This window comes from Hippocampus guttulatus, chromosome 20 (genome assembly GCF_054856545.1).
Source record: "Hippocampus guttulatus isolate MCC_2025c chromosome 20, RoL_Hgut_1.0, whole genome shotgun sequence".
Lineage (NCBI taxonomy): Eukaryota > Metazoa > Chordata > Actinopteri > Syngnathiformes > Syngnathidae > Hippocampus > Hippocampus guttulatus.
The window spans coordinates 7,608,654-7,663,283 of record NC_141280.1 but is presented as its reverse complement, the minus strand read 5'-3'; the positions used below and the strand labels follow the sequence as shown (position 1 = coordinate 7,663,283).

The 54,630-nt window shown below is 42.3% G+C and overlaps 1 protein-coding gene across 4 annotated transcripts; it reads right to left on the bottom strand.

Moving 5' to 3' along the window:
- Window positions 1–16,151: 16,151 nt before the first annotated feature.
- LOC147187827 (vascular endothelial growth factor A-A-like) lies at window positions 16,152–35,024 on the bottom strand. Of its 4 annotated transcripts, XM_086100709.1 has the most exons (8): window positions 34,323–35,024; window positions 32,386–32,428; window positions 29,778–29,974; window positions 29,326–29,402; window positions 27,213–27,245; window positions 23,480–23,554; window positions 21,338–21,469; window positions 18,636–20,101 (listed from the first exon to the last, which is right to left on the bottom strand). In XM_086100709.1, exons 1-8 carry the CDS (start codon window positions 34,374–34,376, stop codon window positions 20,080–20,082), a joined length of 633 nt encoding a protein of 210 aa, XP_085956835.1. In that variant the 5' UTR covers window positions 34,377–35,024; the 3' UTR covers window positions 18,636–20,079. The 4 variants fall into 4 exon arrangements, with proteins under 4 accessions (XP_085956832.1, XP_085956835.1, XP_085956833.1 ...); XM_086100707.1 differs by lacking the exon at window positions 23,480–23,554; XM_086100706.1 differs by lacking the exons at window positions 18,636–20,101; window positions 21,338–21,469; window positions 23,480–23,554 and adding an exon at window positions 16,152–16,350.
- Window positions 35,025–54,630: the final 19,606 nt, after the last annotated feature.

Here is a 54,630-nt window from a genome sequence, read left to right as displayed (position 1 = left end):
AGTTTAAAACTAGCTGTTATTTTATGTTAATAGGACCAATATTTATCGGCCCGAAAATGGATAACAAATGACGTAACTTATCGGTCCAATGCAGAAAAAAAATAGGCCAATATCGAAAGCCGCATTAAAATACACGAACGTAGAACTCGCTGAAGTCCCGTCAACTCTAAAAACCAAAATTTTACAATATATTGTAACTTTAGTAAATATTTTCAAGCACTGTCCCACTGACTTAGAGTCGCAGCCGATACCGACGGAGGCCTGGTTAAACGACCGTCGGAGAGTGATGATGACAGAGCCGTGCCTTTTCCTATTTAACTGTACTTTTAGCTGCGTTGTTGGATACTATAATCATGTTAATGTTAATCCACATTGTATTTCAGTACAAATTGACGAGTTCCAGAGACTTTTCACCGCACGCCCAACTTCGAAGACGAGATCGGACGCGACCAGCAAGACCTCCGTGAATTGTTGTCGGGTCTGGCAGGCGTCGTCGTCGGCGGAGGCAATGTAAAGAAAAGCGGGCCAGCCAAGATGTATTCCACAGCTAAATGCTAATAGTAAGGATATGAAGTCCAAAAAAATGGCTGGATTGATCGCAAATGCTGCGACACTGCGCTGTCCGACTGCACTTGTTGGACTGCCACGGCTCATTGAAGTGCAGCCTTGGTGAGTGATATTTTTATATACCTTGGTTGGTGAAAATGTATTTCACATACGCCTGTCACAATATCAAATTATCGTTCGATGAGCAAGAATCATTTTTGGGATACACCATAAATGGGCTTTTGCATGAATGGTTGTTTACATATAGAAATAGTCACTCAGTTGGTTCCCTCTTCTGTCTGTTAATGTGTTAAAAATTTAGGTTGATGGTGTTGGTTGACGTTTCTTATATCGTGCATCACTATTTCAAACCCTAACCCTAGTTTAAAACCCAACATTGAAATCCTAACCCTAGCCTGTAACCCCTATGGGAAACCGTAATCCTTGTTCAAAACCCTACTTTCAAATGGGAAACCGTAATCCTTGTTCAAAACCCTACTTTCAAATGGGAAACCGTAATCCTTGTTCAAAACCCTACTTTCAAAACATAACACTCATTTAAACCCCTACTTTGAAACCCTAGGTCTAGTTTAAAACCCTACTCTGAAACGCTAACCCTCGTTTGTAGCTCTTGTTAGAAGCCCTCGCGCTAGTTTGAAACCCGAATCTTGGTTTAAAACCCTATCCGATTTGAAAACGCAACCCTAGTTAAAAACCCAAATTCAAATCTTTTTTTTTTTTGTGATGAAAGATTGGATACTAAGAACTTATCAGCCAACCCTTCTAAACAAACTTCTGACGGAAATTCAGTTTTTGTATGGATGAATGAGTGATCGACAATGCTTCGATGGAGCTAGGACATTGTCACTGACTGAGCAACAGTCACTAACAAGCTAAGATGTTAGCCAAATCCCAATCGATCCAAATCGTATTGCTTAGTGGAAACAGATTTCCCAAACTTTGGTGGTCCCACCCCCAACCCCCTTCCAAAAATCTTGACGTCTAGAGTGTGGGGCAACGTATTCGCAACCTACTGTACATCTGCGCTCCCAATGTGTGTGGCCATGGTTGCGCAGAGGTTTTCCATGTTGGCGGCAAGAGCATTTCTGGGCAGAGGCACAAAAATCATTCCGTCGGCTGGAGCCAAGCACGCGGCCTACACAGCGGGGGGGATTTGGCCCCAATCAACTGCACAGAAAATGCCTGCAAGGATTTCAGGGGGAGCAGGTGGACGTCTTTGGTATCGAGTGTGAGACGCTGACTGATAACTTGAATTTGTTCCATTGCCAAGCTCATAACTCAGTTTATTCTTTTATGAAATACATTTTCTCCATTTATATTACTTGAGTTAATACAAGTACCCAAAAAGCACGACCAGGCTTCAATAAAATTTGAAGTTGGTGGAATTCAAATAAATAGTTTAAGTTTTGCTCTTGGGAAAGGGACTTTCCCGCATTTCACAACAAAGAGTTTACAGAACTGTTGTCCCTAGAAAACCTCAGTAAATTATTTAGGAGGTCACCACTTGCTTGTTTTGTTATGCTAATGTTTTTGCCATGTCAACAATTTCGATTTTTAAGTGGATCCAGACTTAATTTACTATTTTAGCCACAAAAAAATACAAGTTGTGTTTTTTACACCAACGCTGTACAATATTTGTCTTGTCCCATGCCCATTGCTCTTGATTTCTCGCAATACAGTATATTATGTTTTTAAATGAATTATTTTAAAAGTCTGTTTCAAGACTTCAAAATATGTCAATGTATTACAAACTGCCTACAGACTAAAGAAAACATTTTTGTATTGCAGATTTCCCTTATTGTGGGGGCAGACCAGAATGCAATCTGTACGATGAAGGTAGGTTCACTTTAAATAATTTTTTTCATGTTTAAATTTGGTCAAGGACAAGTTCGTTTTCACCATCAAAAGCCAATTTGCAGTATTGTTTTTTGTTTTATGGTTTGACGTGTCAACGTTGTGTTTGTCATGTTTCTTCTACAGAACCCTTTTTTCCCTGTTTTTGTGCCGAAATGTTTTTTTTGTTGTTTTTGTTTTCCTATAATTTATTGTCAGACAACACAAAATTGTGTTGGACTATCAGTACATTTATGTTTTGGGTCAAGACAAGGAATGAAAGTATGGCCTAATGCTCTGCCGAGTTGGCGAAAAGCTGTCATGTAACTGCGGCGGCCAATAAAAATACAGAGACTTGATCGGTCAACAATGCCTCTCACAACCTCTAATGTGGTCATGTGAAAGTCCGCGTGCGGGATTTGTTGTGCTATTTTTTGCCCCGTCAGCATTTGGAATGCCTCATTTGGATGCAGATGGATTTTCTCGCGTCTGCGTCACTCTGTCGGTGTGCCTGACAGCCGTCCATTTGCCTGTCAATTTATCTCTCGCACATCTGCCGTCACTCACATTGGTGCCGCCTCAGAGTCAGCTGTGTAACACGATGCGATTCAAGACAAAAAAAAAAAAAACAATCATCAGCCAAATAGATGACCTCAGTCAAGTAAATACACTGTGTACACACCCTGGACACAACACGAAAGAAACAATTCTCAGAGTGGAGGGCGTTCTCTGCTAGCCTCAACACTGACCTACATTTAAAACCTATAAATTCATATTTTTTCCATTGGGACCGTTTCAAAAATGATTCCCGACACTTAATACATTTTGTAATTTTTTTTTTCCTTTGCTACACTTCTTCCAGTAAATGTTATAGATTTATTCCCCTCCCCCCACCCCCAATAACATTTCAGCCTCTTTATGTTGCAATGTCATTCCAACGCTATTAATAATCTGCGTAGCGGCGATGTCGTCATGGACGAAAGCGATTTTTATTCAAGTCCACAGAATAATGGTGAAACAAGTCCACAAACACACACACACACACACACACACACACACACACACACACACACACACACACACACACACACACACAGCTCAAAGAGAACATGCAGACCGACCTTCAGTCCAGCCTGCATATATCTTGGTAGGCCGAGCCCGTCTAAACATTAACTCTGCAGACTTGGTACAGTTTAGTCTAATTGAGCACGTCTTTTTGTGTGTGTGTGTGTGTGTGTGCGTGTGCATTTGTGACCTGTTGTGTAAGTGTGCATGATGGTAAAGCTGAAGGGATGCAAAGCGATGCAAGTATCAGCATTACAGCCACGTATCGAAAGCCATTTGAACAATTGAGATCCTTGATATTCGTTTTATCTTCACTAGTAGGCAACCACAACTAACAAAATAACAAAAAAGGAAAAACCTTTTGGTGAACGAAAAAAAAAGCTTAAAAAAAAAATTGAACCAAGATGACATTTTACGTTTATAACGCCAACTATAACTTTAGTTATCGTGAATTTTATTTTATTTTTGTCAATCAATATCATACATGAGCATTCATGGTTCATTTTAAAATTAATTTCAGTATTGCTCTACGTCTGCATAGTCCAAGGAAGTTTACCGTACTCCATTACAGAATTTAAAAAAAACAAAAAACAAAAAAAAAACTAACACTAAAACTAATTAAAAACGAAACTAAAATGAAACATATTCAAAACAATAAAAACAAACAAATTAACAGACCCGCTCTAAAAACCAAATAAAACTGGAATCAAACAACAAAAGTCAAAACAAATCAAAACGACATATCGCAAAAAAAAAATCCACAACTATTATAAAATTATACAAACAGCTCACGTAGTAGTAGCTCATTATTCACAAGTACATGGACCGTAACCTTGGATATGCGCAAACAGCTTTTTGGAAAGCCATTTGAGCACTTTCCATACCCTCAGCAACTTGACCACATGTCTGGTTGCACTAATGCCTTCCTTCGCATGATGACACATGGCTCATAAAGTCCATTTGTGTCCAATGCCACCTGCATGCACCACAGGACCCCTCTGTTTTTTTTTAACCCCCGGCCATGAGAGTCTTGGAGCCGACGTATGATCAGCTGCTGTTTCATTCTTGGGCGAGCACAGTTTGGGCTTTGTGTGTGGCAGAGGGAAAGCGCTGACGTCTACGCGACGCTGTGCTGCGACGCTAGTGTGTGTGTGCGCGTGCGCGTGTGTGTGTGACTGTGGCCACGTACTCCCTCAATGAGTCTGGCGTTCGCTGAGTCAAATCGTTTTACTTTCTCCGGATAAGTCATAAGTACACCGGATCATTTCTTATCAAGGATCCAAGGATTTCTTATCAAGTATCCTGGCACTCGTGTGCGTTGGATAAGGTTTGATAAGAGCCACATCAGATTTTGTCATTTGTCAGATTCATTATTTAGTTATTTATTTTTTTACAAATAATTTCATGGTCAATGATGAAGCTAGACAAGGTCGTTTAAATCTGACTGATGACCACTAGGGGGCAGTATGGTGTTACGTGTCTACACACAAATTTGCAGTGGTGGGCCCCAGTTGACAGTGAGCATGTCAAGACACAAACCAAAACACAGTCAAAGCCATTGTCTGAAGACCTCCAAGACATGATCGTTTCAAGGAACACGATCTGGTCTACCGGTACAGAAAACAGTCTGTTGGTTTTGAAGGTCAAAATGAGCATAATGGCCTCCGTCATCCGTAGGTTTGTAACTACCAAGACTCTTACTAGAACTGGCCACCTGTTGAAGCTTGGTGATCAGTTGGGAAGGACCTTAGTCAAGGATGTGACCGAGGATTTGATAGTCACTGTGTCAAAGCTTCAGCGTTACTCTGTGAAAAGTGGAGAAACCTCCAGGAGAAGGATCACTTTGGCGATGATCCTCCCATTATAGGGCCTGTATAGTCATGTGATCAGTCGGAACCCCGACATTCATAAAAGAGACGATGCGGCCTGCCTGGGGTTAGCTCCAAGGCACCCGAAGAAATCTCAGAGAATGAGAAATAAAATTCTTTGGTCTGAGACGATCCAGAATTGATGGGAAAAAAATGATCACCGGACAGACATTTCCTGCCACGGAGCGCTCAGACGGAATGACGACACTTGGTCCGCAGCCAGATATCCAAACGAGTGGCTTTTCCGGACAAGTCTGTGAATGTCCTTGACCCAGACATGAATCCGTTTTGAACAAGATTTGAAAAATGTCTGCGCTCCCAACTTCCGCCTCCAACCTGATCATAGTCCAAAAAGACTTGAGGCCCGACTTGCTTCCAAAGGTGAATCAACAAGTGATTCAACCTTGAGCAAAGGTTGTGAATGCTCATATACAGCACATACGATTTCTGAGTTTGTATTATTATTTTTTTAAATCCATTTAACGTTCAAAAATGGATTCACGTCTTGAAAACTGAACAGAAAACTTGCAGATCCAAAGAACATGAGACACGCAAACACAATCGTGTGATTTTGCCCAAGACAAAATGTCGCAACAGGATCCAAGTTCTTGTTGAAAGTCTTCCCAGAAAGGAAAGTCAACTCCAAAAAATTTTTTTTCCTCTCCATTTCCACTTTGTAAGTGACATGCTGAGGGTTTCCAGTTTTCCATCCGTCTATTTTCTGCGCCGCTCATCCCAGTCCAGGGTTGGGCCGTTAATCACTGAGTCGAGACCCGACTTCTTACGCTCACATTCACACGGTCACAGAAGTCAGGCAGGTGAACGACTATACCGGTCCCTGACTCGGTTTCCAACACAACGTTGGAATTCAAAGAGTTCAGTTGTTTAGCTATAGCGAGAAGATGAGCAAACCTCTATGAATAGAATTTGGACTGATGCTAGTTTTAGAACACCCCCCCCCCCCCCCGCCACCCCACCGCCTCCGCAAACTCTCTCCAACTCTTCTCCTTGCTTTCTTTCCAGTGAATTATAAAAGCAGCGGTAGTTCAAACGAAAAAAAAAAACACTACCTAGTACGTAAAAGATGAATGGGAAGTGGAGGGAAAAAAAATGGCGATGCAACTCGCGCCTAACAAAGCAGATGATCCGTGACATTTTTAATCCCCTCTATTTATCTTTCTCAAGGAGAACATCCAATAAATCTCATTTTGACCAAGTGGCTCGTTTGAATCCAGCCCGTGCGGCGGTTTGATGTGAGCGTAATAAAAAGCACCGATTGTTCATTTCCAGAGTGCAAAATGCCGATCGCTCACTTGTAGAAATGATGCCGACATTCCACACATGGGGAAGTTAGGAATGAGGCAAAGATGGATGACTTTGGTTGTAATTTCCCCCCAGCCGGTGTGTCATCAATAGAAATGTTGTGGACAGTTCTTTTTTTTTGCATGCGTCAGCCAATCATTACGGTGACAACCACAAAAAAAAAAAGATTAAAAAGGATATAATGCCCCAAATGATTCGTACACGGAATAATGTTGAGTTATTTTTTTTTTTTATGTGTTGAGAGGGTCTCTTCAGAAAAATGATCATATGATGAAATCCTCATCCGTGTGCATTTAAATTAATGGAATTAATTTAAAAAAAAACGAACAAACAAACAAAACCCCCCCCCCAACAACAGTCTTTACTACTCTGAGCTAGCGAGCTAATGAATAATTTTAGTGTGATTTCCAGATCAGTTCAATTCACTACTTGGCTGTTTGTGCAAAATACGACAGAACTTTGATCAGATCAGACTTTGACATCCCTTCCGTCTTGCATTCAGATACGAAAACATCCAGATCCGCAAGTATGGATCAAACCTTCCAGAGTTGGGATTAAAAGCTAATCAGTTACAGCAATCATGGATACCAATGAAAAAGAAATACTCCTTGACATGCTGAGGCGTTCGTGAGCCTCAAAATGCTTTACTCTTTCGAATCCGAGCAGCGTAACGAGCATAAATGAGCCTTTAGGGCTTTGTTTCCCGATACCTGTGGAAAATATGACTGTATAACGTGGCGGGGCTTGCTGTTAGCCAGTGTCAAATATTTACTTGGTCATTATAGCCACCTGTCTCACACTAAAACACACACACGCGCACACACAAATTTCAGACTTATGAAGACTTCCAACCGCGGCTACCATGATCAAAATATACCCAAACACAAAAAACAAGGTACCGGTACATTAAGTATGTGCAGGTCAAATGGACTGTAAGTCTCAAAAGTCTTAAGTTAATGTCTGAAAAATCAAGCAAGCCATGTTGAATGAGTTAAATTGAACAAGTTATGAGTCAAGTCGCTCGTGTTAGCGATTTATATCGTGTTAGCTAGCTGTTTCAAATGTTCCCACGCTATTTCTTGATTGTCTCTTCGGTTAAATGCGGAACTGATACAGAGCTTGTTTTTCTGTCTCTAAAATGCAGATTTTCAAATATTAAGTTATTTACAGGTAGTTCAAGTCTAATCTTTCATAAATTTAAGCTAGGCGGGTCCCGCGTCCTAAAATTGGTGACTTAAGTCTGACTCGAGTCCTCCCCCCTTTGCTAAGCCCTCACCACAAGTGAGTTTCTAGAAACACATGTCGTCTCGCATTAACCCTTGATAGATGACGCAAGAATTCAACCCTACGATTGTTATGTCGGCAAGCGATATTTATTGACAGGTTAAATACGAAGAAGCCTCGTAACGGAGTCAAGAGCCAATCCGAAGTAGCCGCACGATAAAAGACGCCGCCGCCACACAATGATGACGACGACCGCTAAACTTTACAGCCCAAGCCAACTGGTGGGTATTTTCGACGACGCAGTAGAAATGTAAATAAACACATACCATTTAGTCACGGGTCAAAAGCCAGCAAACCTTCCCTGGCAACAGTGCGCTATTACTTTACGATGCTAGGTCACAATTAGCGGCTGACCACAATGTATATGTGGTATGTGCTCGGCCACACTTGCAGCAGGAAGATGATGTAAGATGTGTGTCGTTGCTGAGGAGTCCCTCGACTGCTTTATCACAAGTGCTGCAATTACCATAAAATGAATGAAATGTGCAGATTTTTTTTGATCTGTCCCTTTAAGTCGCCGCAAAATGAAAATGAATGTTTTTTTAGATTTGACACGTAACAGAGAAGAGTGATTGCTAGCAACCTTGACAAACATACTGTTAATATACTGTATATATATATATATATATATATATATATATATATATATATATATATATATATATATATATATATATATATATATATATATATATTTTTTTTTTTAATTTCCAAGTATTTGAAAATGATGTTGCTAAATCATGAAAAACTCAAGCCATTGTCTCTGCTCTCAAATGCTGTGGGTGTGTCTGTTGAATGCACTCCAACCACATTCCGCCAAGCTCTACCGAGGCCTGATTAAAGCTAGACAAAGATCAGTGCACTTCCTGCAGTGTCCTCATTCAACATTTGATTTTTATAATTACATAATCAACCTTTGAAATTCATGATCATACAAAAATGAAAATAATTAAATAATGAAAGACAATTTCTGGCCAGCATGTTTGCATCGTAGTCCAGCCGTTTATCTAATAAAACAGCATCATCATGGGGAAAAAAAATTGTGCCGATAGCCTGAAGGGTGCGGGGGTGGGGTGACGGTGGGGGAGCGATGGTAGAGGGCAGGATATCAGAGGAGGAATTCAGTTATTGACTATGAAGGCTTGACGTGGTTTATTTATCGTAGAAGGCAGCCAAAGCAAAGTCAACAACGGCAAAAGTCAAACATCGGAATTGTTAAAACAAGCGAGAAATCAAAATGTGACTTTCAAGCGTAGCGCATGCATCCAGTTAGCTGCGGGCAGACGTTCAGCACACGTGCGCTCATCGTCGACGTGATTTTTGTTCGAGTAACCTCATGATTTGTTGGAGCCATTTGTTTCCACGGTGAAATGATTATAAAATGCTCAATAATTTAGAGTTGATGTGTTCCGAAAGCTCTCCACCAATTCCTTTTCATCTAAGGGTGGCCGTTTATCACAGTACTCTGACAAGTCCAGTAACTTGAATTTATGCACAGTTGTTTGACATGATCGTTGCATTTGGACTTGTTAAACTATGCATTTAAAAAAAAAAAGCCTAACTGGTATGTATCTCTAATTCTTCCTCTTCGATCTTCATTGTTTTCTTTGGACGTTCCCATTGTTTAGAGTATTGGTCAATCCAATGAGCGCTCTCAAAACAAACGTTTTTTTTTTCTATGCTGGCAAAGAACAACTAGCAGCTGCAGTTAATCTTGATCACTAACAAGAAGCTAATCAGGCTTGGCCTTGTCAAAAAGAAAACATTTGATACTTTCATTTGAACATTCAGCATAAAGCTTTGGGTAACTGTATTGTGATCACTGTGCGTGGGTGTATTGCTGCATCCTGTGTTAATTAATTATATAAATAAATAGGACGTACTTGTGATAGCATTCCCGTCCGAAAAAAGGAGCGGCTCAAAATCATTATTTAAAAACACCCCAAATTTTACAACATTAATGCCAATGATGAGGGCATGGGAACTTATTGCCCACCACGTGCATATCCTGTTTTTGGCCTATCTGTTTTATGAACCCCGCAACCTAACCAAATCCAGACGCAAAAAGCGCCGTAGTCTATTCCAAACACGATGCTAACACAATAACCAAGTCAGAAAAAACAGTAACTTGTGTAAAAAAAAGAAAAAGGTGTACTGGGTAGCGAGCCTTGAGGAACGCCACCAGTTTTCTACTGTAATGACATGTCATTGTGGCATTTATGTAAAATATAGCAGACAGTATTTCTCTGTTTGTGTGCCCTATAAAATGCCACAAGATGACACCAAAAGCCCCGTCTCGGTTCCAAGGAATGAAAGTCTGTTGAAGAGTGAAAAGTGTATGAAAAACATTTGTAAGTCATGGATATAAAGCAATCAAATAAAAACCAGGAGGCACGGCAGTCACTGTGTGGCCCTTCTTCTGACAGGCTTGTAAACCGCATGCCCTTGGAAACCTCAAAACGTCATATGTCGATACTGTCGTAAACCGAAGACCACCGCCATTGTGACAATGACCGACAACGTGTTCCTCACATGTGCCTGCTAGCGTTGCTCGCAGAGTTAGCAGAGGTCGTTATCACTTCCAGGAAACTCGGGCTGTGCCACTTTCTTCTGAAACCGGATCGCAGACGTTGACATTATCTCTGGCAAGATCCGTTTATTGCTGGGGGGGAAGACGAGGAGTTCTTGCGGGAGAACCAGAGAGTACAGACGCTTGCTTTCAATCCGCCGGTGGTCTCAAAATGCTACAAACACACAATCATGATGTCTTACCACTATTGTATTGTAATGTAGTCATCAATGTTTGATCAGAGTGGCCTTAGTCAGTCTGGAATTTGACTTTCTTGATCTTGCAGGTACCCTTGCTTGTGTGACACGGTTCCAGCCCTCGCAGGAGGAGGACGCTCTTTGGGGGGAGGTGGTTGGCGAAACGACCCGAGAGAGCCTCTCATTTGTGGTGCGCTGCGTCTGTTAAGCTGCCAATTGGGTTCACATGCCATTCCGGAGAACCTTGAGGGCGATCTGGTGACAGTGGCACTTGGCTTGCTCGTAGTCGAGGCTAAAAGGAGGTCTTCGATGCCTCATGGGAGGTTCGACGGAGGGTGGGGGGGGGGGGCGAGTGGGTGGTGCCTACTGGAAATGTCAATGGGTTTGTGCCCCTCGCGACTGAATCCATGTTCACATAACCTGGCGTACAAGGAGTTCAGTGCAGCTTGTTAGGCTTTTATCTGCTCTTGAAGCTTTACCTGTCCAGCCATCCATGTATCCATTTTCTAGTCCGCTTATCCTGATGAGCGTTGTGGGTGTGCTGGAGCCTATACCAGCTGTCTGCGGGCAGCAGGCGGGGGGACACCCTGAACTGGTTGCCAGCCAATCACAGGGCACACATAGACGAACAACCAACCACACTCACACCGAGGGAGTGTTCCATTGACCTGGTCTGAATGTTTTTGGAATGTGGGAGGAAAACGGAGTACCCGGAGAAAACCCACACAGGCACAGTGGGAGAACATGCAAAGTCCACACAGGGAGGCCGGAGCCGGAATCGAACCGTGCACCTCTGCACTGTGAGGCCGACGTGCTAACCAGTCGTCCACCGGGCTGCCCATCTGTTTTTTTCCTGTGCACTTTGGGCAAAGTTCTACCAGCTCGCATCATCGCAAAGCCCAGGTTCAACTCGCGGTCGTCATGGTAACAAATACCATACTTGGCATTGGCCTTGCAGGAGAGGGGGTGGTCCCGCCTCATGCAAATAAGATAAGATAAGATAATATATCCTTTATTTGTCCCACACTGGGATGAGGCAAATGAGGCACTTGTCACCCTGCCTCTTCAAAATAGGTTAATTTCTGTGAAATTGATGCTTCAGTTATCTGTACGAAAAGATTTACGGTAAGTAGGAAATACAAGGAACATTGTATAAAACAGATGATTCACAAGCCAATTCCTCCCAAACGGTTTCCATGAATTGGATGAATGTTTGATTAGGCTTGGAAGCCTGTATGCATAGCGAGTGTGAGTGTGTGTGTGTGTGTGTGTGTGTGTGTGTGTCCTGTTATCTGTTCGTCCTTGAGTTTCAGTTTGCCAGACAAACCAAAAGCCTGCAAGCGGGAGGAGTGAGGCTTTCCCCAAATCCGTTTTGGAAACGTCTGTCTGAGAGAGTTTGTCCTGGAAAAAAAGTCTTTGCCTTACATAGCATTTTGCTTCTGCCATAAAAATAACCACATTTTCTTTTGGTTTAGTCATTGCATTTTTACTTTATTTCTTATTGATCCATGTTCAAAACATTTGACCCGAGGTACATGCTTTGAAGCTGCAGCTGTATTGCTGACGTTGCATTGCCTCAGCTGTCAAATTCGACATGGCAAAAGAAGGAGGGAGGGGGGGGGGGCGATGACTTTTATTCTTCCATATCGACCAGCTGGCAAGGTTTGCACTTATTTTATTACGTTGAACATTTCACATTGAAGGATTGCGTTTGCATACTTTTGTTCAGGAAAAAAAGGACAGGAAGCATGTTTCTCTTTCCCCTCATTGTCTATAAAGATAAAATCTTCGTCATAAATTCAGACCCCACCCCCACCCCCTCATGTAAAAGCCACGATGACCATGAAAAAAGCTGCACGCTGCGATTTGACCACAGCAGGTTCACATTAAGTACATGTGGTGATGTAACACTTTTCCGAATGTCGCCACACACTCGGCGCACTCACTGAGCACACAGTCGTGCGCCGCCGTTCAGTGTGATTTGTGTGGCACACCGCTTGACTATGTGACACTTGCACTTTGTATCTTTGCGATGACACGGAGATCTCCATTGCTTCGAGATGGGCGGGGCAAAGGTGATCCATTTCCTTTTGGGATTTGAGGAAATGCATGAAAATCCTCTAATATGGCACTGGAAAGAGATTAAATGTAATCCATTTATAGTTTCCGATTATCACCCTAATGTATAGGCGATGTACTGTGTTATCACAACATGACATTTAATACAGATATATAAAGACTAACAATAATAAAGACTAATAAAAACACTTGAGAAAAAAAATCCTGATGTGTATTTGTACACGAAAGGGTTCATGTTGTGTCACCAACTACAGAGGTTAAAATGTCACAAGCCTATTTTGACAACGTAAGAACTAGAAAAGTACAGAAGAATTTTATGTACAGTAACAATTTGTACTTCGTGACTTCCCACCACTGTTGATTACAAAGTGAACATAAAAAAACCCAAAAAACTGAGGGCTACCCCTCCCCTTCTCGTGTATAGTTTGATGGCTCAACCATGCGAATGTAATCACATGTAAATGATTTAAGCGGTCATGAATAGGCCGATTTTAGTGAGAACAGGCCGGGAATGTCTTAATCTCACTTTATCACGTACCTCGCCACTAATCTGGTAGAAACGTCCGCTACTCTCGGTCCAGACGTCTCTCGGTCCCCATCTATTCCGTGACCGATGGTATTATAGTTCTTAAAATAAAAGACAGACAGCACACTTAACGTTTACACGTCCAACTGTTTTATTTTGTACTCTTCAGACATTTGTCGAAGTGGCTGTCAAGCGCCCTACCATAACATCCATCCATCCATTTTCCGATCTGCTTTATCCTCACAGGGGTCGAGGGCGATGCTGGAGCCTATCCCAGCCGTCTTGGCGACACCCTGAACCGGTTGCCAGCCAATCACAGGGCACACAGACGAACAATTATCCATGCTCACACGCACACCCGTGGACAACACGATCGCGACCATGTAAATTCGCTACGAAGGTGATGCACACACTCCTCCACGTCACGGGTTCAAATACCGCTCTTAACTTTGTATTTCTATGTTTCCAATTTTTTTGTAGCCAGTCGGAAGTTCTAAACGAGATGTTTTGTTTAACGTGAGGAATTGAACAGGTGTGCTGCGATTGAACAATTTCAACGTATCTGGTGTCGAATCTGCAGGAAGGAAACACAAAATGACTGGACTCCCGAGCCAGTCAATTTGGAAGCCAGTTAACCATTCACACAGGTTTTAACGTTCGCCTGACGTTAGCAACCATGCTAAATGTTTGCGTTGCTCTCATGAACGAGTTACTGCTGCCTTTTTTTTGCGTAAAAACACACATAGTTTGCACGAGATTGTATTACTAGTTAGCTGTTACATATTGTTGAAAAAGTACACAAATGACATTCTGGGAAACTGACAGCAACATTTTGATCGTTTCTTACTTGTCCCGTAAGTATATGTATCTACACACTCTCGTTAAATGTGACTAACAGCTCTACAGATTATATTCATAGCAAGGTGACAAAACGGCTGTTCGGCCCGTATGAATGAACGATATATTTTTGCTCGGCTCTCACGGGAAAGCTGCTGTCAAGATTTACTTAAAAGCATGCATCTTATTTATTATATTTTCTTTCGGAATAAATTTGCACATTTGTTATCAATGAAATTTAATATCTGTGTCATGATGTTTTGCTGTCCAGGGACCTGAAAAGCTGTTGATATTTTCCCTGTCACAAGAAAAAGTATATGAAAAGTCAAATGAATCATGTTTCTGCTTTCACGGGCCAGCTGAGCATTTAAACCTCAAAATACACTCACTTCGTATTTTCTTTGGAATAAATACACTCTCATGATATATACTATTCGCATATTGATGTTTTGTAGTCCATAAACCTGAAAAGTTGGTGACATTTTTGCAGTCACAAAAGAAAGTAAGTAGAAAGGTCAGCGAAGCATTGTGTGTTTATTGTTGGGTGGAATGTTGGTCAAAGTTAATTTTGTTCATTCGTAAGGGAAACAAAATGAATTCATGTGACTTCTGGGAATCTAATCGCACGGGAGATAGGAGGGAAGACAAAATCAACTTTGACATAATAACTGCAAAATTCCTCTGATATGGCCGTAACACCAGACGAGACACCAGCACGCTAAACAAAACAGATCTGGTCAGTGTCACCTCTGTCCAGAGTCACCTATAAATGTGGAAGTTAACCAACATATTATGCAATGTATCAATTCAATGCCCCCAATAAAGCAGCCCGGGAAGTGGTCGCCATGCAAGCCAAATGATGGAGGGGGTAGGAGAGTAAAATGAAGTGAGTACACTGAAGAGGGGTCTGTCGTATAAAACCGGTGGTGCATTTAAAAGGCACCGTTATGCACATCAAGCTATCTTTTATTTAAAGTACAATATAGCTTGGTACAGAATTGAAAGTAGAGAAGCGGGCAAACATCCGTCCATCCTTTTTTTTTAAGCCGCTTCTCCTCACAAGGGTTGCCGGGCGTGCCGGAGCCTATCCCAGCTGTCTTTGGGCAGTAGGCAGGGTACACCCTGAACTGGTTGCCAACCAATTACAGGACACACAAAAACAAAAAAGCATTCACGCTCACAATCACACCTAGGGACAATTTGCAGTGCCCAGTCAACCTGCCATGCATGTTTTTGGAAGGTGGGAGGAAACTGGAGTTCCCGGGGAAAACTCACACAGGCACGCGGAGAACATGCACACACCACAAGAAGGCATCGACACATTGACAGAACCTTAAAAAAACACACACACACACGAGGAATGAGTAGTGATAAAAAATATAAAATAATAAATGTTTAACGAGGGAACGAGCAGTGATCATAATGTTAAAACGTGACACATTCATCAACCTCGTTGGGAGTACAAAGTGATTTGTGGTGGATCACATAACTGCCAAATTTGTTTCCCCAATTTCTTGTGATTTTTTTTTTCTCCTATAACAAGGCCACTTTTGTGGCTCATAAACAAAAGACGACAGCTACCATTTAGGGGGTACAAATAAATGAATGATCTTGGTTTCCAGAGGCTTGGAAGACAATTTGGACATTTGATTTTTGGTTTTATGGAGCCAAATGTCAGCCGCATGGTGCACCACAGCTGTGTGAAGCACTACGCCAGCAATGGCCCAACTAGAATTTAATTTAGTCTCTTTTGCATTCCAGGAAACCAATTCATCTGTCATTTGGTGATTCATGAATGGAGGGATCCAAGGTGTACCACACCTCTCACCCATTCAGCCGACTACTCGGAAATATACGGTAGGGAGTTATTCCCTTCTCCTTGATTTCAATTACTCTTTTTTTTGCGCCACCTGCGCACCGCAAACGTCCGTCTGATTATTCCCCGCCGCCCTCCTCCCACCTCGTGACCCAACGAGGGCATTTTTTCCCCGTGTCACTGTCGGTTACAAATGTGGGTAAATATAGATTAAAGGCACGGTACGTGTGAGTGAGCACATATACCTGACCACGCCGTAGACACGCCTGTGAGCAGGGCTCGGTGCCAAGTCGTGATTAGAGGCTTTTATATCCGCATTTACCTGCTGGGAGGCACGTTTACCGCCTCGGGTCTTGACGATTAGTCTCGCCTGTCTCCATGGTTTCCTGTGTCACAAACGCAAAGGTCACAGCCCGTTTAAAGAGGGCAAAATATATATTTTTCCGAATGATCGAAGTGGTCCCAAATAAGACAATAAATAAATCTTGGAGTAAAGAAAGTCAAGCATAGTGTCTAAGTCACAACTGTCTAAGAATATATATTTTTGTGTGTGTGCGCATATATTATTATGATATATTTTAAAAATTATTATTGTTATTATTATTATTATTACTATATATTTTTGCAAGAATTGAATCATATATTTTCCGGGAATAAAAGCAGAATTTATTGAGCAGAACAAACAGTTAAACACACAAATACAAGATGAGAAAACTGCCAGTTCCATCTCATGGCATCACTAGGCCACACCCCTTAAAGGCACACGCCCAAACCCGCAAGACTGTTTGGTGTGTTTGCCGGGGAATTTTTTTTCAATGGCATTTCAGTTTATTTGGGGAAAAAGCTTTCTTCAGTGGCAAATCTTAGCTTTTTTTTTTTTTTTTGTATTTATTTTTTGGGGCAGTGAAAGCACATTTGGCAGCTCCTTCAGTGACAAGCCCTTTTCTGTTACCATTTAAAACCCGCCAGACTGACACGAAACAAGCACAATTAAGCTAAAACAGAGCAGCTCGCTCGCACCCCGGGCCTCGAGCTGCCGTTAAATCACAGATTAAATGTTTACGGCATTCTTTTGGGACTCTGTGAAACCAAGAGGGCCCCCAGACTTTACTGGGATTATATGGTGTGCTTTAAATATATATGTAGGTATGCATGTAAAGAGAGGGGAGCTAATCCGACCAGGAAGCAGCAGGGTCTCCGGGGCTTAGAGGGAAACTGGTTTCAAAACAAACATGGCCAAAGATCTCCAAAAGGTCCACTTAAAGCACATTCAGAAGGCTTAGATTGGTGCCATGGGGCCTGCAGATCAGCTACTGCTCAAGTGTTACTGAGCAAGTTGCTAATCCCGCAGCGATAACTACTACTTAAAGGAAAAAAAAAAGCTTTTGATATCAGCAGCAAGTTGTCATTTTATTATTGATGATTGAGGCAGGCCTTCGAACCTTGTGAAGTTCCCAACGGAGGGTTATTCAAGACTAATCACGCCAAATTGTCTTAATGACTCACACTTTTCACATGACCCGCTCTCATCTGACGACCTTGTTGTAAAAAAATGTCTTGCACGGGGGCCCCCAGATGCTATTGGCACGTCACGAGCCACAGCTGCTCCCGCTGCTACGTTGCTCCTGGCATGACCACTCGAATATTTCCACTCAGACTTTGCACTTGGCAGTCACGAGGCGCCTCGTCCGACCGTCTTTCAGGGGGGGATAAGAGCGCTGGAATTTATTCAGGAGACTTCAGAACCTCTTAAGAGTCGTCATCTTTTTTTTTTTTTTTTTTTAAACGCCGCCTCTAAGCGTACCGATTTCTGGGTGCCATTTGATCATTTTGCACCCCTTCTGATCAAAGCCAGAAGAGACTGAATGTCAGATGTCTCTCAAACATTATCATGAGTGATTATCTTGTGGAGTGGGGTGTATTGTCCTTTTTTTTTTTTTTTTTTAATGAAGTGCTTTTCGCTTCGAGATATCATCAGCAAATTTGAAGTTATCTCATTTATGAGAGCTTGAAATAAAATGAGTGAACCCGTTTTTGTTCATCTCAGGTGGCGGCCATTTTGCCACTATTTTTTGTTGTCTGAAAATGACATCACAGTTTGGTCCGTTACGTGAGCTCCATGCAACTGTGATATCACTTTTAAGTCGACAGAAAGTGGAAAAATGGTCATCCCCAGAGATGGATGAAAAAAAAAGGTGGATTTTGCTACTTAGCTCATATTCCACAAACACAATACTAATCACGATGCCGTTTTTTAGACCCGCGGAGGTGCATGCGACATATTGTGAAGAAAATTTCGGGGGGTTGATTTCCCCCTTCCGAAAGTGTCGTCCCATGTTTGTCTTAAGGATGTCAAACTCATTTTTGTCGCGGGCCACATTTTAGTTACCCTTGGAGGGCCGTTATGACTGAAACCATATGATAGTGATCGATTGTTTAAGTTTCTGTAATGAGGGTTTTGATCACAAGAAAATGCTTACGATATGTCTCTAATTTGTTAAATATGAGAATTTAAAATTTTGGTAGAGATTTTAGCAAGCATCATGGAAGTGGACATGTTTGATTTGCTTTCGCGGGCCACATAAAAGGATGTGGCGGGCCAGATCTGGCCCCCGGGCCTTGAGTTTGACACCAGTGTCCTTAGGTGCCGGGAAAAAAAACACCACACAAGAACCTTTTTCTGTATTTTATATAAAAACAATATAATTTGAAAATAAATATGCTTTACCGTTTTACATGGACACATAGAAACAGGTTATTAGTGTCGGGACAAAACAACAAAAAAAGGAGCTAATAAATCAGGTTTCTAAGACTGATGGCGGAGGTTGTTGTTTTCTGGATATATTTCGAACATGTGGTGGTGGTAGTAGTGGTTTTTGTAGCAGTAGTTTTTCTGTAATTGCGCGTTGCAGGACGGACAAAACACACGTGGTACTTCCTTACATACACCTCGACGCAGATGCTAAAAGTTGAACGCACACGTTGCTTAATTCAGGTGTCCTCCTCGCTACAAAGGAACCATTTAGGGAATGTTAGTAAATATCTGATCTTTTTTTTTTTTTTTTTTTTCTGGTTGGCAATTTTTTTCTGTTATGTGTAAAAAAAACAAAATAAAAGCACAGGAGAATCCTTGCCAAACGGGACAGTCGCCGGGAGAGTTGGGACACAACACAGCATATATAAATAGAGCGCATTAAATATGGGCAATAAAATGAATACTGAAAAATACTCTATGACATTATAAATTATCTAGAATGGACTATGGCATGAATGGATAATATTAGGTATGTACAAGTTCAGAGAGGACGTGTAATCAAAGCACTACTGCGTTAAATCCCCATTTTCCTGGAAAAAAAAAAGGAACAAATAATTTATAAAGCACTTTTTCTGAGTCTTTTTCTTTTTTCTTTTTCAAGCGAGGCACTGGTTTTCCCGATGGAATCAAACTACAGTAGAGTTTTCATTCAGTGGTTTTTTTCTTTCACGCCAGCTATAATAGCACATTGGCTTGCAGTATCCCTTTCAAGGCACTCCTCGTGTCGTGTGCTGAAAATGTCCCCCCCGCCCCTCCCCGTAGGAAAAAAAAGCAGCCGTCTTTAGGAAGATCCCTCACCCGCTTTGCCAGTAAAATCAGACATCCGTGTGTGAATCCACGCCACAACGCTCTTCCTCCTTATCCTTGTCGTCTTAAAGTCGTCTTAAATCTCCAAGCGTTTTTTTTTTTTTTGTGTGCACCAGCACAGTAGACTCGCATCCAGTGAAGTAAAAGCAACAGGGTGGTTAGAAGGCGCTTCCATCAAATGATACATTGTTTTAGTCGTTTGATTGTTTTGTGTGTGTGTGTGTGTTTTTTTGTAGCAGCAAACAATTGTGTGGTATGCTGGCCTACACGCACACACGCACGTGTTGTAGATATACACTGGGAGGCAAACTGTCCGTCTCTCTCTGAAAGTCCGGAGTGGAATGCTCTCCACAGAAAAGAAGAGCTTTCGGGCCCAAAAAGAAAAAAAAAAGAAAAAATGGCAAAGTGCTGTGCTGTGAAATATCCGTTGTATTACGTTCTAATAATAGAACGGAGTATTCCTTCATCTTTTGTGTGCGCTGCTCCTCCTCCCTCATCTTCTGGGCTTGTCACATCTGAACAAAGAGGGGGGGAAAAAAGCCAAGTCAGACACCCATTTAAGCGTATTCGCCGAGACTTTTTAAGCACGGTGTAAAAGTACTTCAGAACAGAAAAGGAAGCTGACGGCATAAAATCTCGAGAAAATATGGTGTGTGTGTGTGTGTGTGTATATATACAGTATATATATATCCACCCATCCATTTTCCGAACCGCTTGATCCTCACTAGGGTCGCGGGGGGTGCTGGAGCCTATCCCAGCCGTCTTCGGGCAGTAGGCGGGGACACCCTGAATCAGTTGCCAGCCAATTGCAGGGCACACAGAGACGAACAACCATTCACGCCCACACTCACACCTAGGGACAATTTAGAGCATCCAACAGCCTGCCATGCATGTTTTTGGAATGTGGGAGGAAACCGGAGCACCCGGAGAAAACCCACGCAGGCCCGGGGAGAACATGCAAACTCCACACAGGGAGGCCGGAGCTGGAATTGAACCCGGTACCTCCGCACTGTGAAGCCGACGTGCTAACCACTGGACTACCGGGCCGCCCCCCAGTATATATATATATATATATATGTATATATATACACGTGACTTGAAGAGGCAAGTGGTGGTGGCGTGGTAGCATGTCACGTTGAGTGTCTTGGCGTGAGCTGCGGCCGACGGTAGCTTTTCATGTCTTTTACTGTTCTCCGTTTGTTAAATAAATGGCTGAAAAGCGCAACTGCAGCTGTGGCTCTCCTTTCCCACGTGCAAGGGCATTGCAGTAAGATACTGATTAATGGAAATGTGGTATGGGGTTTGGGGTGTATTCTTTGTAGGACTGAAAATGAAACATACCCCCCCCCCAAAAAAAATAGAAAATAAAACATAATAAATGTGGTTATATTTAACCAAAATTTATAATTAAAAAAATCCCATTAAATACAGTTTAAAGTTTGACGAGCATGTTTTAAAATGTATTTATTTATTTATTAATAATAATTAATTATTTATTATTATTTTTTACCGACTCAAAGGTTAAAAAAGGCAACTAATTCAAAGTAAACATCTCATGTGCAACGGTTGGGCCATATTAGCCAATAGGAAGCCTGAAAAAGTCACTGTAGCAGCCTCAGTGAGGAAGAAATATCACGACAATTATTTGTCAATTTGTCACATGAATACATAGTGCAGAAACAAAAATGAAATCAGACAGCTCAAAGATATGTATATTTTTTGCGTTAAGCGTGGCTTGAACCGGCTCTCACCTGCAGGTTCTCTCGTTGAGCTCTAGTTGGCGGTCTTTGCAAAACTCGTCGGTGTGTTTGCAGGAGCAGCGGCAGGTTTGCGGATCCTGCAAGAATAAATGCTTCCTTCTTTCTGAGCACGGCTTGCAAACACTGGACGAAGACAGACAGACAGGAAGAACAGAAGGAAAGAGAGAGATGAGGATCATCAAGAGTGTTGAATTACGACAGCGAGCAAACGGGTCACCCTTCCCCAGGTCATACGTTCATAGTTTCATCTTCCAAGTGTTTGCATAGCATCTGACGGTCTGGCTAGTATTGCACACAGGGCAAAAACACACGCCGTATAGTGAACCGTCACGCCCCCTGAACCGTTCCTCTCCCATTGGACCACTCTCACATGCCTTCCCGTTTGTTAGGCATGCCCTCAATAAGAAAAGATATCCGGCACGTTTTCACCAAGGAGTACGATACACTTTCTTTTTTTTGTGGCACCTTGACTTGCGATTTTAAAATCATAACGTTGACCAAGCTTGTAACTCAATGTATTTGTGAGTCAAATCAACTTTCCCCACTGTAATGAGTTGAAATTGCAGTAATCCGTTCTGCCCAAAAAGATGTTTTGTTTTTTTTGAGTGAAGGAAAATTCAGTTGACGTCAGCCGTACCTTATCAACTCGGCACCCTTGAAGCCCCGGCTAGACTCGCCACCTGGTTTTGTCACTGGCAATTTATCAGTAGCAAGTGGCACTTTCCAACTCGCGTCAAAGGCGACTTCAATGCTACGGCTTTTCATCAGAGAGTTAAACTCTGTGAAACGTGTTTGCCCTACCGAGAAGAGTTCACTTGCCTCGATTCGACTTATTACTGTTGGTGTTGTGTCTATCTTTTTCGAGGCTATGACACATCGCTCGCATTGTCATGCAAGCTTGGTCAGGAGCCAAACTGTACGACGGTGAACCCAACTGAGGTGGAAACGTGACTATTATCTGCAGACTATCGTCAAAGAAGACTCAAGAATCCGCTTTGTGACGTCTTCGTTTCAGTTTATTGTCAAAAAAGATGGGAAGGACTACTCCATTGCGCCGTACATGGATGACAAACCAACAATTGCATTTGAGACACAAAATGGAAGGCAACATTGTTGCGAGAGAAGAGCTTGGTCGGTGAAACACACACACACACACACACAAAAACAGTACTTGATACACAATCGGTCTGGTTTACAAATTACCCATAGGAGACGGCAAGGAAATCAACAGATAGCCATCACTCATATCTGAACATGACATTAAAAAAGTACCAGCATTGTGCGCGAGGACACACACAAAAAAAAGATGAAAAGCACAAAGAGGGCAAAGGAGACGGAGGCGAGACACAGCAAAGCGACTCAGACTAAACACGGCGATTACGATCCCGCTGATAGCGACACAGCATCAACAACGGCTAACAGTGGACGCGGTCGTTCCTGCTTGTCCGCTATCACCCATCTAAAGTGGAGACGTTACAAGGAAAATGTACCTGTGCTTTTACTTTTCTTGAATGACACATCGCAACAGTTGGGTTCGGCGCACAGAAATCCGTTGTATTTGATGTCCTTGATATCTACCAGGACAATCTTTGTCCTCACTAGCAAGAAAATTCAACGCGCAAGTAGAAGTACTAGCTTGCGCCAGTACACCACTGTGTCTTAAGCAATTTTTTTACGGTCGTATTAGCACGCTCTTTGTACATCCTAGTCGGACAAATTTGACATACTTGTCGGAAAACAAAAGTTACTGGTCAAAAAGTCATTCTACAAAGGCGCTCGAGCTGTTCTATTATTGTGCCGAATCATTTTACTAGTGAGGACAATTAACACACGGCATGGACTGTCAGATGGATATCCAGATGACGACTTTTCATATTAGCGTTACGGCTAGCTAGCTAACATTGACGGACGATTGATTAGTCTTGACGGGTGAGATGGATTCATTTAGCGGTTAGCAGCGTATGGCAGCATTAGCAAAACGGGGCGGGTAGCACGGCGGGTTAGCAACATGCTAGCGGACGGGTAGCGGAGGTACGGCGTTAAAAAGGGCAAAGGATCTCTTCCCAAGCCATCTTAATTACGAGAAGCACGACACTCAGGTGCAGGTAGATGGAGAAGGCGGAGCTGACATACGCATCGCCAATTGTTATGTCTGGGTTATTCTTTCGCTTTCTTTTTTGGCCTTTAGCTGGGCCTCGCCGGGATTGTCTGGAAGAGAGAGCACAACAACGCAGAGAGAGAAAGAAAGAGCGTGAAGCGAGGGAAGGAGTGGACAGCTGCTTTACTTGGTTTTTTTTCTTTTTTACAAATTGAGTCAAAGCGGCGGTATTTATTTATAGCTTGCCATTGAACTCGTTTGCGGGTTATTGAGCGTCTGCGACGCACGCCGCTGTCAGGTGTTCAGTTCACCGAGCACAGTCAAGCGTGTCGACGCGCTTTCCTCTGGGCGGCGAGCTGTTCTTCCCCGCCCAAAGGAATGTTTCAAAAATGCGCCGAGAACGTGTGGGAGACTTTTCCCATGTTCAACCTATGTGAGAATGTGATTTTAGTTTTGTGGGAATTTGAGAATCAGGGGCGAGGACGATGTGACTGGTAAAGATTCAGAAACACATGCGGAACAATGCAGCCTCCTGTCTGCGCTTCCCACATAAATAGCGGAACGTTGTGGACCGAAAATATTCCGTGTGAAGAAGCAATTTATTGTGTTCTTTTATTTAAAAAAAAAAAGAATTAAATACATAAAACTCCCCACATGAATGAAAGATAATAAACTTCCTCTGGACCACATCAGTCAAGCCAAGTCTTAACTTCGTTATTGATTCAAAGCGCAACACAATGGGAACAAGCTCATAAAGGATTAGAGGCTTACAAAGGATGCACCTGGGGCTTTACATGTGCACGTTTTGCTTAGTGGGCATTTCACTTTCAAGTGTGCAAAGACCCTTTAATGAAAGTTCTATAAGGCTCACTTGGAATTTATCGCATGGCCGATAACCATTATTTTCATATTTCTGTGTCTGTGAATAACCCACAAATCACGACGAAAGACCAAAAAAATAAATAAAATAGCAATGAACTTGTCGCATTTGCGTATCGGGCCGTCGCTATTTGTAATGCGAAATGAGTACACGTCCTCAGGACAGCGATAACAGCATTTTGGATTTTTGCTAGCCCAAAGGTGATGGTTAAAATAGAGATTAAACTCTGAACTGTGATGATTTTGACGCAAAATACATTCTGGGTCACTTCGCTACCACGGTTACCAAGTGATAAGAACATAACAGCAGCTCCATATCTATTGCGCCGAGTAATTCAACACACATACCGGCTAAGGGTTAGCCACTTGCTATCCAGAGCCAACACGGCTAACCGCGCAATGTCATTCGCCGACTCCGACATCACTCAACCAACAACTTTTAAAGCGACACATTCAAAGTCACAGACACAGCAGTGTAAAGCATGAGGGATGGTGAACCAAAGTGGACAAATATAAAACCTGCACCCCACATGCATTTTGTGAATTGGTGTTATGTGTCTCGAGTTCACATATTTCGTCTATCGGGGTTCTGGAAACACTCTTATAAAAAAAGTGACTTACCGCTGTAAGACAGCTTACATTTTGGTGTTTGAATGTACAATGTTTCATACGTTTTGATTTTGTGTTGGATTTACAATCAAGTTCCGTTGAACTGAAAGTGGCAAAAAAAAAAACATTTGAAGCAAGCACGCTGTGCCTCTTATTTAGAGAAGTGTGAGCTAAAGTGTTCGAAATGCATTTAGTAAATTTAATAAGTTGTTTAAAGAGTGCGGTGGGCTAAAACTATGTAAAAAAAATGTTTTAAAGTTTTATTTAATATGGTTTTACCATCATGGATTTTCGCCTGCAATGATTTCAATGTGAAATATCAATGTGATGTTTTTATGAAACACATATTTATGATTATTTTATATTTCTTTACTTGCCACCATCATTATAAGAAGATAAATATCCATTAGCGCATTTCCTCATACAGTATGTTCACATTCTTGGAAGCCTGTCTAAACAGTCTAGCAGATTAAACTGTAAAACAGACTGCAATAGATTTATCATTCGGGTACTAAATCTGTCCTTTGCGCTGTGTTTACATGAAAATGTTTCTTCCTTGTCTTAAAAAAAACAAAAAAAACAGTTGTCATGACTTGACAACGCTGATGGGTGTTGTTTTGAATAATTGCGAAATCCAGTGTATTTGGGAGGCTGCTTCTTCCCGACCTCTCACATTGATGACTTCAGTCACAGTACTGGCAAATGTACAAAAAAAACAAAACGAAAGGCACCCGAGTTGAATGACCGCGAAAGTGTCGTTATTGTTGACCGCAAGCCACTGTGGGACAGCTCATAAACAATCAAGAGGAGGTTAAAGAGGAGAAACTCCCCCCCCACCCCCACGACACCCCCCGGCCCCGTCGAAAGCCTCAACATATTAACAAGCACTCACTTGGGAAGTTGTTTTAACGGATTTTAGCGGCTTCTGGTGCCGGCGGACGCAACTTGAGCAAACGCCATAAACCGAGGCGGCTCTTCAAAACGACGCCGCTATCGATATCAGAGCAAGCGGAGTAGCAGGGAGTGAAGTGGAAGCATAGGAGTGGAAGAATGTCAATCGAAGACAGGGCGAGGGGAAGAAAGGCGTAAAGGTCAGGCGTGGCGAGGGCAACGAACTCGTTAAGAGTCACTTATTTACCGGCGTGCTTGAAAGACGGCGTGAGGCCACCTGCGCGGCTCAATGATGTGTTCATTTTGTTAGTCATAAAAACGTGGGGTGGGGGAATGGACTCGATTAATCGTGTCTTGAAGTTGCTGAAGCAAAAGGGGATGCAGTACTCGGGTACAACCTGCAGAGGCGCTGTTGAGTTGCAAGAAGGATGAAAAGGCCACACAGATGTCTGCAAAATTTCTGCTCAGTATCCCGATGGCATCGAAACAGGAGTTCAGAACATTTACAGAGCTCCTCCCATCCATTTGAAAATAAAATTAAGAATGACACAGTTTACTAAAAGTTATATTGATGTTTCAGGATGAACCTAAAATGCACTAGAACCCTTACAGCTGAACTTACTTAAACTGCAAGTTATACTGAAACGATGAATAGTTGACCTTGTGTATTTCAGGCCTCCAAGTTCACTGCAGTACATGTAAGGTTCACCCGAAATGCCCAAATCCCCAAATTTTTGTGAGTAGTGTATTTTTCCGAATTACAGTGGAGCCTCCAGAAAGTGGAACAATTTGGACATTTTTCGGACGGAATCAAAATTTTCCGCCTGTGATTATTGAAGAACTTTTGTGCTCAAGGGCCATTTTATGTTTTTGAAAGTAGTTGGATGTGTCAAAGTTTTTTGGTGGAAGTCAGTGTTCTGCTGAACATCATTAAAAAAAACTGCTTTTTGGTCAGAAACTGATGCTTTTGGTGCCATGTTCCGTTGCTGATGGCTAAAGAATGAAAAAAGTTAAACTTTTCTGGTGAAATTAGAGAATTTGCTTTCTTTTTGGGAAGTTTGGTGGTCTTGAATTTTCATGGTCTGGCAGCGAATGAGTTCAGTAACCATCCTTACATGTTTGAGACAAGCTCAGAACGGTATAACGTTTCTTAATACCCCACCTGCGCAGCTACGAAATGTTTGACAACCTTGGACGACAACCAGCAGTCACGGAATTACAGCTCGTGTTCCACTTTGGAAAACGAGTGCCGTGGTCGACTGGAGGCAAATAAGTCAAAATGGCCATCCTTGAGAGAGAGGCCCCTTTTGTTTGCTCGAACGACATCGAATCTCTGCTGGCTATTGTTCAACTCAAGCATTAAAGGTTCAGAAGACGCTCTGTACTCACTTTTCTCGCAGCTCTTTCACTTCTTTCTTTAACCTGAAAGCAAGGCACAGTCACAAAAAAAAAAGTTATGTTAGATGCATCAGAGTTGTCTGCGGATGAAACATCATTGTCATCCAAAAATGTTGCCCAACAAGCTTTCACTTTGAAATGACCTCTTGTTGCGCGGTCACAGGCGGCAAGAGCGGTTGAGTGTTGTTTCACGAGTGCATACCCACACAATAGCCGGGCTCAACGCCTCCCGCTGATAATGCTTTGTGGTGAAATCTCTTGTTGGGCAAAAGTATGAGGAAAGGCGCCCTATTTCATTCTGCGGGGTCACGCGCTGCGCAGGCATTTTGAAACTTATTTTGTCGAGGGGAGGGGGGTGGTCAGAAATAACATTTCATCAGCAGGTTTTCTTGACGGTCTCAACTCAATAAGAGAGAAAATCAGTGCACGTTTCAAGTATCATGTATTGATCTTTGGCCACTGGGCATTAGTGTTTCCACCGCTATATAATCGTTCATCATTAGCACACTTGCTATCTCACAGGTGTGTTTTTTATTTATTTTTTAAATACATTTTTTAGTGTTTACGGAGAACAGTTATTGAACGTTGGGAGAACAATAAAAACAAAGTGAGCACGCTCACGTCGAAGCTGCTGTCAGCCGCAGCTCACGCTCAGACGCTCACACGTAGACTGGCCAATGTCACGTCTGCACGATCGTGAAACTTTTCACCCACATTAGATGCCGTAGGCAGGAAATGTTTCGCAATTTAGTGTCATCCATCCATCTCGAACATGGATAGGCAACTTAACTCATTCAGTACCAGCCAATTCTAGACCAAGTCTGAAAAGACGTTTAAAAACGTCTTTGGGAGTGAATGAGTTAAATGCAAAAAAAACAAAAACAAAAGGACCACCATTTTTCAGCAGTGCTACGAACAGGGTCACATAGCACCACATAGTTCCGGTCCAGAAGTATGACCAGAAAAATCCACTTTAAATAGAGACCAAATATGTGCTCTTAAGAATGTAATTTTTTGCAATGCATGCACTAAAAGAGCTGGTGTCCTAGCATTTTTTTTTTCCAAATGACTGTCTACATTTTTTTTCCCCAGTGCAAACCATTCAGGCACGGCACAAAACTGCTGAACAGCAAACCAACATTAAGTGCAAGAACTCATTTTTTTCACCCAAGTCACCATACTCCAAATTTAAATGTTCTTGAGGTTCGATGTTTGTCCTGCGTTCCTCAATTATAGCAATTGAATATTCATCAGCTTTTGTTTGCGACCTGTCCCGATACTTTTGAAATTGTGGTGGAGAGCAGCCGTTACTCAGCCGAGGCGCATATTTTTTATATGCGTATCATCTCACCGCCAACCGAAAACGCCGCCGAAAGTCGCAAAAAGTAATGCCGGTTAATTCTATACCTTCCGCCCTCTAGTGGCCGAACATTGTATTATTTTGCTTGTCATCATACGTCGCGGGCATCGATAGAGACATATCTATGTTTGTCGTAAATAAATAGTTTCCGAACCCTTTGAATTAAATTGGATCATTTGTCCACGGCGCAGCTGTTGATCTCTTACGGCGTACTGGCCGGGAATCGCGGACTTCGAGGACATCCCTCCCTTGAGGAGGTAAAAAAAGAAAAAAAAAAGCGTATCCCAGCTGCCTGAAAACTCTGGTAAAAGACTTAATAGTTGGAAAGGAGACATTACTTCCGAATGACTCGTTTCATTGCCTTAGAAGATAATGAGCCGGTCAAACCACATTTAACAGTGAAGAACCAGTGTGTGTGGGGGGGGGGGGGGGGGTAACGCGGAGAATTTGGGTAGCAGCTGCACTAATGTGTCTCCGTGCGATGGAATGAGGATAAGCCGGCGCACATGTATGGAGAACGTCTACTGGGATACGCTTCAACCTGCAGCGGGCTTTTTTATCGCGAGCCAAGAGAAGAAAGCAGACGATACCGAGATATGAATCTAGCAGACCTGTCAAAAGTGTCAGAAGCCGATGAAGGGGGGCTTTGACATTTCTTTTGGTTGTTTTCTTTTTTTCTTTTTTTTTTAAAAACACATTCACATGTTTTAGCCATGTCGCTGTGTGCGTGAAGGGGGTTCTTACCTACACTCGCATGCACTGTGCTCTGTAAAACTCATGAAGATATCATTTTGTTGCCTTTGGGTTTTTATTCTTTTGATCTGTGGGGAGGAAAAAAAAAAGACACAGAAGGGATTTAGTAACTCGGGGAAAATTGCAAAAGTTAGTCAAACAATCACAGAATGTGCTTGCATTCTGCTTGTTGTTTCATCCAAGAGGATCTGAAACAGATCCAGAAACGCGTTGAAGATACTTTATGGACTATTGTTGACAAATTGGAGCGACGATAATTGCCTTGTTGAAAAAAAACCACAACCGAAACGCCTCCCGGTGCCAGAAATAAATGGCCCGATTCAAGCGCAACGATTAGCAAAAAGCCACAGCGTACAACCCCCCCCCCCCCCACCCCACCTCCCTCCCTTTTCCCAAAACAAAATGGCTCCCCAAAGGATAATCAGTCAGTAAAGTTGCCAGACCTCCATGGTGACGTTATAGCTGGACGTGGGCATGCACTGCAGCGTCTCGTCGTTGCAGCAGCCGGCGCAGCGCGTCAACACCACGCACGACGGGATGAAGATGTGCTCCACCTCCTCGGGGTACTCCTGCAGGATCTCCACCAGCAGCTCCCGAGGCTGACACAAACTCTTGTTGTACACCTCCATCAACGGGATCACTGCGGAGGGAGACGCACGCAAAGAAACTGGATGTGAAAAACGCTCGTAACGTAGTTACCTGTACGTAGTAACGTGAAAGCCTTAAAAAAAAAAAAGTCTGGTTGGAAAGGCCACTTCAACCGATGTCCAAGACGGGCAAAAATTGTGAAAATCGAATGAAGAAAAACTGCAATGTGCAGTTAGCGAGCTAGCTATGCCGACACCCCCCTTCCGATAGTCTTCTGCTGCTTTGGAGCGCCTCGTTGTTTGTATGCCGTGTGAGCATCACACAGAGAAAGGGGGGAAGAGTGAGGAGTTGGGGACTAGACACACGTGCGTGGCCGCTTTAGAGCGCCTCATTGTCGTTTCTTTGGATACACCAACATTCCAAAATCAAATGACGCATCCACCTGTAGAATCGCAATCGTTTTTTTTTGACGATTGTTTTTTTTTTTACGATTGTTCCCTATATGTGTCCACGTTTTTGTGACATTTTGATTTGGTGCTACGCTGTGAGATTTTGCCAATCGCCCGAATGAGGTTGGGAAACACCGGGCCGTATGTTACCTCACACCTCAGCAGCGACGACAACAAATAGCATTCAGCATTCAAACTTCCTCATAAGCCACATGGCATTTATGATCGTTTATGACTGCAATACAAAATGAAGAGTCTTTTGTTTTTTTTACATCATTGGCCCTGCATTTTTGTCCATTATCACTTGGCATAACATTTAGTATTCCTAGGTCAAGGTCAGGAATTGAAATGCCTTCTTGAAGCTTTTACATCTTAATAATTTACATATGGAAAAAAATTATTGGGACACGTAGCCGGTACACCTTCAGAAAGCAAAAACGGGAGGGAAAATACGGACTTCCCGTAGCTTTGTGTGCGTATTAGTGAATTCCCGAGAATTTCATGTTTGGCAGACTTATCTTAAGTGCAGAGAACTCATCCAACTAGACCAAAAAAATAGATAAAAAATAATAATGGCTTTGCTGTGGCTCGCATTTATTTGATTTGCTGATTTGGTGTTGTTCGCCAAAAGGAAAGAAACCGTTGCACAGTCTCGCCTCATTAGTGGTTTTAAAAATGTTTCCAATAAGTCATTGCACTTTGCCGATTCAGCAAGTTTGACGCATATGCAAATGTCTTGCTCAGGTGAATGTGATTTTTGGAAAGGTCTCGCAAATTAATTAATGAATTGATTAGCACGTCAATTTAAGACCACGTGTCAATCTATCAACATCTGGCAAAGGGCTCAACTCATCCCCCGAGACGCATACTGGACTCGCCGCTTCCAAGGTATCAATCAATCTGAGAACAAGTGAGCGAGAAACAAGCCTCGGGCCGCCAATACAAACACCGGCACATGAAGAATAACTACAAGTTTCCTTTTTTTTTTTCCCTCTCCAACTCCGTTTCTTCCCAAATCGGATTGGGCGATGTTGGGATTGTGGAGGGGGGTAAAAAGAGGGCGTGGGGGGTGGGGGGGGGGGGGTGACAGTCCATTCCTTTCTGTAAAAGTGAGTCTGGTGATGGTAACATTTCCCTCAGCCTAACCTCAGACATGAAAAAAAGTGGACAAAAGTTCCAAATGTCTCCATTTGAAAGGCCCTGGAGTAGAGCGGGAAAAGCGGCCACTGGGGGGCGAGCATGTGCCTGCACCGTGGAACCTTCACATACAGTAAATGGGCCTAAATACAATACATCTTTATTTATATAGCGCTTTCAGATCAGCTGGTCTCTCTCTCTCTCTCCCACACACACACTCAAAAAAAACTCACCAACTCACATTTAATCCCTCGCGTGCATCACACTCGCACACACACTCTCATTCACTCACTCTCACACACCCTCACCCGCCCACAAAACTCACTCGCTCATTCAAACGTGCACGTACTCACATGCGCCGACTCTCACACAATTGCACTCTGACACAAACGCATTCACTCACCCAAGCACTCAATTAATCCCTCGCCCAGGCTCACACTTGCACACAAACTCCCTCGACTCACTCATACAGCCGCAAATGCACCCTCACCTTTCACCCTCACACACAAATTAGCTCACTTACTCACCTGCTTGTTCACTTGTTCAACCGCAAACGCACTCACATTTGCTCTTTCACACACTTGCACTCTCGTAACACACTAATTCCCACGCTCCCTCGCTCACTGTTGCTCTCTCACACGCTTGCAATCTCACGCCAACAAACTCACTTCCTCATCCACTCACTCGTTCACTCTCACTTAGTTGCACTGTCGCACACTTTCAAAAAGTCTCTCTCTCTCTCTCTCTCTCTCCCTCCCTCTCTCTCATATATCCATAGTCCCACAAACTCCCAAACATTAGCCCTACACACTCACGCTCCACACACGTCCACACACATACGTATTGATGATGCCAACGTGTCCTAAAGGTCACCTACCGTCATGTGGACCTCTCTGCGTTTCCCTCGGTAATTGGGCACTCTGCGGAAAAAAAACAAAAAGAAACGGGGCGAAAGTGAGATGTGCAAGGCCTTATTGCGCAAAAATATAGATTTACATTTGTCGGCTGAAACCCTTAGAGAACAAAAAAAAAAACTTTACATCAGTTTCTCTCTCTCTCTCTGTCTGTCTCTCTCTCTCTCTCTCTCTCTCTCTCTCTCTCTACACACACACAGGCGATATAACCTGAGCAAGTGTAAATCTGTCATATACAATGATAAATCTCATATACACTGTCATAAAAAAACCCCCACACAATATGTTTCCCAAACTCCGATCTTAAAATACATGTTTTGCTCTTATATCGACAAGAAAAAGTATGTGACATCACATTCCCTTGACAATTTACTCAGACAAACACGAACGGAATAAAACAGGTTCCAGCATTTTGCTCTGACAATTGGCAAGCTGAATAAAACACTCCCACCTGTTTTTTTTTCTCTCTCTCTTTCAAGAATAATGATTGCCACAGCGAGTTGAGGCAATGTGACCTGAGCTTGGTACTGAACGTGGCAAACTTTTTACAACCCCGTGTGCGCGACAAGTGTGCAGATTTCGTAACCTTTCAGGACTCCTGGCTGCGTTCATTCCCATTTAAAAGCCGGTGAGAATGTCAACCAGCCCCCCCCCCCACCCCTCCGTCACCCCCTTTCACTGCTTCACTGCGTGTGTGTGTGTGTGTGTGTGCACGCAGTGGCAGCGCACAAAAGGATTACTGGCAAGTTTCTATGGGTGTGCAATACCTCGCTCATGTTGAGTGAGACGGCAACACTCGGCCCCAATTGGACTTAATGAAGAAGAAGAAGAAAAAAAGTAATTCCTGTTGAAGGGACGTAGGCCCCGCCTCTTCCGAGTGGCGTGAGAGAGCGATAGAGTGGGGGTCCAGTTGGGAGAGCCCCACCACCCTAACTAACCTCCCACTCACTCAAAACACTGGGATGGGTGTCAGGCTAGGATAGGATGCCCCTTTGTAATTGGGGGAGGGGGTGATGGGGGGGGGGGGGTGTTGAGGGGCCTTCATTTTTATTGCATGATTATTTTTGAAATTAGATTTTTGTCTTTTTCCCCCCACCCATCTTTCCTTTGCTTTCATTCATGAATATGTCTCGCACTTCTGACCTATGAGCAAGTACAGTAAACTGTAAAGTTCATTGAGTTCTTAAAAAAAAAGTGTCAAGTTCAGCAGTATCACTGCAAGTTTTACTTTTTTTAAATTATTTTTATTTTTGCCAAATGATTTTCAGGAGGTAACTCTTCAGTCAATAATTTAGATTTATTTTTATTTTTTTTGATTTCCATATTCAGGGACTCATAAATGCCTACCATGGTCCTACCACTGGAAACTTGAAAATTATTGCTCACGTAAAATAATGATATTATATAGTAAAAAGATATATTTGTTAAATCCTGGATTTATTTAAAATGTAAATGTCACATATGTATAGCAGTAAAACCATAGTTTAAAAAATGTAAAACATAAAGTATTTAAATCTTAATTAAAAAAAATAACATTTATAAAATAAGAAAATAATCTGAAAGTTAAACAGAAATATTTTTTAAATATTTGAATGTTAAAGAAATCTTCACATTTGACCTTATTTTGACACAAATGATATCTATAGCTATTGCATAATATTTTTTTACACACATTTTTGGTGAATTTAATATATATATCCATTATGGAAAATATATTTTTAAATAATAAAATCAATATCACAAAATAAATGTGAAATATGTAAAAATACAAATAAAAACGTTTTAACGGTCCTTGAAAAAAATCCATGTTGGCAATTTACTCAAAGGCCAGCAATGACCCGGCAAGGTCATGTGACGTGTTTCCTTTTTTTTTTTTTTTTTTGACCCACGGTGGACTCACCTTGACAGCCGACAGCGTCAGAAATAATAGTGTCAAACTGTCAATAAAGTTCATGGTGTTGTCAAATCCAAATCCGGGCGAGGTGTTAGAATCCGCGGCGGTGCTGGTGGGGGGCGGTGGGCTTCGCGTCCATCAAGTTTGCAATTTACAAAACGCGACAATTAAAAAGGGGCTCCTGGCGGGTCCGTGGGTGCCGCGTCCATGTTGGTGGCGGCGTTCCAAAAAAAAAAAAAAAAAAAGTAAAGAAAATCCTTTTTGCGCACAAAACGCTTCACTTGTCGCGCGATCCTCGGGGGCGTGAGGTGTGGGGGTCCGGGGGGCGGGGGAGGGCGCGGGGGGGGGTTTACTATCCACACATTACACACAAACACAGAGAGGCACGATCAGGAACGTCTCACATGGTCCCGCGGCGGCGCGCTTTCCCGCATTGGCCCCGTGGCAACATTACGCACCGAATAATAATCCCATGCTTGTTGCGCCACAGTGACAGTGCCAGTCAAGTCCGCCGTTCGCGCAGCGCTCCCGGACGTCCTTCGAGCTGAATCCGAGCCCACGTTAAGGGCGGCGGGGGTGTGTGGGGGGGGTCACGTGGTGGTCGGAAGGCCGCGTATGCTCCGCTTTGACGTCTCCTTTGCGCGCACCAAAAGCGGAGTCAGATGATCATCCAAAGAATCGGGACGCGTCTTTACACTCCAGCTCCAACTGCACTCCACACTGTAGTGTGCGTGCGTCTGCTGAATGTGCGTGTGTGAGTGTGACGCCGGTCGCTCGTGATTGGTGCACTCGAGGCGTGGGCGTGGCGAAAGGTGAGGGGAAAAAAAACCCGGACTTGTCTAAATTTTAGTGTTCGGTTCAATTGATCCAGCCGTACCTTGATTTGTCTAAATCGTTTGATTTGTCTGATTTGTCATTACATGTAGACTATATCCTCATTGTTTTGGTACAGATACTTGTTAATGACGTTTTTGTTTGATGGTGCAAAAATATGTGCCTTGGCTCAAGAAAAGGTTCAGCAATTACTTGCTGATGGATTGATTATTTTTAGTCATCATACATTTGCTCATTATTAGGTTGATTGATTGATTACGCTCGCAAAGAAGAACGCTTATGCCTGACATGATAAATTGATTACACATCATTTGAAAACTGATGGTGTTCCACAAGGCTTGATACTCAGTCTCCAGATTTTTGTTTCTTATAACATGAATGATGTAATTATGACTCAGCATAGGTTCGTGATAGACTTACATAGATTATTATTTATGGGCAAATTTGTTTTGGCTCACTGGCGTAGGACTAGAATCGCACTTGTGAGTGAGTAAATTTGAATTAAATTGAGGCTAGGCCATTATTATCAGTATATATCGACATATTTGTTTGGTGGTGTGCCATGAAATGTTTCTCAACGTGTGCCTTGCCTCAGTAAATGTTAGGAAAGTAAATGGATGGGAAAAGTACATTAGCATTGACATTCATTCTGTGATCCCCCTCCCCGTGCATGACTTTCTGGTTGTATTTACCTCAGTAATTTCCATCCATCCATTCCTCTCCCCCCCCAAAAAAATACATTAAATTTCAAAGCCAATACATCACTGGAAGAAAAGATCACGAACAATCATGTATTAACTGTTATAGTCTGCTTGCATTGGGGTCAAGTGAGGCAGTGACCCTGAATGGTAAAAAATGGGGAAAATAATTCTGTGGCGGTAATTTTGCAATAATGCATATTACCGCCACCTACAGGACAGGAGATATTCATGACCGCTCGACCTTGGCAGGGGACTGTGGTCCATTGAGTGCCATTCTAATTATAGTTTGTCATTATAGCATTGCTAAAACAATAAAGCTAATACCTGTAATGCCCCCGTGAGCAGCACTAACTGTAACTTTCTCCATTGCGTGTGCGCGCATGTACATGACTGTGAGCACGTAGTCCCGACCCAAGCGTGCGTGAGCGGCACAACGTCGGCAACCACATGATGAGTCTCGCCGTGACTTCCCCTTTTTTTCTCCCCCTTGAATGGGGCTTCTGAAGACTGGCCTGCTCAGAAGCAGCCACCTGTCTTCTTCATTTTGGGGAGGGGGGGGGGCAACAGCTGGTCCATCCTGGCTAGGAAATGTGAGGAAAGGAAAGAGGAGTTTCCAAAGTGATGACAGATGAAGAGCTTCATTTGAATGTTGGTCATAGCTAAGAAGGGCCGACGTGCGGATCGACATACTTGAGATTTGACCGCTGATGATACACTTTAAGGTCTTTTTTTTTTTTTTTCCATTTTCAATTCCAGCGGAATTTTGGCACGGCCAAACTGTAGTTATATTACACTGCATTTAATCCAATATGAAATTAGAAGAAATGCAAAATAGTGGCAGTCAAATATTTGTCCAACTACAGCATTGTTCAGAATACATTAAAAATGGCCTTTGTTGAAAAAAATATTGATTTATAAAATTTAAAAAAAAAACACATTTTCAAATTCGGTCGAGATTTCCCACCAAAATAAGAGAAATTAAAGTGTCGTAGCTTCCGTGATGGGCCAGACCTGACTCATTGGCCTTAGTACAAAAAGTTACCAATTAGCTCGACATGAGAGGACACAAAAGGACAATGTAATAGCACGTAACTGTGCCCTGGAGCATTTCAGAATTCATGTTCAACTAATTTCAATAAAACATTGACAGATGCTGATTCTTAAACGCATACATGTGTGGAGATCTCCCAAGAAATGTTTAGCTGTTCAAAATTGAAACAAATAAAAAATGGCTTTTGCTCTGACAAACCTTTGAGAGGACCTAAAAAAAATGGAGCCCCCCCCACTGAGGAAGAATTTCGAACATGGCTAACGAGGCCCATCGCAAATTCGAATTGACGTAAGACACCACGGCTAATATGGATGGTAGATTTGATTGGCATAGCAGCACATAAAGGCTGAAATCCGATTGGACAAAGAAAATCAGCCAAGAGAAATGCTCTTAAATGAAGAGAATAAATCAAACAACTTAATTGAGAGGCCTCAAGTGCTTTCAAGGAGTCTCCATACAGTGGTGCAGCCCTCTGCTGGTCAAACAGGTCACTGCAGTTTTTCGAATGAGGCCAATGTAGCAATGACAGACTGATGAGTGTGTGATGACAACACACCACTGCCGTCTGTGTCTGAAATGACACCACCTCAGCCCACGAGGGAGCTGAGGCATAACGGGGAAATGCCGTCAAGGATTAAATGGAAGAATAGCAACGTGTGGGTTTGTTAGCGGTGACACCGAGGCTCCACTTAAACATACCCCATTTTAAGAAGCGTCTCCTATTCCAGCAGTGACGAGAAATAGAAGCCCACGCACGTCAACGAGACGGTTTGTGATTTGGGTTATTTTAGGAGGTAATTATGGTTACAGACACCAGTTATTTGGTCGTTTTTTGTTTTTTTATTCCATTTAAAAAAAAAAAAGGGAAACTAACATCTACAAAACAGTGTACACACTGGAGAGATCGGGGAAATGGTCAGAAAAATCGAAACCCACAATAATCATTAAATGATTGTCTTTCATCATTGAGGCCGGAGAAACAATCGTCCATTGATACGCTCGGCTGGAAAACACTGATGATTTTGCACGTGTGGGAGCATGTTCATTGTTGTGGCTCGACTGTAAATTGCATCAAAGGCGCCTCCAGACGCACAAAACGGCCAACTGCCGAACCAACCTTGAGCCAAATTCCACATTCGCGTTTTCTTCCCGCCATGTCTACGCCCATTCCCCGTGCTCTAACCCCCCCCCCCCCCCCCCCCCCGAACCACCAATCTTTGCCGAAAGCTACCGCAGAAGTTGTACAAAATAAACAGAGGGAGATATACACCAATTGTTCAATTCTGGTGGCGTTGCTCCAGACGCTTTGCAATTTTCTAATGAGTGCATCTTGGGACGGTTCTGGAGTAAAAGTTTGACTGGTTGCTGGATGAGGCGCAGATGTAAAACGGTCTATCGGGTCTGTTTACTGTCTCACTAAGACAGCGCCCGAGTAAAAGCCTTGTTTGTAGTCTTTGGAACACAAAGCACTTTGTTCCATTTTTGCGATCTTTCGCCAAAACGCCACTCTGGCTCTCTCTCTCACTCACTCGCTCGCTCAAAGCTGGAGGGAGAGAGAGAAATTGGCGGCGATTGCGGCTCCGCAGATGACTTTGCTCACTCCAGATAGCATCGGAATAAATCATCAACTTATCAGTCTCGCAACTGTTGACCCGGCCCAGCTGAGGCCTCACAGAGGCAGCGGTGTTAGGGCCTTGCCCCCCCACCCCCACCCTCGTCCTGCTCATATATTGGGAAAAGGAGATAAGTCGGGGTTTTTAGATAAAGCCAGAGCTAAAGTTCAAGTGTGTTAATGAGCAAAAAGGGGGGTGGGATTGAGGGGTGGCTTCGCATCATTTCCCGAAGGGTAAATACAAGCCCCTCGACTCCCATCACTCTTTTCCCTTTTCTCAGTCACTTCCAGTAAGCCAGCCATCAACTCCTACTTGAGCAGTTTTATCAAATAATTGAGTGAGAAAGTTGGTAAACTCTGTTTTTAAGGTATCTGTACTTGAGTATTTTTTTTTCAGACCTTTCATTTTTATGTCCGACGTTTGAAAAAATATATCTGTGCTTTGTACTCGTTAACGCTTTGTCAAAATAATTTTTAAAAAATGTAAACAAGAAAGATTTAACATCAACTGTGGTTACGATCTTGTAAAATGGATTGATTGAGCTATTCAGGATTTCGAAGGCGGCACAAACGGGAACAACGGCGACACGTAAAGACAACGAGCGAGCGCGAATGACACGGCGAAGGCAAGACATTCCCCACCCGTGGCCTTAATGAAGAGGTTTGTTTAATTCGTTGGCTGCTAAAACGCTTTGTGGCGAATGCGTTGTGTCTCGCCTCAAACCGCAAAGCTTCTCGCCTTCCAAAATTTTCCATCCATCCATCCATCCATTTTCAACACCGCTGATCCTCAATAGAGTCACAGGGAGTTGCTGGAGCCGATCCCAGCTGACTCCGGGCAGAAGGCAGACTACCCCCTGAGCTGGTTGCCAGTCAGTCGCAGGGCACATATTGAGACAGGCGATCACCCAAACCCACAATCACGCCGTCATCGAGAGGGAATCGATGCCACGCTGTACCACACACACACACAACAAAGTGTATTTTATTATTTGCTTTCTAAGCCATTTTTTGGATTACTTCCATCACACAGTCGGCATAATATAGCAACACGTTTGTTTTGATATGTCAACAAGTCAAGCTAATCAAGCTAATGCTAGCTACCTCATGCAACAAATAACAAGATTTATTTTCTTCTCTGGATCAAAACAATGGCTTTAATAAAAAACAGAGTATATTTTGTGCGCAAAGGAGGATTTTTTTTTTTTTTTTTTTTGCTCTGTGCCAAGACATTAAAAACGGGCACGGTACATAAATGACAGTCCAAGTTCATTTGCAAGTACAAGAATTTCCATTGTTTCCAAACAATGCTTTTACTTTTTTTTAAAGCGCACGTGTCTCTCCTTCGACTTCAGTCCACAGCGTGAGAACTTTTGCCACCTTTTGGAGAAAGAGCGCGAAAAGTGCAAACTTCACACGACTTTGGCTCGAGCAATGTGAAAATTCGAAATGGTCCCGCTTTAGTCATGTCGCGGTGGGAGTCACACGACAAAGCAAACAAGTCCCCTCAAAGCTGGACTTTAACCTGCTTTGCACTAGTTCAGCATTGACAGCCATGAGAGTTACTTACTTTCCTCTTTTTTTCGTTTTGACTTCTTTTTTTCTTTTTTTTTTACATTACCCGTCGCCTGCGATGTTCTTGTGTGCAAATTCTCTCTCAGACACAACAAGTAAACCCATTTTGTCGGGTATTTAGTCATCTTTTTTGGAAATGCGAACAAAATACATCAGCGGTTTGTTTGCAGAGTTAAGTAAAACTAATCTCTCAGTTGTACTTGTGTTCCAATAGCATCCAAGAGACAGTCTCAATAAACAGACCCTTCCCCACCTTTAAAGTAAGTATTATTTAGACCGGGTCGTCTAAATGAGCAGTGTTTGCCTTTCGGGCTTTTTATCTGATGTTCGTGCATCTTCCAGGTGTGTTTGTGTTAGCAGAGTGACTACAGGCAATTCCCAAACGCAAACACGCACTAACGCGCGCACTTATCTGCCATTGTGGCCTCCTGTCACAACCGCCGGCGAGCGCGCGGCATCATCACAAACACAAACACGAGAGCTTTCACCTGAATAAACGGACTTTACATCAGCAGCTAATGGAAAGAGTCGGTTAAAGTCGCTAGCATTGACACCCGAGAGCGCAATTTCTCTGTCTACTTAGCCGGGTTTAGTCTAAGGGTGGGCAAGCAAGCACTCCACTCCATTCTTCAATCTGGCCCACCGGGCGTTCACAATTAGAGGAGTCATTTGTTGCATTCATGCTTCTTGATGTTGTTTTTTAATTTTTTTTTAAATAGTACAGTATTGAGTGTTTATATAATGTGGTGTGATCGTGGTTGTATTAAGATTGGGTAAATTCCCACTTAAGTCCCACAACACATTGCCCCCAACTGCATTTTCTTAGCTGGCTCTTGAGTCCGATATTACAGTGAAACTCCTCTACAATGAAACCTACATGGGCGAAAATACCCCATAGTGTGAAAAAAATCTTCATGCATTAACACCATTCCCACTTTCCAGTCCCCATTACAATGAAAAAAAAAACATGATACGAAATCTTTTTCTCTGCTCTTGCCTCGCGATGAGCTTCTCCACAACGAAGTCTGATCCAACAGCGACCTCTACTGCTTCGTTCGGAAACGGCAACAGCAACCACCACACTGGTTTACACGTGCAGTAGTCCAGGAAGTATTTGTTATTGTTAGTTTCCGACGCAGCAAGAATGTTGCATTGCTAAAATGACTACAAAACGGACCTTTGGATGTCAAGCAGCTAAGACAAAAAGAGCTCTGACGCTGGAAGAGAGGGTAAAAGTGATCAAAATTAAAGACGTTGGAAGCAAAATAAGACATTATCCAAGAAATTGATGTAAGTGAAATTGAATGCTGATCGTAAATGTCTCAATTTCTTTCCATTTTTTTCTTTCTACACTGACTATATGAAGTGTCAAATAAGTGTATGTTCATACTTATCCACTATTGGAATAAAAGTAAAGAGTACACATATGTTTGTGTGTGTGTGTGTGTGTGTGTTTACGTCTGAGATCAAATTTGCTACAGTGAAAACCCCCCTGTTGTGAACAATTTCTTGCTGCAAACATGATTTCGTTGTAGAGGAGTTTCACTGTAAATGCATCCCTTTGAGCAAAAAGGATGGCCTACCTGTTTTCTAGTCATTTAAAATTGTAATTTTTATCCCCATCTTGGCTCTCTCAAAAGAAGCAACCTCATCCTAACATCATGAAACTAGTGAACTTGTACAACGGGACTCTTACAGCAGGGTTTTGGCAGCCTTTCTCGACCCCGAGTAGATGTCTCTGACATCATTGATTAGGCTCAACTATTGACTCGCTCCCTTTCCCATAAAACGCAACACAACTACGCCATTGGAATCATCATTCATATCCCGTGAGTGTCAGTCGCCGGCGGGATGCCACACCTAAAGCGCGCGCTTTGACCTGCTTTTACGACAGTTAAGCCATTGTGTTAGCCATTGTGTGCGTGCGTGTGTGTTTGTGCATGCGCGCAAGTGGTATTCCACTTCAGTGAATGGTGGAAAGTCACTGGCAGGCGTACGCACCCTAGAACCTTTTCCATGCAGCACATTATTCACAGTGAAAGCCGAAGCCAAGATGGCATAACACATCCTGGTTCTCCCCCCCTTCGCCTTTTGAACGCAGTCTTTCCGATTAACAATGCACGAGGCAGGTCATCTCACGGTTAGCCGCGATGCTTCGGCGGCCGTATGCGGAACGATCTTTGTTGGCAAAAGTGGGGAGCGCTTCCGTTGACGTGAGGAGCGGCCGTGTGAAAGTCATGCGTCATTATCGGGGGTGGTGTCAAGTTGGGTGATTCGATTTAGAGGGTGAGGGGTAGGTATGAAGAGCAGCAGACATTGTGGCAAAGGTTTGCGACAAATTTCGGGATCCACTAAAGGTCCAGAGTCCCATTTTTGTGTCAGGAGTCTTGAAGAAAATCCCGGTCAAAAGTGATGAATATGTGGCACAATTCCAGAAGGGTACCGGTGAATCAATCATTTAAACCATCCCTTTAGTTTCTTTCTAGTATTTCTTTAGTTCCATCTCATAATCGATAGTTTCAACAATAAAGAGACGATCATTTCCCCCAGGGTCCGGACCAGGACCGTGGTCTTCATAATGCAATTAAAAGATCATTTTGCATGCTTCAAGTCTGATTTCCCCTGAGCCGCCTGACTAATAAAGATAATGTTGTGACTAATTGCCGGAGAACGAAGAGAAAGTGAATATATGACAACTTTTAGGAATGTCACAAATGTAATGAACAACAGTACCTGCAAAAGAAGTATAAAATAAGATCCTCCAAAATAGTGTAAATGTTCTTGATCTGAATTTTAGCAGTCAACAATGTCAAGTTGGTGATGGAAAACTTTTTTTTTTTTTTTGTAAGCAAAATAAATTGTGGGTCCTCAGTTAATGAAGTATTTTCATTCTTACAGCGGTGACCCTGTTGTAAAGTCAGAATTAGGGCATTTTTTTTTTTTGTAAGGGGCTATAAATATTGCACAATAAAAAAACAAAACAGGAAATTGTGCTGCAGGCATGATTGTGTATTCTTATGCCACCGTGGAATCAAGATAATTGGATGCTCTTCATAACCTCAGGACCCGAATAAACCGACAAACCCCTTTATCATCCTATCTTATCTCGCTTTTCTACTGAAACGGCAACCAATTTGGATATTTCTTTGGTGTTGAGCTGGTAACATTCAGGTATGGGAGTAAAAAGTCAAAATTCTGTGGATTGAGTCGCGCGCCTTGTGGAACGCCAGCAGTTTTCTACCGGAGCATGAGCTGTGGCCAACTGCAGTTTCTACCGAGCGTGCCCCCTTTTTACTTTTCTCTTGGCCACAAAGTGCATCCCTGACGATCACTCTCCTTTCCCACCCCCAAAACTTTATTTCAGGTGTTCTCTGTCAGAACAAGTAACATATTCCACAACACTCCAAACCACAGGATAATCCCTCAAACATCCTAGAACTGCTCAAATCTGGCCCAATTGTCAGTAGGTGTGCGTTTTTGTACTGACATAAAAGCTTCATAGAAAACATAATTATTTTTTCCTTTGGACAGTTTTGTGTTTATTTTTTGAGTTGTTGGCCCGCGAGTTCAAACATTAAACTCCCAATCGAATGTACACTGACCTACAAAACGAGTAAGAATGTAAATCAGGAAAAAAAAATCTGAAGAGGAGATATCTATCTGTCATGTAAGTCAATATTCAGCAGCAAGCGGGATATGGAATTCATAGCCCCAGGCCCCTTTTGGTGATCCTGCCGAGAGAGTACGCTGAAGAAATACGAACACTTCTCACGGGCAGAATAATTGTTCTGTTTCTGTTTGCCTGTCAGGGTCACTGCAGTGGTCACGTAGAAGCAGGAAGAAAAAAAACAACACTTAGTAGTCACAACATTAGAAAACACCTGCCATGTTTCATCAGATCCAGTGGAAGAAATTCGGCAGTTACTAAAAAAGTGCAAAATCATGGATTTTTGAAGTGTGCCAGTTTTGCAAGAAACTTCAAGTGGGAGTGAAAAATAAACACCTTGAAGCAAACACCCGTTGACTCTTGAACTGCTTGAGGAAGCCAGCAAAGGAATGTTACAGGTTCGTTTCCCCATTTCTTAACAGCGAGAAAGTTGGAACAGTGATTTTTAACAAGTTGAATTGGTTTTAAGCATGTAAGTCGATTTTTTTACAGAAGACATTCCAAAAATACCTTTTTACTTAAGTATGAATACAACCAAAAGCAATTCATTTAAATTCATATCTCGAATTTTGAACAGAAGACGAATCAGCAATTTCTGGCAAATAGTCGGTTGTGTGTGTGGGCATGTGTGTCATGTGGCTAAAATGCTTGCGTTTTGTTAGCGTTGCTGTTTTCCCACATACACAGAGCCCACAGACCGGTAGGGAAACCCAACACGAGCTGGTGGGGGTGTGAAAAAAAGAGGAGGTAAAGCGTGACTTCTTTACGAGGTGTGGTTTCGCTCTAGGAGGGGTCACACGCCGGGGTGTCCGCTAAACCTGACACTGAACGCACCCGATGCGCCCCGGCCACTTCAAATTTACTCCGGGAAGTTACGTTTGTTTAATACTGTAGATGTAAATCATTGAAAGAGGGAGTGGACGCGAGGCTCGGCGACCTATTCGCACGCGGGAAGTTATTTAGGGGGTCACGTGAATGTTTCGGGACCAGTTTGATTTCTGATGCTCGTAAAACTTCACTTTCATTTTCATGAAGGCACCCCAGCATCCAGCATCCATCCATGTCATCCAGAATGATGACCATTTTTCATAGGAATTACCTGTTTATTGTTGCGGGTGATCTAGAGATGATCTTATGTGCTATTGGCTCGCCAGCCAATAGCAGGGCAACATCTTGAGACAGACCGCCATTAACACTCACATTTACAAAGTGCTGTATGTTGGTGGCAAACTCTGTTCAACTTACTTCACAAGAAGCAGTAGTTTGCAGAGGCAATATGTTAAAAAAAAAGTTTTGGGAGCCACTGGAACGGATTAGTGGCATTTCCATTCATTTCACAGAGGAACGACACCGTAGTACTTTAAAAATTGTGTTTATTAATTTTAAGTGTATAAATCACGTGGGTAAGGTAAAACTATTCAAAGAGAATCATTTTTTTTTGTGGTCTCTCCAAAGTACGGATTTTCACTTCTTGTGGATGAGCCTGGAAAATACATGTATCCCCCTTCCATAAAATGTTCACTGTATTTCTTTAAATCCTCCATCCCTCCACCAATTATCCCCTAATTCCTTCTCAGCCAGACATTACAAAACATATAAACAATTTATTGAATTGTGTCCCCTCTCACCTCTTCGTAGTCTGCAGGCTGCAGTTCCTTTTTATTTACTTTATCTATACTTATCAGACTTTACGATATAAGCGGACACTCTATAAACTGATGCGTCAGTCTCTGCAGAGTCTAATGCTGTGACATAGTTTCTTTCTTTGGAGTTGGGAAAAATCTTAATCTTCCGTTTATAAAAGAACATTCATTCCACTTGTGTAGGACTATGTCAGAGCTTCATAAATCAGCTCGTGTCGAATGTTTTGGTCTTTGCCTTCTATTTCCAACCACACAAAATTTGAGGAGATCTGAAGGCTGAAGGAAAAATTCTTTGTTGGTTTTTACATGGAATGACCATGAGGCCCTGATGAGTATTTCTATTGTTGTGGCAGGACAATTTGTAGTTGGGCATCTGCGCAAGGAGCTTGATGATAGGGCGGCTTTGAAGATGATACACATTCTCCACATGGCTGAGGACGCAGCAGGAGGGCAGGACCCTACCCAACGCTGACCCGTTCATGACCTGGCTGGGCCAGCGTAAAAGGAAACGAGGGCGGAAAGATTCGCATGGTGAACATGAAGGGCAGCATCTTCGTGCATGGGTGGAGTTTTCTTTCTTTTGGCCTTTTGTTAGGCCGGCACATTTAGAAATGGGCGTTTGCGCCGTTGTGGGACTGAACACAGCTGACTCGATTCCCAGCCAATCAAAGCAGCTCCACTCATTCCCATTAAAGTCATTGCTGGTTAGGCACGCTCTCTACATGGCAGAAGCCTCACGTCTGTGCAGGAGATCGTCACGGACAAAGTACATTTATAAGGAACTGCAAGAAGATAGGAATCTTCTTTCGGATGATGTAAAGTTGATGACTGTGAAGTAGGCGCTTGGGGATTGCGTTCAACCCTCGATCGTGCGACATTCTTCTCTTAGGTGCGTCAAATTTAGAAGACAGTGAGTATTGCTTTCCCATTTTATCAGTCGTACACAATTTCTGTACACAGTTTGCCTTTGGTCAAATGTTTGGCCATCATTTGAAAAAATATAAGAAACTAAATCTTCAATAAACTACACAAGATGCCCCACGGTTCTAATGTCATCCGTATTTGTGAACGGATATATGCAAATAGGACAAGTTCCAATGATTCTCATTCTAATGGACTTGTGCGAACGCTCACAATTTTACGAACCTGACATTTCAGCGCAACTGAGCAGCAATATCCAGAAGTGAGCGATAAAAGTGGCAACGAAGCGGAGGTTTTTCTACATCGTAAATAAGTCTGCCCTTTTGCGGCCAGCACGTTGAGATCCACGCTTAAAAACAGCACAAAATGTTACAGTCTAACAATCCCCAGCAGTCTGCCTGGAGGGCACACCTCTCTGACAAACAACTGGTTCTGATTAAGAACACGACGGACGATCACAGAAGGCCTTTACGGGGCTGGGTGACGTTTCTTCTGCAAACCGCTTTTGAATGATGAGCTACTCATTCATCTGTGTGAGCCCATTCCCATGAAATTTTCAGTACAAAAGTAGTTTTTTTTTCTTTTTTGCGTTGGCGTTATAACAGAATGTTTTGGCAAAACGCAACGATCTTAAATTTAACCTCGGGCGTTTGTAGGATTTCCTTTAGAATTTGTATGAGAACCTGGCCGCACATAAGACAAATAGAGGCTTAACGTGTGTTTGAAATGGGTTAAAATGAAAGGAAAGTTGAAATATATGGTTACTATGATTATTATTTGCAGTGGTCGACTGGCTGTCAAATGGGCAAAAAAGTAAAATCACTGTTTCTTGCTCTTTCTAATAGGTCAGTGTACATTAATGAACATTTCAATAGTTACAACAACGGAAAAAAAAATGTAAACGCACTGCTACTGCAGTCACGTGGCTGATTTCCATTTTCTGCACTCGCAGCCGACAGTGAGGCGCTCTGAAGCATTCAAACCAGGGTCCAAATGCTGGCCGTGAAACTGAGCTCAAAATAAATAAATAAATTGGTCAAATTCTCCCCGACTTACTCTTCCATCTTTCACTGCGTGACGTGCGTACACTCAAAGCTGACGACAGGACGCTCCGCAGCAGCCAGACCAGAGGGCGATCCAAAGCGAAGACGCATTTTCGGGATGTAGGCATAGTTAGCCTGCTAACTGCACACCATAGTTAAAGTGGTTAACCACTGAACTTTGAATATGTAGTGGGGGGAGGGGGGTTCAAGCCCAATTGTGTGACAAGGCACGGTTTTACCCCTGCCCATGGATAGATGACTCTGAAAGAGGGGGGAAATGTCAAAACGTGACGAAAATTGAGCAAGAAGATGCGAAAGTCGGTTCGCACAACTCCAAACGCACCAAATTTGAAGATCCAAATCCAACCGGAATTTATAGAACATAAGCACAAGTAAAGTCTGCAGAGGTGGACAGGCCGTGAATCAATCGTAACCCCTTATACAATAAAATCATAAAATAACACATGCAAACGGTTTCACAAAAGGGCTTGCCTATGGAGGTGGATTTATTTACATCTTTTAAAGTAGTCTGGGGATTCAGCAGATTGAATCAATCGGAAAAGACAGTCCCGAAGGGTCGGAGGGCCAGAGAGGCGTAGGCCCGACCCCCCCCCCCCCCCCCTCCTTTTGATGTGTAGCTAACGCGTAGGACACACAAAAAGGGAGAGGAGTCTCGAATTTGGACATGCAACTGGGCGTAGAGCTTGAAAGTGACTTCAAGTCTTATTGGTTACCAGTGGAAAGTTAGCAGATGGGTAGCTGAATGCGTGTGGGAGCTTTGCACGGCCAGGAGGTGTGGTGGGCCTCCCGAGAGTGATTTGTCCATTTGATTAGCTTCCTTTCTCAGGCTCTCTTCTTCCTCCTGCAGCTTTAGTGAAAACAAATCAACTGGCGTGTACAATTAACACCAGGCGCTTTGACATCTCCGCATTAAACACACGTTTACACTTAATGTTTCCACCTGGCGACACAGCGGGAGACTGGTTAGCACCTCCGCCTCACAGTGCAGAGGTGCGGGGTTCGATTCCGGCTCTGGTCTTCCTGTGTGGAGTTTTCATGTTCTCTTTTTGCCTGCGTGGGTTTTCTCTGGGTACTGCGGTTTCCTCCCACATTCCAAACACATGCATGGCAGGATAAGGGAACACTCAAAATTGTACGTAGGTGTGAGTGTGAGTCAGAATGTTTGTTCCTCTATGTGTGTCCTGCGATTGACTGGCAACCAGTTCAGGGTGTACCCCACCTACTGCCCAAAGACAGTTGGGATAGGCTCCAGCACACCCGTAACGCTCATGAGGATAAGCGGATTATAAAATGGATGGATATTGGGGTAGACGGTTTCCCGGTTTACGACGGTCCCATGACACAAGGTTACGAGCATCATGCAATGAATTAGCGGTGTAAGAATTTGTCGGCCCATCGCACAGGAAGTAACACAACTCTTTGGTGGACTGAATAAAGAGCCTTGTGGAACACCACCAATATCTGTCTACGGGAGGTCCTCTGTGTATTACAGAGTTCCATTTTCTTTATGAGCAATGCTGATATTTTCATTCTTCTCGCTCATCGAGAATTTGATTGTGTCAGGTTCTGGACCGAACCAAATAATATTTTTGGATGTTAGAAATGCAGGCTCAGACAAAGTGCGAAAACAAACATATTGACACCAAAGCACACTGACAAAGTACAAACAGAAATTGCTGGTCAGAAGGAGCCAGGAAAAACAAGAGCGCTTTTGCAAAAGCCATGATACTAGGGAACACCGAGAATAACAAACGAAATGTCAAGAAGCCAATAACGCCAAGCCAAAGATGAAATTCCTTAGTGAACTAAAGAACTCCGGTCCATCTTCAAAGAAAAATGAAGGCAAATTATAGACTGGCAACACAGGTATGTTCCCAAGTTGTAAAAGAAAATTACAATCATGTATTTCTTGAGAGCATTGAACAAATGTTTTTTTTTCTCCCCAGGAACATCGATGACACATCAAATAAAGCGCCAATGCATTAAAGTTACAAGTGATGATATACTGATATGATTTGCAAATAATTTATATTATTGTATGACGTCTCGGGGGGGGGGGGGGGCAACGGTGATTTTTTCTTCTGTAGACACATGGTGGCAAAATCCTGTCGCATGAGACGGAAAATTCCTGACCCTGTTGACTTTGTCGCAGCACAAATGAAGCCGAGTGGCAACCAAACAAAACGCCAAGTACGATAGCTCCTTTAAAAGCAGCGCTTCATGTCCCGCTTTGCTGTTGCTCTCCCGCTTCGCGGGTTCAGTCGAAAGTCAATATTGACCCGCGGTCAGGGGGGTTGGGAGCAGGGGAGGGGCGGAAGGGCCCTCAGATCTAGCGTGATTTACCGCGTACGGTAAAATCCAGAGTCGTATTGAAGCGGCCGACATGATTAATTGAACTGGAGATGGCGTTCGGGGAGGGAGAAGGTGAGACTCTGTTGGGAAAGAAGGCAAAAAAGCTGAAAAAGCAGCGGAGGGGAAGGAGAGGAGGGAGATTCGGGGTGGCAGACGGGGCTACTGAAGCTCGGCAGGAGTTTGGGAAACAGTGAACCTTGCCACCGAGCGCCTCCCGTACCACCTCCCCCTCCCCTCAATGTGAGGAAAGACTCCTGGTGCGCCGCCAGTATGTTTCCCATGAGCTTTAACACACCGCCCATTAAATTCTGCCCCGCCCCCTTGTGTCATTGCGCAATCACCCCACGGCATCATCTCACCAACAGCAGAATAATATTCTACAGAGCGCGGAATGACATTTAAGGGACAGAGAGGACCACTGGAAGGATGACAGTGTGAGATGACCCCAGCATGGTCCAACAGATGACGTTGTGGTGGACAAAGAGGATTCTCTCACAGCTGTGACATGCTCGAACCTAGAAATGCATCGTGACATCACAACCGCAATGTACATTTGGAATCGTCAGAACTCCCAAGGTGCTTATATTGCGCGGCCGTCCGCCTCTATGCCTTTCTGTGACTATTCCAGTCTCTTTTGCATCTGCATTGCAACCTACTGATGATACTGTGACACTCTAAGAACCGATCCCCCTCTGAGAGCATTCTTTTTGAAGGTACTGTTGATTTCATCGCAGCCTGTTTGTAAGAAGGAGGGGTGTAATAAAAAAAGACAACATTTGAATTGGAAAATCGGTCTTGGTTTAAAATACAGTGGTACCTCTAATTACGAAATTAATTGGTTCTGGATGAAATTTCGTAACTAGAAAATTTTGTAAGTAGAGACGCGTTTTCAATGTAAATGCCCTAATTCATTCCAAGCTCCCCAAAATTCAGACATAAATGTTTTCTGAAGCATAAAAATATTGAGAGCAGCTATAAGTAAGTTGCATTCAGGAAACTTGGAGCTGCGATGGGCAGACCATACTGTATTTCTACCTTTCGTATCTTGGAATTTCTTTCATAACAAGAGGCAATATTTTCCTGTTGAGGCGTTTTGTAACTTGAACATTTCGTTTTCCTGGTTTGTTAGTGAAAAGTCAGTTAGTGAAAGTAGCCACAGGTGCATTCATGGCCCCCAGGAGGTGCCCAATGAAAAAGTTCTTCACGTGTACCACACCTGCTTTCAAACACGTCGCTCACCTCGAATTCGATCTAATCTAACGGGCAACAAGGCGGCTTTTTCCCTTTGCTGTCACTGCGCTGATAAGCGTCGCTACTCGCCGCGAGGTTCTGGTTGGTTGCCCGTCTATAGGGGATCAAACGTGTGGGGAAACAGCGGCTTAGAACGCCATCTGTCCTCGGCATTTCCAATCGGCGCCGCTAATGGAGATGATGAGCGATGATAAAAGGAAGCGCACGACAAGCGGCCGTTGTGTCATAACATCAACAGCATTTATCAATCCCCGCTGGAAAGCTGTTTTTGCATTTTAATGGATTACTTGATGCCCATCTTGAGGTGCACCCATTATCTCGCTGTTTGTCCTCACTACTTGTTTTTTTTGTTTTTGTTTGTTTTGTTTGTTTATTGAGCCTTGAGCATATAGTATACACAATAACAGGTTGACAAAAGTCAAACAAAAATTATGTAAGGAAAATTAGAAAGTAGATAAAAGTAGAAAACACACATCATCACGGTTGTATGCTCAAGGGAGTAGGAAGAAGTAAGTAACTTATCTAGTCCTACCCCTTATTTTGTAACAATTTGATTTGATCATTTTTCAAAACAAAGAAGAAAAGAAAATCTACATATCATCAAATGCTTTTACCCTTATGTATACTATACTATTCTATTTATACACCTTTTGGTGTATAAATAGATAAATAGTATAAATAGTATCATAATAGTATAAAATAATAAAAATAGTATAATAGAATAGTATAAATAGTGTTTATATAGTTATTCTTTCTCCTTTTGTATTCCAATTTTCTGATATTCATTATAGTTTTCATTTCTTGAATACAATTGATAAGTTGATCAAATTCAAAACAAGAACAAACGGTTGTCTTACTATATTTTACATGTATATCAAATTTATCTTTTTAGTTCTGATTCATGTAGTTTTTTTGTACTAATCTTTTGAATTTGTTTTTGAACTCCTCCAACGATTTGCTCATTTTCAGGTCCGTTTCAAGCTTGTTCCACAAGTTGACACCTATTACTGATACACACCTTTGTTTGATGTTTGTTCTTGTTTTGGATTTTTTGTATTGTTTTGTACCCCTTAGATGATAACAGCTCTCTCTAATTTCAAAAAGCTGCTGGATATTTTGGCAGAGGAGATTGTTATGTACTTTGTACATTAATTGGGTAATCTTGAAGTCAACCAAGTCGTAGAATTTCATTGTGTTTAATTTGATGAATATTGGATTTGTGGGTTCTATATATTTAGACCTATTGATTATTCTGATTGCTTTTTTTTGTAGTTTTAAAACAGGGAGTGTGTTTGTTTTACAAGCTTTTCCCCATATTTCTACACAGTAGGTCATATATGGGAGTAATAATGAGTAATATAGTGTATACAAGGAGCTCTTACTCAACACATCCTTCGTTTTGTGGAGTATCCCGATAGTTTTGGATATTTTTTTTATAATGTTATCTATGTGTGGCTTCCAGGATAGTTTTGTATCTATTACTAGTCCAAGAAACTTATTTTCATAGACTTGTTCTATTTCAATTGAATTTATCTTTATTTTAACTTGGTCTTTGATTGGTCTTGTGCCAAAGACCACTAACTTTGTTTTTGTTAAATTTAAAGATTTATTTCTGTCGAACCAGTTTTTTAATTTTGTCAATTCATTTTCCACAATTTTCAGGAGTTGTTTCATATTTTTTCCAGAGCAGTAAAAGGTTGTGTCATCGGCGAATAGGACGGATTTGAGTTGATTTGATACCCTACAAATATCGTTTATATATAAAATGAATAGTTTTGGTCCAATCACTGACCCCTGAGGCACTCCATGGCTAATCTTCAGTAGATTGGATTTTTTGTTTTTGAACTGCACATACTGATATCTGTTTTCTAAATAACTTTCAATCCATTTATATGCTGTGCCTCTGATGCCATATCTCTCTAATTTATTCAATAATATAGCATGGTCTATAGTATCAAAAGCTTTTTTTAGATCAAGAAAAATCCCGACTGTATATTCTTTATTATCTATATTAGTAGCTATTGCTTCCACAAGCTCCATTGCTGCTATTAAGGTGGTCCGTTTTTCTCTGAAGCCATATTGATTTTCACTTAGTAGCATGTATTTACATATGAAGTTGTCAAGTCCGCGAGAAAATAATTTTTCTAATATTTTTGAAAATTGTGGTAACAGTGATATTGGTCTATAATTTGTAAAGAATTGTCTTTCCCCACTTTTAAAAATTGGAATGACTTTGGCTGTTTTCGTTTTTGATGGAAAAATACCGTCTTTAAATGACAAGTTGCATATATATGTAAAGGGTCGCACTACAAATTCTATGATCTGTTTTACTATTGACATATCAATATTAAAACAGTCAGTTGACCTTTTAGTTTGATATGTTTTTACAATATTTAATATTTCATTTTGAGTCACAGCAGTCAGAAACATTGTGGAAGGATTTTTTTCTATGTATTTATCTATTTCAAAAGAATTTATTGGATCAGGAATTTGTTTTGCTAAGTTACTGCCGATATTTACAAAATATTCATTAAATTCATTTGCTATTTCTGCAGTTTCCTCAATAATGCTATTTTTGTCTTTCATAAAATACTCCGGATAATCTACTTTATTAGAGTTATTTCTAATTACATGATTTAAGATTTTCCAAATTCCTTGAGTGTTGCTTTTGTTTTGTTCTAATAATGCATGGAAATGGTCTCTCTTGCTAGTTCTTATAATGTTTACTAGTTTGTTTTTATACGTCTTATATTTTGTTTCGGCTTCTTTAGTTCTGGATTTTAGAAACGATTTGTATAGATTGTTTTTCTTTTTACATGCATTTTCTATGCCTTTTGTTATCCGTGGCTTACTTTGTTCATTTGACTTTCTGGTGACTTTAATTACTGGGAAATGTTTTTCGTATAGGTAGGTTATGGTTGACTGAAATGCATCAAACGCAGTATTTGGGTCATCGTTTGTGTAGACCTCAGACCAATTTTGCTTGTCTAGGTCGAGCTTGAAAGCTGAGATGGAATGTTGGGTTCTGAGTCTTATTTCTGATGTGTGAGTAATTGGTATAGTTTTTCTCTCGAAGTAATTGTATAGGACTGCAAAGACCGGCAGATGGTCACTTATATCAGTTATGAGGAGTCCACTTTCCTTTTTATGTTCAATCTTATTTATAAATATATTATCTATCAATGTGGCCGTATCAACTGTTATTCTGCTGGGTCTCAGAATGACTGGGAAAAGACCGTTGCTATACATTGTGTTTATGAATTCTGTTGTTTTTTTGTGTCCATTTGGGTTTAATAAGTTGATGTTAAAGTCGCCACATATTATTCGAGTTTTCTTGTCATTTGAACAACTCAGCATATCTGTCAGTTTTTTATTAAATGTGTCTAGACAAGATCCTGGTGTCCTATAAACACAGCTTATAATAACATTTGATGCTTTTTTAATGTGTATTTCAAGAGTTAGACATTCCATTAGATTCTCGGTTGTGTTTGTCAGGCTCTCAAGTTTGGTGCATTTCAGTGTTTTGTCTACATATATTGCAACTCCCCCTCCTTTTTTGTCTTCCCTATGAGTTGCATACATTTCATATCCATCAATTTTCATTTCACTTGTTTTTTCATCATCAAGCCAAGTTTCTGTTATG

Bases quoted from the DNA above. Each gene is read 5' to 3' on its own strand.
- LOC147187827 (XM_086100709.1), bottom strand. From the start codon at position 34,376: ATGAACTTTATTGACAGTTTGACACTATTATTTCTGACGCTGTCGGCT. The intron at 32,429-34,322 runs GTGAGTCCACCG...TTTTTTCCGCAG, and splicing joins TGACGCTGTCGGCTGTCAAG to AGTGCCCAATTACCGAGGGA. The intron at 29,403-29,777 runs GTCTGGCAACTT...TCCTCCCCACAG, and splicing joins GCTATAACGTCACCATGGAG to ATCAAAAGAATAAAAACCCA.